Below are 71324 nucleotides of genomic sequence, written 5' to 3' on the forward strand. Positions count from 1 at the left end.
GACCTAGAGCGGCTCCGCTGCCGCCGGCACCGTCCTTCTGCCCGCATCGCCGTGCCCCGCACCACCCAGCCGTGCCCCGCGCCATCCGCGCACCGCACGATGTCACCCGCGCCGCCTGGCATCGCCCCGCGCCGCCAGGCGTCGCTTTGCGCAGCCCTCAGGGCGCTGGCGCCGCTCGCCGCCAGCGCCAGACGCTGCCCCGCGCCGCACGGCGTCGCTCGCGCTGCCCCCGCGCCGCCCTGACGCGCCCAGCCACCTGACCCAGGCCGCGCCACCGCGTGCCCAGGTCCAGCCGGCCGGCCCAATGGGCCCTTCAGCCTAATGGGCCGGCTCCAACCGGCCATTCCCACCTGGCCCAGCCGCCGGAACCGCACCCCAAGGCACCGTCTCTTTGGCGGCGGGCACGCAACCCGAGGCGGCCACATCAGCCCTAGCCCCCATGTGGGCCTTGGTCATTGGGCTGCCTCCAGCCCAGACCGCGGTCCAGCCAGCGGCCCAGACCGCAGCCCAAACCGCAGCCCGGACCGCGGCCCAGACCAGCAGCCCAGGCCGGTCCAGTCCGCCCGCCGCCGCCGCCGCCGGATGCTGCCGTCGCCGCCCGCCGCCCACTCGACGCCACCGCCGCTGCCGCCGCCGCTGCCGCCGCTGCCGCCGCTGCCGCTGCTGCCGCCGCGGCTGCCGCTGCCGCTGCCGCAGCCGCCGTCGCCACTCGCCGATGCCGTTCGTCGACGCCGCTTGCCAACGCTGCATGCCGACACCGCTCGCGGACACCGCTCGCGGACACCGCTCGCTGACGTCGTTCCTCGACGACTCCACCAACGCCTCGCCGACTATCCGAGGAGCTTCGTCCACACGAAGATAGAGACACACCCTCCAGCTCGACGAAATGAGGACCCCGCGCAGTACCATACCGGGATACTTCACCGACAACTGCGCAGGACATACCACCATCCTGCATCACGGACGCCACGTCCGTGTCGAAAAACCATAATAAGTCATCATCTTCGCGGAGAGAGAGAGGTAGAGAGACCGCAGAGAGAGAGAGAAAGGGAGAGAGAAAGAGGGGAAGAGAGAGAGGGAGGGAGAGAGAGAAAGAGGGGAAGAGAGGGCGCAGAAGAGAGAGAGAGGGAGGGAGAGAGAGAGACCGCAGAGAGAGAGAGATAGCAGGGAGGGAGAGAGAGAGAGGGAGACCAGGAGAAAATTAGAGAGAGATCGCGGGAGAGAGAGTGAGAAGGTGATCGCAGAAGAGAGAGAGAGAATGGGGTTTTTTCCCGACGATGACGTGGCATCCAAGTTGGATGCCACGTCTATTACGGTCAGCCACTTCGGCGTCCGCGTCGGACGCCATGTCATTGTCGGGAAAACACGGGATAGATCGCAGTTTTGTTAGAAAATCGGGGATAGATTGCGGACTATTTAAAAACCTTGGGATAGATCGCGGAACTTTTTAAAAACCTGGGATAGATCGCAGACGATTTAAAAAACCCGGGATATATGGGAATATTTGCCCTTACTATTTTAATTAAAATAATAATGTAAAATATAATAAATTACAATTAAAAATTACCATGTTATTTCTATTTATTAGTAGCTCGTATATAAATCAACTTTTTGATATATAAATTGATTATCATTTCCATGTCAAAATCACCGCGTATTTGCTCCAACATTGGTAGGCTGAGTGAAAAAAATTGATTTTGAGATCCATTAATGTTTTGGGGTGAAAATAATTGGTCCCAGTAAAAAGGCAAAAGAGAAGCGTAGGGGCTGCAACCTACTACAAATCATTTTAGAAGCAGATCATAATGATCTACGCTGAGTTTCTTGAAGATATGATGTCCTGCTATTTTTAGCATCCATCCATTCACATCCATATGCATCCAGCCACATCCAATCATCTACATCCATCCATCCCTTTTCATCCATCTACATCTACGACAATCCATCCATCCTTATAACATACATCCATATCCCATTCGTAAAACTTGTCATCATCATACACCATGTCCTCATACTCCACCTATATTAATTAATTATTACACATATCTATATTTAGTTATCACCTTCCAGTATCATTATACTTCTAGTGATGTCGGACGTCGTCTAGGACATGAACCAGTCGGTACCAAGTATGATGGCTCGGTACCTATAAGAGGTAGTGGTATCGAATGTCGACGGTGTTGTCGTCCGATGCAACCCTAACGGGTTATGTAATTACGGTGCGCAAAATAAGTGCCCTACGTGTTGTACATGCAGGCTCCAACTCGAGGGAGGCGCCAAGCACCAAGCTTGGACAGGGTTGCTGAGTTACGGCGACGATGGCATCTTGAAACTCGTCAAAGCAACGTCGGCGTCTATGTCTGAACGGGGTTACCCGTTGGGCTCGCACATAATGGACAGTCTCATCCATACCTGTAAGACACTCAAATGTGATAGTTTCTATCAAACCTTTCTCACCTACCTAACTCAAACGCGGTGGAGTAAAGATGAAAGTCGACTGCAAGAGGCAATTAAATGCGCGACGGAGAGGATGGTGTACCTCGTTGTTGGGCTCGTGTGCAGGATTCGTTGACGATCGGTGACGTTTGGAGGGGGTGTGGCACAGAGGCCCCAGAGAGTGGCGGTAGCTCGACGAGCAATGATGATGCTGAAGCTCTATGTAAAGGTCAAAGGGAGAGGGATTGCAGTCGGGGCCGTGGTAAACTGGCTCAAGCGTAATGCTGAATTCCGGTCACACCCTTATGGGGACTGGCTCGGTTGAATTCAGTCAAGCGTCGTGAGCTATGGCTCGGCACGTCAACAACACCTAGGATGACCCCCCCGCGGTGGTCGAAGATAGGCGGTAGACAATCAGGGTCATGGGGTCGCGAGCGATCATTATAGATTCATTTCGAGTGATGAGAGGATCAGTGACTGTTTGGAGAAGGTACCAGAATATTGGCAAGGCATCTTCACCTATCAGAGTCCTAGTGCTGCACCACTGGAGATGGGTAGCCGTCTGATGTCCGATCGACATGGTGGAGGCCCAATGTACCATTGTCACTTCTTGCAACCTGATCAGTCAGCACCGGCAGAACTCCAATAAAACCGCAAGTCCAATTGAACGGCAGAAACTCCTCAGGGAAGTCTAGCGAGAGCAGCAGAAGTCCAATTGATAGCAAAATTCTGTCGGGAGAAGTCCAACCTGATCGCCAGAAGCCCAATCAATCGGCAGAAGTCCATCGAGAGAAATCAACTCTCAACAGATCATCAGTTTAGGACCCGTGCGGCGGGTATAATCGCCCAAATCAGGAATTCGTCCCTTCCAGTTGTGGCACCTGCCGCGAGAATGGGCACGCCGGAAGAGACTTGTGCGGGCGAGATAGACCGCCTCCGCAATGTTGTCACCAGGGAATAACAATTACGGCCACCGGTGACTCGCGCCCCGTCAATAGACCAGGATGACAAAGGTGGTTGCGGGGAACGTATTCTCTGCGGTGGAATGCTTGGGGCGAGAAGGACGTTCGGCCGTGAGATTCGGTTGCCCCAAAGATGAGGGAGCGAGAGCTCACGATCGAGTAGAAAATTAAGGGAAAGGGAATTTGATTCCCATCCCAATTCTTTCGTCTTCCCTCCTGCTCCCTCTTCCTCCTTCCTCTTTGTTCTTCTCTTGAATGAGGAAGGGAGACCAAGAATCCAACTAAACAAACAAGCCTTCTTGAAACTTCCTGGTCTGGACGTTTTGACCATTATAAAGGGGAGAGGTCAATGGGCCCCCAATTGGGTCAAAAAGCGGGGAAGAAAGGGTCCATTAAGGGGGCCCTTATATAATGGGTCCCCTCATTACAAAATAGAAGGGGAAATACATAAATAAAAAGAAGAAAAGAAAACAGAGAATACTTGGGCGCAAGGGAGGGGTTCCAAATTGGCTAAGGATCCCTCCTCGTGACGATGACTAAGTACGTACATGACGTGTCGCGAACGCGACAAAAATATACGGTGAGACAAGAAAACATAAAATACTAGAAAGAACGACGAAAAACAAAACACGATAAATCGAGCGATTTCATCCAATCTTCGACGACATTGGCAGGTGGCGCGGACGATGTCGTCGACGATCTTTGATGGCGTGTGCCATCATCAAGTTTCATAGACTATATCTTCTCATCCCATAACTGCCATTTAGAAAGGCATAAATCCTCTAGTCTCTTTTCCACATGGAGACAATACTTGTGCATCACTTATTGATGATTCTTTAGGAGTCAAGGTTTTATAATTTTTTATTGGTTAAATCAGCTATCGATAATGTATTAACACCCCAAAACTGTATTCATCATTAAATTTGGAAAATACCAGGACACTTGAAATTCCAAATACGCAAGTGCGTACTCACTATTAACATTAAATTAGCTTAAGATATGATTTTCTTGTTATCACTTGCCAATGCCCCATTCCGAACCATCCTGAAGGCACATGTAGACCTTACACCTTCTCCATATAACACAATCGCAAAGGGACTAGAAATGAATACATAACTTTACTATAATATCCATTCATATCATGCACTACACATCATTTATTATCAATCTAGACATCATTTCTAGATATTCTTATTACTAAAGCATAAATCTATTAGTTCTTTTTATCTATGTTTTAGGTAAATAAATAGATATATCTCCAAAATTAGTACTGAATTTTATCTGAGATATGATGAATTTTTTCTAGATTAATAAAATTTACTCACATAGTTGCTGTATTTTAATTTCCTCATATATTATTCATTCATTTTATGATATATATGCACGCTTTATTTTATATTTATGTTATGGCTTAGGAACCCTATATATGATTCAGCTCATCCTAAAGTGTGATTGAAGAGCAGATCATGGGCTACAAATCAAAGAGAAGGGAATCATGACTTGCTCAGCAGAAAATTAACGGACTCTCTCAGCCATGGGGAGCCCTTAAACATGCCCAATGTAGTTGATCGCATAGCCTAGATGGTAGAAGCAGTTTAGTGGGGCTGGCTAATGAGTTTGAATCAGTGGTGGGGCTCAGCCCCATCTAACTGAGCAAAAAGAAATGGACTGGGCATTTATAGGCCTAAAATTGGTGTGATTAGATGCAAGTTTAAATGTTTCCTTTAAATTTAAGATTATGCAACAAATTTATAAAAATCCCTCTTTCAAAATATAGAAAGTATAGGATGAGAAAGGGGTCGAACCACACAGAGGCATTTCTCAAGAATTTTTATTATAATTTATGTGAATTAATTCAAGAATGAATTAATTTTTGTATTTAATGGGCCTTAATTGTGTTTAATTTTGTTTTTTAATTACTCAAAAGTAAGTAGAATCTTTATAGTGATCTTAATATTAACGGTCAGAATACTCTGGAGAGAATAATTTTGATTCTTGTGTCAAAGTAATTTAGATTACCAAGATTCAAATCGAGATGATTTATCAAAAAAAATTGTGTATTAAAATTGGAAATTAATAAACAAGAAAGGGATATTCAAATTGGGCTTGAAGATGGATGAATTTTTTATGAACTTTTGGATTTATGTATTTTAGATGTGGAGTTGAATTTTCCAACAATCAATTTTTAGATCATGAGAGAAAAAGTAGGCGAGCTAACCTATAGAGGGAAAGTGGAAAAAATGGGGGAAAACAAATTATAGATGAAATTTGAATCTAATCAAGGGATCAAAGATGCAATATGAGTTGAAAATCAATGTAGAACTAAGACTTTAAAATCAGATCTAGAATCAGTTTCAAATTCCAATGCTAATCACCATTCAGATCATCTTCAAGGACATTTACATTTCGCCCATGCCTTGTCATTTTGAAATCATTCAAGAAGTGGTTCAAATAGTGAAGAAGAAACTTACAACTTTCAGTCTTCAGAAGCAAGATATGTTGACTTCAGAAGCCAACCCTGTGTCTTTCCTTACCAAAAACTTGGGGAGAGCATCCTCGGTGGTTTTCCCCTATTTCCCGACCCCTAATTAAAACTTCGACCATAGGGATCGTAGAGGAAAAAAAGACAAACTTACACTCAAAATTTGCGCACAACCAGATGAATAGATCTCGAGATATCACCATTTTACAAGCGATTAATCTTTGTCGTTGGATCTTTTTATCTCTCCTCCACGCAAGTAAAAAAATACCATTTTCTGATTCTTCGAGGTTATTTCCTTGTTTTCTATGCCCTCGGATCATGTACTGCCACGTCTTTGTGGGCGGAAAACAACGAAATCATTACCATTATTAAGAATGAGAAATTATACCTTTTTAGCGGCTGTGAGAGCTCCACGTCGCGATGTCAGCTTCTCGTTTGAATAAAAATAAAGGCTGGTAAGCTTACAGCTTTAATAATTGAACGTGGAGTATCGATTCGCCGCGTGCATTTAATGCACGCAGCTATCGATTATGTGTGTGCATTTAAAGCACCCAAAATTCCAAAATGGAAGGAAAGAATAAACCTTTTTCTCATCGACCCGCACGCACCAAGTAAAAATTGAGATATTGATTTGCTCATTATGGCATGGCACATTGCGATGCCATAATGAGCCAATAACGATAATGCTTATTGCTCAGAGGATAGCATCTCATTTGCTCGTTACATGAGGGACATGCATCATGACATTCATTCTCGCATCATTTCGCAAAATGAGAAGTACAAAACCGCCCCTGATGTAGTTAGACGTCCTGTCAGTTTTTCCGAGGGTGACCTCATCATGGTCCGATTGAGGTCCGAGAGATATTCTCCTGGGGTCGCTACGAAGCTTCACGCTCGTAGCGTCGGACCTTTCCCGATATCCTGTGTGATTAACGATAATGCTTACGTTGTGGGCATTCCCTCTGACTGGGGGATCAGTTCCACCTTTAATGTAAGCGAACTAGCCCCGTACCGCCCTATGCCAGAGAGTCTGAGAGACCTAGAGCCTCACACCTCCACTGCCCTGTCGAGTGATGCGAGTGAGGGATCCCATCCTCCACCCCCAGTTTTACCCCCTTCCACCCCACCTCCACTGAGGCATGAGCATGTCGAGTCTGTATTGCAAGAAGTAATTAACGTTGTAGGGGATAAGGTGGATCGCAAGTTCCTTGTTCATTGGCAGGGCCAACTGGCGAGCGAGGACACGTGGATTTCGGAGGCAAACTTACGGCAGCTGCGCCTGGAGCTCATCCGACCATTGGACGATATCGTCGGGACACACTCGTCGGAGCCGAGTTCATTCCACCCGGGGAGGATGATGAGGGACCATCCGCCAACCGAAGCACAAAATCGACCCGTCGCGACCCGCGAGCAACCACGTCGTGGAGCTCGAGCCGACGCGAAGGACGCAAAGTTTAAATATACGGCTTGAGGAGGGAGTTTCCCGGATCATTTCCTTTAGTCTTTTTGGATTTTCATTATCATGTTTTGGGAGGGCCTCCGTGTTTTGGCCCCTCCATCGCATTTCAAACCGTGTTAGTTTTATTGCTCGATTAGCGAATTTCTCTCCTAATTACGAGCCAACCCCTAGAGTTTTCCACTCTCCTCCTATAAAGGGAGAAGGGGTGCCCTAGAGGAAAAGGGGAAGGAATTTTGTTGTTAATCGTATTCTTGGTACGAGATATCTTGAGCTCTCTTGCAGATCGTGGGGGAGAAGACCCCGCCCAGGGGAAGCTGTTCCATCGAAGGGGAGAAGAAGGAGCCTCCAGAGAACATCGAAGAGTCACCCTCCGCTCCCGCCATCGTCGAATCCGCCGCTCTGCAACCTCCGGCGAACGCCGGAACTGTTCGTTGCCCCGATTCTCAACTGTGCCACCCAGGGCGCTCGCCATAGGATGCCTGTCGCCGCCCAATAAGTGCCCCGTCTGGCCGACCTGCGCCCGCCAACAGGTCGCCCACCGTCGTCTAGTTCCGCGCACTACCCCGGCAGGTGCCCCGTCCCGGTTGCCCTAGAAATCGCCTGGATGCCTGTTCGCTCTGAGGACCAGCTCGAACGGCCGCTACGGATAGTCCTGCGCCCCGCCGCGCTGATCCCGCGCCCCTCAGCCGCGGCTGCACGCATTGGGCTGCCGCCAGCCTAGACGCCTGCCACGAGATGCCGCTGCTGCGTGGTCTTCGCGTCGCCGCGCTGACCCGCGCCCCTCAGTCGCTGCCGCCCTCGCGTCGCCGCCTTGAGTGCCCATCACAGGACACCGTTGTCGTCAGACATGCGCGTAACTACGCCAATTCTGCGCACTACAGCCGCTGCCGCACGTGTCAAGGCGCCGCCCCCTTGACGCCGCCACAAGCCGCCGCTGCCGCACGTGTCAGGGCGCCGCCCCCTTGACGCCGCCACAAGCCGCCACTGCCGCCTGGTCCACGCGACGCCGCAGACCTCGCCTCGCCACTGCCGCCGTGCTCGGGCGCCACCTTGAGCGCCCGCCACGGGACGCTGCCGCCGCCAGGTCGGCGCGTTGCCTCGCCCAACCCGCGCCCTCTGCCGCATGTCAAACTGCCCCGACGCCGTTCTCGAGCGCCGTCGGCGCCGGCCCTGAACACCTCCGGCTTCGATTCACCGCGATCTACCGCACCTCGGTCCGTAGGTCAATTCGCTGCCCCTTTTGAGTATATTCTTGTGTGCTTCATTGCCGAAGATTAATTGCCCTTACTTACCTGACCCGCGGGATTGGTGAGCGACCATCTTCACCCTATCCACTACACTCTGTCCACCGGGATAGACAGTCCGATCAGGGATACCCGCACCGGCGGTGTTCTTCATGATCTATCGGTTCATTGGGAGTCGAATTGTACGTGGCACGTTCGGATTGCTAGCCAGGCCCTCGTCATACTCAGTTGTGGGTCGTACTTCTTGTTATTTCTTAAACTGCATCATCTCTCAGCACCGTTGAGTCGAATTAACCCATGTCATTCGTTCCTTCGCCGTGTGTTGCAACGTGAGCGGCCGATCCCAGCTGAGCGTGTTGCATCAATTATCTATTTATACTAAGTGGGTATTTTTCATAAAAAACCCCAAAACATAAGTATATAGTTTCACGTCTAAAGACCATTTGCCTGTGACCCTCTAGGCCGATGTATCAGCCCAGTGGACGACTCCAATGACCCAATAAACTTTATTGGCCTTCCAAATCAACTAACTATATCAGCATACGTATTAATTAATATCGGATCTATTTAACCCAATCGATAGGTTGAGTCTCCAACACATGGGTTGCTAAGCAACACCTCGTCCTCAAGAAGATATAAAGGAGTGTGTATCAACTCACTCATGAAACCTGTCCATCATCTGTTATTGTGTATGTATGTTCCATCATCCACTTAACCCTCTCAAGACCACTTAGGGTATGGTCAACTGTCAAACCCTAATTGGTCTTCCGAGTTATAACTAATGCATTCAGAAATCGTTAGAGAACTCTTCTCTAATATTTCACTGCCTTGGCCAAGGACTTCATCACATCATCTTCCTTGAGCTTTCACCTCTTATACCGAGGGTGGACAATCCCTTCTTGACAACTCAATCATCTTCATGAAATTTTTGAAACCCATGATTAGGGACATGTAGGTCATAGTCAAAGTACAACTATCCGTCCACAATACATCTTTGGTGTCTCAAGTGTAAGGACAACTTACACAATCATGACGTAAATCAACCTGATTGACAGTTTGGTATAATACCATTCAGGGATTTGTATAATACCATTCGATGTCCTTCTTGCATATCGTTCGAATAGGAATTTGAAAAAACATGCTTAAAGACTAATGATCTCCATATTATGATCTCATCATAATTCACCAAGTCAGATCACGCATTCATTGACTTCATTATAAGCATCGCATGTGCACTAGAATGAATATGTTCTATTTATGAACATGGAACAAGATATGGAATGTGTGATTGGCTTGCCGACAACATATTTCCATCAAAGAGGATACTGCAATGATCCATATAAATTACTAGATGTTTTTATACATTAATTTCAGTCAGGTAAATTGATGTCTTTATCCCTATCATCATTTATATCGAAGACACCATAGACATATTTTTTATGGTTGATTGTGATTTGACTATGACCTACAAGTCACAAACAACAAGATTCTCAAATTTCCTAGCTTAATGTAGAAACAAGTACAAAAAATATGAATGTGTGTCCAAGATGGACCATCCACCCTAAGTGTAAAGGAGCTAGACTCAGTGAACAAGATGCAACAAGGTATTACAAAATGCATTTTCCAACAATTTTCAAATGCATCAGTCCTAACTAGGACAAACAATTAGGTTCTTAGAGATTAACATGTCCTAAATAATTTCTAGGTGAGTTGGGTGTAGGCGGGTTTATAAATACCTAGTTACTGATGATATTCACCTAATTTCAAAGATTTTGTTAAATATTATGTACCATCTGGAATAGGTGGTTTAGCTTGGTCCCTTATGTGTTACTTACTGGACCGATTAATTGGATTAAATAAAAGTATGATTGATTTTTATATATGTTTAGTTGATTTGATACTAGCTTACCCCATAAAGTGTTAATAGGATTTTGGAGTCATTTGACATTAACAGATATCCTGTAGACGAATGGACTTTGAAGAAAAACTATGTGAAGAATAAAATGACGCAAAATTCTTAAGTGAGAGAGACCCGTCGAAGTTTGTCCTCAAGAACTCGGTTTTATCTCTTTTCTTTGAGCATCTTCCTCAATGGTGTGACAAAAATGGGGAGAAGATCCTCTCATATATCTGGTGGTGCCAATCTAGTATAATACATGAATATCTGAAGTGCAAAGGATTGCACGGATACATCTCGAGGCTGAAAATTTGAGGCTTAAAGTGTCTCAATCAAGTAACAAAATGTTAGCGGATTTGACTCGATGCGAGCTGAATCTAATCATTGTGTCTTTTGATATTAGTTTTAAAGGTTTAATTTGTTCATATTGCTTCTCCTGCATGAATCTTATCTCAAATTATCAATGGGTACCAACATCAAAATCCATACTCAATGAAAGCAGAATCATGGGGATATTCATGGTGCATTATGTAGTTGACATTTTACTTGTTACCTCAGGATTTTTTTTCATTCCCTCGATGGTTTTGTAAATAAATAAAAATATATTGCATCAATTAAACAAAAAAATCAATAATTTAAAGTGATGTATCTTATAAAAGGGAAAAGACACCAAACGTTTAATATGGCATAAGTAGGCAGGATTCAAACATAGTACTCTTTCACCAATTACTAGGTACCTACAATAATTCTAAGTAGTAAAATCATATGATTGATATGAGATTTTTAGACATAAATTGGATATAAAAAGAGATAACTAAAGCAATAAATATCTTTTACATCAGATTACTCAAGCTTAACTAGTTTAGAAATAAAAATAGGTGTGTGTTAATGATCACGACAATGATGATTTCAAGGATGGATCCAATGTTGAACTGAGAAGAACTGGATGATGGGGACGATGAGATGATTTTGGAAGAGAACTGGAAAGAAAGCAAGGAAATATCGTAATATTGTGTTTTAAAATATATTCAAATGAAATGTACTCTCTCTTTTTTCACTCGCTATCTGGCCACTCCCTCCAGCCTCTCCTGTTATATCCCCTCTTTCTTCCTACTTCTCATTCTTCTTCTCGTTCTCCCTCTTTCTCTCTACCTCTGCTCTCTCAATCTCTTTTCCCTCTCCCTCTACTCTCTCACATACACTCTCTCTCATGTCTCCCCTGATTTCTTTCTCTAGCCTCTCTCTCTATATCTTTCCTTCTTTCTCTTTCCAATCTCCCTCAATATGACTCTCTCATTCACCATGGCCTTCCCATACGTGCAAGACACGAGCGATATTTCATTATCTCTCCATTGGGCGTCAATTGTTGAAGAGGAATGAGGAATAAAAAGGAAGGAAAATACTCCTTTTCTCCATGCATGGCAGTCGGCATAAGAAAATCTAAAAGCTTCAGTTCCTGTCGGATGAATAAAGAGATCAAAGAGCGCTAGAACGACAAATCTGTCTCCATCTCCGAGTCTCCTGCTCGTAAATTTCCCAGGGGACCCACTCATAGACGTCAAGAACTCAGAATTTCAAACAGCCACGCGGTGATCATCTACGTTACGGAGGATGTTACTCGTTGGTTGACTTCCGACGGTAGCTTCGTAGAGATTTCCTCTCCACTACGTATCCTATATCTTTTTCTTCACATTCATCTTCCTCCTCTTTGCCCTTTCCTGCCGCATTCTCCTTCTCCCCGGTAGGATATTTATTCTTCCATTCTACAGCTACCTGGGTCGAGTTTCCAGATTTGATTTTTTGGAGCTTATGATTAATCAGCCGAGCCCCGGTGGTATGCAGGAAATGGAGAAAACGTATGAACTAGAGTGGGAGCAAGCACAAAGAATCGTCATCTCCGCCGACCTGCTCGCCACCGCCAAGTTTCAGCTGAAGTTCCTCGCGGCGGTAGACAAACATCGATATCTGTACGAGGGTCCTGTGCTCAACCGTGCTATCGACAGGTAATTAATCATTAATCAATTTCCCAGATTAAAAGATAACTCTGAATTGTTCATCATTACAAGATAATCGGTAAAAATAGGAATAGTTTCGTATAACCAGGTACAAAAACTACTGGCTCCCCTTGATAGCGCAACAAGATGAATCGAGCACTGTGCCGCTGCTCGTGCCGCTTGACTGCGAGTGGATCTGGCACTGCCATCGTCTCAATCCGGTAGGTTACAGTAAAAAATCCGAATATTGATGATCAAAATTTGAGCCCTCAATGTATCTTGTTCTTCATTGAAGCTTCAATACATTAGAGATTGTGAGAGAGAGTTTGGTAGAATTATCGGCTCCAGGAACGTTATCTCAACCGTTGGAGAAGGACCGATTCCTCTCGAATCAAAAGAAATATGGATAAAGGCGTACCCCCACGAGCCATTTGAGATCGATTACTCATGTTCATCGTCCACGAACGATAACCACGAGGAGAAAACCGAAATAACATATGATCTTGTCTCTGCGGTGAAGAGGCAGAGTTCATTCTTCGACCAGGTCGTCGCTTCTGAATGATTTGGATGGAATTCAGCGAAGATCCTGATTTTGCCTTGCTGTTTTTGAAGGTATCTAGACCGAGCATGAATGACGATAACTTCTTGAATTACGCGGTGGCGAGATACAAAGGATTCCTGCACTTGCGGCGGAGAAATCAAGAGCAATCCGTGAATATTTTCCAGGTTCCGACGTACGATATCGATCTGATCTGGCATTCTCACCAACTTCACCCTCAATCCTACAGCGAAGATCTGCTAGAAATTCTTGGGAGAATTCTCCCGCACGACGACACGGATTCGGACAGGAGCAAAGGGAAGAAGCTCGACGTGGGCTTCTCAGAAACGACAAAGCGGTGGGAGGAGATGTTCGGAAGAAGGTACTGGCGAGCAGGGGCTATGTACAAAGGCAACGCGCCGGCCGCAGTTGTGACTGTTCCACCGCCATTAATAGATATCGTAGAAGCTCAAAACCCAGCTGCTAAGCTTGAAGTTAACCTCGATCTTCTGCTGCCAAGTGTTAATTTCATCGAGGTGAGTCGGAAATTCTAGTTTGATGCTTTGGATTTGGGGAAAAAAGCTTCTAACCTGTCTTTTCAATGCCCAAATACTACGCTGCATAGGGAATTTCGCATAACACTATGAATTCGTACGTGATCTAGATGATTCTTGGAGCTCCTAAGGACTCCTGTTTAAGGCTTCAGGAAAAAAGCTTTCGTTCCTTGAGTTCACCTTCGATATATTTTTTTTTAATCCTGGACGTAATCTAGTCCTATCCCCATCAGAGAACCGTTGGTCCTCAATTCCTTATATAACCCATCAGTCAAAAAAACTGAAAATTTAAGTTTCTTAATGAAATTGTGAAACATCACTCGATCTGTCGTGAATTCTGATAGTCTAACTTAATTTTCGGCAGGTGCTATTGGAAATTCTTGAAATAAGAAATCTGAAGGACTCTCGAAAAGCCAGTTTATCTGTTCTAGTGAGGAAGAAGCAACCTGACCCATTCTTTAACAAAAGATTCGGACTTCCCATATTCTCAGAATCCGGCGAGAAAAGGGTTGCTTCTTTCCGGTGCGAGCCCAGTGGGGATTTGCTTCTGACCGTTGTCGCCAATCTTTCATCGACAAAATTATCTTTGACAAGACGAAGAAAACTCATCGGAAAGGCCCTGCTCCCTCTTTCAGAACTCGTTGACAGTAGTCCTGACCGCTGTATAGACCTGTGGCTCAATCTGAAGACGAAGACGGCGTCGTTCCAGGCCGTGTCTTTGCGAGTCGCCGCTTCTTCGACGTGTAAAGCCCCAGGGCCACACTCGCTGGTTATGGCGGCAGCTCCCCCGGCGTTTGCTTTGGGACGTTGCTTCACGCTCCAATCCAGCCCAAGTCCTCGGCAGAACCCACGTTCAACTTCAGTTCTCGACGAGAGTGGCAAGGAAATCCTCTGCATTCGAACGCGGTAATTTTAAGCCCACTTCTCTTCGTGATAGAATTTTGTTCCCAAGTACTTTTAAAACCGTTTTCTATAAGAAATAATCGAAATTTTATTCCCCATTTAGAGTATGTCGTCACTGATCGGTGTATTTTTACAGAGCCGCCGAATACTTTTACTAAAACAAATTTTTGGCTCCTAAAAAGAAGAAGCTTCATTCATTCATCGTCTAATTTATTCTCATTTTCAATGATTTAAGGTAGCAATTTTTTACCCCGAGTCCAAACTCAGAGTAACACTTCTCATGAACTTAAAAACACAGTATATATTTTGAAACGTAGATGTAATTATCGTGAGGGTTGACCTAGATTGTAACTAAATGCGGTTCAAAAAGTTGGGTATGCTGTAATTAATATATGGAGAAGCAGGAAGAGGGAGGTTGTTGCCGAGTGGAGACCATCCAATGAAACTCAAGTGATGGCAGAGCTCAGAAACAACGTCTGGGCCTTCCCAGTACATGGTTTTTCCCTTCGTCTCGACAGGGCTAACAAGGAAGCTCATCTCTATGAACTCAAAGGTGGAACCCACCTGGTGAGTTCCCCCCCATCTTTTAACTAGACAAATCGTTTGTGTTTTTGTAAAAAAAAGTTTATGTTTTTTAAGGTGAGGCTTTACCTGGGAAGAAAGCTGGAGTTTGATCCTCGAACATGCGCTCATCATCGGACAGATGAGAACAACTACATAACAGCCGTTCAATTCTCATCCGACCATCCCTACGGCCGGGCTGTGGCTCTCATCAACGTCAAATCCGCTTTCATCAAGGTATAGCTCTAAGTTGGGAGGTATTTAACCCAACGGTCAAGGATTATCCACTGAGTTCTTCTTTGCTGTCTTGTACGCACGATCAGGTCAGCGAGGATTCGTTTTTACTGCCAGCGGTTCTCCTCACGGTCCTGCTCCGAAACTGAACGCCGAAGGCATTGACTATTCATCATACATATCATCATCCGACGACGAAGAAGCGACGGCAAGGCAACGATCTGTTCAGCAATGTTCTGATGATTACATTCTCAGATGAATGTCTTATGATAGAGGGGTCCCGGTAGCATCTTAATTCGAGTCCGTGTTTGGTGGAAACTGAATTATAGAGAGAGACAGACAGAGACAGAGGGACAAAGAGAGATGAATAGATAAAGAAAATGAACGAAAAGCTCCTTCGCGGCTGGAATTTGAATTAGGGTTAAAATAGGAGGGTCAAAGCCATGCAAATAAGTGTAATTGGTATGTTATCATGTAAGTATATAGACCCTCATCTGCTTGATGATCTTAGGGATGACTTATGGTATGGTCAATTAGCAAATCCTAATCAATCATCTGAGCTAGTTCAGATGCATTCAGAAATCATCATTGAAATCTTCTACAATATTCCACTACTTTGGCTAAGGACACCATTGCATTGGTTTCTTTGAGCCGCCTATTCTTACACCAACGTTTGAAGATCCAGTCTGGACTACTAAATCATTTTCGTGAACTGTTGTTGCACCCAAACTAAGATTGTTTTAAATTTTATGTTTAGAAAGTCGTGGCTCATATTCAACGTACAACCATCAATCCAAAAGACGTATGTTCTATCCTAGGAGAAAGGACCTGTTATGATACCATTTAGGGATTTATACAAATTAATTCAGTAAACATTTTTCACGAAAGAGCACCACTATATGTCCTTAGTGTCGCCACACTAATGGCTATGTGATTGGTCATGCACATCATATGAGTCAGACTGGATTGGGATATTTATATTCATAAATTTTGATATCCTTCTCAAGTATCCATTGGATAAGAATACTTAAAACTCATGCTTAAATACTAGTGATTTGCATACTATGATTGCATCATAATTCACATAGTCAAATCATATATTCATGGACTTTTTCATAAGTATCACATGTGCTTATGATAGACCATATCAATCAATATTGAACAAGAAATGGAACTTGTGATTGGCTTCCCAGCCACATATATGCTCGCAAAAAAGTTCAATTCATGACCATATTGGAGACCTTATACCTTTGCTAAGTACTATCATAGCTGAGGACAAGAAATGATTTAAGTGATGGGGTTAATGTGAAAACATGCATCCATTTGATGCATTAACATATTATTCATCATCATTTTAATAAAATAATGGGTGAAGTAATGCATCTTATCATTTCTTATACATATATATTGTCATTATTCACTCATAAACATGTTTTTTATAAATTAATTATTTGGTCAAAAATGTATATCGTTCAGCTTATTTTTATTTTTTCATATTTATGTTTATCTGATCATTGCATTGAATCATGTACGAGATCGCAAAATGGTTATGTGGGAGCAGATCATAAGTTGGTATAGAGAGGACAACCGAGTCTTATAATGGCCCTAGTTCGTATAAATAATGTGACAATAGAGATCTGAGTTGACCAAGTTGACCAAATCTGGACCCAATCAACCCAGATTTGAAGTGTCTAGAGAACATGGTGCACTGCAATGAAATCAAGAGGGTTGTGATTGAAAGAAAAATTGTGCAATCATGGCCATCTAATTTTCTGATCGAATGTCTCAGTCTGCATTTTTCATTTCACCTGGTACTATACTTCGATTTTTTTGGACCTTTTGATACCTCTACACGTAGTCATAGTGTGATTATGAGTTTGTTAGAAGCCAGAAACCCAGATATTTCTTCTGAATATAATTTATGTGAATTGATGCTTTAAGGAGGACGAAAATTGTGCTTCAGTCAATGCCTCTACCATGGACATGAGTTAGTTGGAGGTTGAGAACCAGCAATGATCCATTGGCTTTTCTTGGCCTACACCAGGATAGTCATTGACCTCTAAATTCAAGTACCATCCAATTTGAATCATAATTGACATTCAAAATACATTGATAGATTAATCACTTAAAAATCATATCTCTAACGTTCTTATATTTCAGACTTTTGGGGATTCTAAAATCTTTAATCACCCAGTTTTGTTTGAGTTACTTGCATCAAATCTTTAATCCTAACACAAGTCTTCATACTTCTCCCTAATTATTGCATCAAAGCAGATTGTCATTGATAGAATCTACTGCGGACGACCTCATTTCACCATTCTTAAAACATAGAATTTTCTAAGTGAAATCGAGTAATACAATTTTATCTATGGATAAAATAATTAACTTCAAAAATGATAACCAATATTTAGTCCACCAGCAACCTATCCCCTGATATCCTAAGCAGAAAAAATTCTACACTCATCGGTAAAGTTCAAGCCTAAAAGGAATTTAAAAATTATCGGAGAACTCTGTTTTGATGCCATCTCATAAAATCATCTCACAAAATTGTGACGTAGTTATATTCAATATGCAAGATTTAGGAACACAGTTTCAGTTAAGATCATATTCCCATATATGATTTCAACCCCAATAGTTTCTATAAAATCATCCGGCCTCAACAAAACTGAAAATTATCAGATAACTGAGTCTACATGTCATCTCATAATATATTTATAACCCCTTCATTTTCAAAGGCATCTATTGAAAACCGCTAACTTCAACAAAAGAGCCTTCTTCCTGACTAAATCTCCACTCCGCATGCACAACTCTCTTCTCTCCTCCGTTGCAGCTCGAAGCGTTTGCCGTCTCTACCGCCATGGAAACTTGGGCATCAAAAGAACAACGAATTTATCGCTTTCTTACCTTTACATGGATTTCAGGAGGAGCTTCCGCTCCGACGCGGCGTTACGGGCTTTGAAAACCTGCGAAACCGACGTTGAAAACGACGACGACGGATTCAACCTCGTTCTTTACAAGTACCCCTCCTTCTCTGCCGCGCTTGCAGCGCTCTTCGCTCGGCGCTACCATTCTCTCCGCCGCCTGCCGGCCACTGTCTTACCCTTCTCCTCCGCCGAGCCTCTCAGGCACTGTTCTCTCTCCCGCGTTCTCCACATGTTTGCTGAAATGCCGTTTGCTGAAGAGAAATCATCTTCATGGGTTATATTGGTTGTGGGTTTTGTCACAGGGTTGAGGATTTGAAGATTCAAGGGCTGAAGAAATGCTATCTTCTTGGGTTTATAGGGCCGGGGGGTTTTGCCGTGGAGTTGTCGCGGTTCATCCCGGAGTAAGTTTTTTTCTAAGATTTTGGTGAAGAGATTTGTTTAGCTGTGAATTTTTGATGGATTGAGTTGTGGGTTGGGCAGAGTGATTGCGTTTGATCACCGCAAGGTGACGGCGAAGCGGGTGTTGGAGCTGGAGGGATGCCCGGGTAATCTTCAGCTGCGGGTGGATGTGAGTAAGAGTAGCGCCAGAGCGGTTTATGAGTATTTCTCCGGGAAGCTCACCGAGGTTGATAACCGTTTTGATCATCTTCTTCGTCATCACAATCTTCAAATTCTTCATCATCATCTGCTTCTTCACATCTTCATTTTCATTTTAATGTTCATCATCATCATCATCGTTTTCTGCTTTTTCATCATATTTATGTCCATCAACTTCTTCTTCTTTGTTTTTTTAGTCTTCTTTTTCTTCTTTTTATTAAACTTCTTCCTCACCATCATATTATTTTTATTATTTTTATGCTTCATCATCGTCATCATCTTCTCTTCTTCTCCAACATCATATTCTTCATCTTCTTTAATCGTCATCATCTTTTCTACTCCAGCATCATATTCTTCATCTTCTTTCATCATTATCATCATCACCATCATTTCCTTCGTCATCTTTGTCCAATATCATAATTATTATGTTTTCTTCTTCTTCTGCATCATTTTCTTCCATCATCATCATCACCATCATCTTCTTCATCATATTTGTTCAATATCATAATCATCATGTTTTCTTCTTCTTCCACATCATCTTCTTCATCTTCTTCCATCATCATCATCACCTTCATCTTCTCCACTATCTTTGTACAATATCATAATCATCATGTTTTCTTCTTCTTCCGCATTATCTTCTTCATCTTCTTCCATCATCTTCTTCATCATCATCACCTTTTCTTCTTCTTCGGCAACATCTGGTTCATCTTCTTTCATCATCATCATCACCATCATCTTCTTCCTCATCTCCGTTCTTCATCATCATCTTTTCTTCTTCTTCGGCATCATCTTCTTCATCATCTTCGTTCTTGATCACCATCATCATCATCTTTTCTTATTCTTCAGCATCATCTTCTACACCTTCATTCATTACCATCATCTTCTTCTTCATCATCATCACCATGTTTTCTTCTTCTTCGGCATCATCTTCTTCATCTTCTTTCATCACCATCATCTTCTTCATAATCTTCGCCATGATCTTCTTATTCTTTCATCACCATCATATTCTTTATAATCTTCGTTCATCATCATCATCATCTTTTCTTCTTCTTCGGCATGATCTTCTTCAGTTTCTTTCATCACCATCATTTTCTTCATAATCTTCGTTCATCATCATCATCATTGCTTCTTCTTCTTTGACATCATCTTCTCCATCTTCTTTAAGCACCATCATCTTCTTCATTATCTTTGTTCATCATCATCTTCTTCTTCTTTTTTAACTTTTCTTTTCTCTGGCATCATATTCTGCATCATCTTCATCATATTTGTTCATCATCATTATCTTCTTCTTTTTCAACTTTTCTTCTTCTTTGGCATCATGTTCTCCATCTTCTTTCATCACCATGATCCTCGTCATCATATTTTTCATCATCGTCATCGTCATCTCGTTCTTCAACTTTTCTTCTTCTTCGATATCATCTTCTTCATCTTCTTGCATTATCATCATCATCACCATCTTTTTTTCTTCTTCTCTGCCATCATCATCCTCAGCATCATTCTCTTTTATCTATTCTTCTGCGCGCAGGGAGTCTCGTTAACCTTATTGAACGAGCAGGAAGAGAGCCGTGTCCTGAGGATCTTCAACTTCATCGAGGACGATGATCTCCGCCTCCGAAACCAACCAGACATTCAACCTTTCAAAATCGGCCTTCGACAACTTCAGCTCAATCTTAATTCCATCACAAACCCCCACCTCTTCGACCAGGTGACACTATCAATCTCGCAACCTATAAATAGAGTAAGGAATAACTGTTGGGCCGTCAGTCATCAGTCAGTGCCTTGTATGATGTCGACTAATGGCATACAATAGCGTCGTCATGACAAGTTTATATTGTATATTTTATTGGTCGTTTTTGTTTAAAAATGGCATTGAAAATTGTTAAAAAATGTCCCTCAATCATGGAATTTTGGGGGAAAATATCAAGCTGCGAGAGCTGGTCCAATGGCAAATGACAACAAATTTTATAGGCTCCGAAGATGAACAGATGACAAAATTACGATGACGGCATCGTTGTCATCAGTTGTCGACGTCGTCTTCACGCATCATCATTGTCCCCACGTGCTGATCTGTATTGTCGAGATGTAATTTTACATATTTAGAGAGATATTTATGGCTCTATTTGTTTCTCTCTTGAAGCAGCTGGTGGAGATGGATCCGGCAGAGCTGATCTCACGGGGGGAGTCTCATGTGTCATCCAGGCTGGACGAGGCAAGGAAGCTGCTGGGGGCAGAGTTCAAGATCAAACTGGGACGAGGTTTCTATGGCGAATGCCTGGTAAACAATTAATGGAGAAGAAAATTAATGAAAATCCATGGCTAATATCTGACATGATTTTCTTCTTGCAGTGTATACGGGCAGATGGCCATGCACATCTAAGCCATGAAATTGGGGATGAGCTAAGCAAGAGAAGTGCCGCTGCTGGGCTGAGGTTTGGCCCATTACCATATTTCAGCCCGTTAACTTGTAAAAAACTGAGCGAAAACAGAGCAGGCCCATCGGTGCTGTGGTGTTCATGAAGCGGGGGTTGCGGGGCAATCTCAAGATGTGTCTAAGGTCTGCCAGTGGGGATGCGGATACTGCAGAAATCGCCAAGGTAAGATTATCAAATAGTCTTATTATTTTGAGAGAGTTGTTTAACTTGATTGAATTGTTGGACATTAGACATACGGCGGCGGTGGCCGGCCAGGTTCCAGCTCCTTCATCATACGCATGGACGAATATGGTCAATGGGCTTTGCCATCATAATCTGAGGTTGAATATTTACTTCCTCTATGTATGATGCCGTCCATGGCATCGATATTACAAGTTAGTCCAATGTTAGACATTTTTTTATGGCAAAAACACCACATCAAAAAGAATTAAAATTTGTGGAATTAATCTCGATCATTATGGGTATGGAATTCATCCAGTTCTTGATCAGTCTAGTCAACTGGTCCACTGGTCAATAAAAAACAGATTATGAGAAAACATAATTCCTATCAAGCGAGATAAAGACAGAAAGAAAGTGAGGTTTTTTATGTTTGAACATTTTGGGAGGGAGTGGGGTTGGGACTGGATTTTTTTAACATCGTGCATGTATGACCTCAGGCATAGTCATGCATGATACAAATATCCCTTGTTAAAGGCTGTTTTGATGTTTTAAATATTGTAACCAAGTAAGCTGAATTTAAGAGCAAAATGATTTTATTCAAGCCTTAACAAATCGTAAAATATTATTTTAATGTCAATAATCTTATTTTATTAATCTCTGTATATTAATTGAGAGTTTACGACAGACTTGAACAAAAATTTATTGCTGTCATTTGCCAAAATGATAAATGAAATTACTGAAGAATCAAGTCAAGTGGGATGGTCGACACAGATACAATGCATTTCCCATTTAAAATTAATTTGGAATGGCCCGTCAAATGAGGCTTACTGTGCACTGCAATAAGCAAAAAATATTTTGAAACATGCTACAAAACCTAGGAAGGGAGTGCAGTGGGAATACTAGCACCACATTTTTTGTCACACAAAACCCTTTTTATGATGTCCAATGCAAATATGTGAGGAAATTTGTACTGCACATCGCACAAATTCCCACAAATGATTGGGAAGTTGGACTTCAAATGGTAGAGAGAAGAGCGGGCAAGGAAGAAAGAGAGAGAGAATAGTGAGACAGGGAAAGAGAGGAGCAAACAAGAGGAAGAGCAAGCAGGTGAGAGAGAGGGAAAGAGGATTGAATGAGAGAGAAGAATGTTAGAGAGAGAAGAGCGATAGTGACAGATAGAAAGGGAGAGAGGAGCGAATGAGAGAGGAAAGTGATATAGAGAAAGAGGAGGAGAGAGGAGCAAACGAGAGAGAGAGACAGAGGGAGAGAGGAGCAAACAAGAGAGAGGAAGAGAGAGGAACAAACAGGAGAGAAGAGTGATAAGAGAGAGGAGAGAGGAGTGATAAGAAAGAGACGCGATAGAGAGAGAGAGAGGAAAGAGGAGCGAACTGGAGAAGAGAGAGAGAGGGAGAAAGTATTGAAGATTGGTTGGAGCTCCATGAAGAACAAGTGAGATGAAAGAAGTAGAACCAGATAGAGAAAGAGAGAAAAATGACAAATGAGATAGAAGGTAGAGTCAACAAGACGTTAAGGTCGTTGTATTTCTATAGACAATTATCCGTACATGTGCTGGTATTTATAGGATATAGTTGTAAGCATATGTAGATGTTAGTTCGCTAAACTAACCATTAGTGTTATAACAATTATAACGGTCCTCTCAATATTTAAGCCTATTTGTCTATCTTTCCCTATGTTTAATCCTATCCATTAATATGTTTCTGTACTTAATCCTAACTACTAGATTTCTTATCGTATAATAAGTCGTATTGGCTGGCTTTGAGCTGATGTGGTGCTGAGATGGCGAGTAACTCCTCAACACCCCCCTAAAGATTCAACAACGGCGTGGACAATGTTGAGCTTGTCCTTGAGAAAAAGAAAATGTGATTTTGAAAGTGGTTTGGTTAGAGCCTCAGCCAGTTGATGTTCACTATCATTGAATCGTATCCTGAGTGCCTTGCCTACCACTTAATCCTAAACAAAGTGATAATATTTCGGGTATGGGACACGGCATTTGCTGCCAGATATGTACCAACTATATAATTACACCATAGGATTGGGGATGAGTCAAATGCAACTTTATGCTCTTTTAACAATTATTCAATCCTTAATGTTTCATCTATTACATTGGTGAGTGTTTTATACTATGTTATTTTAATCGATCTTGCAACAGAATATTGATTTTTAGATCTCTAAGACACTAGATTATTTCCAAGAAAAATCAGATATGTTTATGTTAATATTCGATCTGCCCAATGACCTGCCCAATCTGAACCACTAAAGTATTAATAGTTAAGTCAGTTTTTCTATAAACAAGCAAACCATGAAGTATGCTGCCCTTATGCTAACAATGTAAGTGTTTCAGGGCCCCCAATCTTTAGAATTTGTGGAGTCTTCTGGAAAGTTTTATTAACTGCAAATTCTATGTCATGTCTGGTTAGCATTAAATATTGAAGAGCACCAACAATATGCCTGTAAAGAGAATCATCAATTACTTTGTTTGAATATAAGTTGTTGGGGTTGAAAGCAGTTAGGAATTTTCCAACTAGATTGCTGAAGCACTGACAAAAGATACTTTGATTACCATAAAATGAAACATTTTGGATGTGGTCTTAGTTCCATTTCCAGAAAATATTTTGCAGGTCCAAGATCACAAATAGCAAATTGATGATCCAGTTTACTAATTTTTTGAATTTTGTTGAAATAATGACACATTACTACAATATCATCTACACTTATCAAAATAAAGATTGGATTCATATTATTAGCTTTGAAAACAAAGTCGTATTAGTTTATGATCCAATGAAATCAAGAGCATGTAGAAAAATTCATAATTTATTTAACCATGGTCTTGGTGATTGTTTTACAAAAGAAATCAATTCATTTAACGTACAAAATAAATCAAGATGAGCAATGTATTTGAATCGTGGTGGTTGTTCAATGTATACTTTTTCCTCTAAGTACCCATGAAAAAATATACAAGAATATTCCAGAAGTTTCTGATAACATAGGACAATACTAAACCGATTGCTGTATGTTTGATTGCAGGATGAAATTTTTTTAGTAAAATCAAAACCCACTTGATGATTGATTCCCTTAGCTACCAATTGAGCTTTGTATCTATATCTACATCACCGTTTGGTTTGTACTTCAATTTGTATACCCAGTTTATAACACCATTTGGTTTCTGACATAGAAATTTGAATTTCTTGGGACTAAACTAAAGTCCAGGTTTGATTTTGTGTCTGAGCATCAAATTCTAATTTCCTGCATCCAGTTTTTGTCTTTGGATGTTGTGATGTAAGTATTGGGTTATGCAGTGTTTGATAAGCTTGTAAACATACATTTTAGTCTTGGATATCTAACAACTGAGAATGATAAATGAGTACCAGTTTGTTGATTGGCTTCATTCTGGAGATAGATATCCCATAGTTTTCTAGTTTTAGTAAGGACTCCAGGTTCAGTTGTTCGATCAAGTGTAATAGAGATATCTACAAGGTGAGGATCTTTAGTGATCGGTGTAAAATTCTTAGATCTCATAGATGTCTAAGAATTTCTGGATGTATGAAGGTGATTTTGTCAGCGATGGAGGAATATCAGTATTTTTATTTACCAGGTAAGGGCTATGAGTTTTCTAATGGTGTGTTATGTGTTTTATCTACCAGAGTTATACACCATTCTATGTTTAGCAAGATATCACTAGAAATAACGGATGTAACTGCAGGATCAGATCCCAGTGTTCAGGGATATTTATGGTTTTTAATTTGATGAAAGGCATTGTAAAAGGCAGCAAATCGGGGCTATATAAATAATATGACAACAAAAATAATGTCCTTAACTAATAATATCTCTATATGCTCAAGTATTGTAAAGGCAGAAAATCGGGGTCCTATAAATGGATGTGCCATAGATCTGTCCTCAACAAATTTCAACAGGTCCGAAATTCCTCATCTAGGCCATTTACTACAAGTGAGACAATTCATATCTTCCCTTGATCTAAATTATGAAGGATATTGAAACATTGTGTGCTAATAAGGAATAATTTTTTAATGATGCCCAAAAGGGTAAGTAATCACAACACCACACAAAGATTAAGTGCTTGGGCATAAAAGTCCTTCCTTTGAAGAGCCATAAATGTTGACAATGCAATGTGTCACAAATTAAATCTAAAATAAATATAAGTCAAGCATGAAATATAGAAGAATAAATGCTATTACTTATAGTGTTGTGTAATAAGTTGCTTCCTCTCTCCCTTCAGAGGTGTTTGTATGCAAAACTTATTATGATTATCATGAAATAGAAACTTCTTCATGCCTAGCATCACATGGAAAGAGGTTGAAAAATAAAATTTATGACTAAGTCGATCTAATAACTACTCCTTGATCTTACTAAAGGATACCACCACCTTAATAATTCCAATTTAATATAGGGCTTTTAGACATAAAGGGTCTAGCATTTAATCCATGAAACCTCATGGATGACCAGTTAGATGAGATGATTGATGAGGTGCGAAGTATACAATGGGATGTAACACAAATGTACTCCTTGATAAATGAGATTCACGATGGGATATCCTGGACATGGGAACATAAATTGTGTGTCAAATACCACTCTTTTGTGCTGTCAGAGCACTAGCATATTTGATGAAGTGGACTGAGTCCTAAATAAATGATAAATAATCACGGATTTTGGTGTGCGCACAAAGATGCTTTTATAGGATCTGTTTATATGTTAACCAATTCAATTAAATGCATTTTCCATTTTTGTATACTAGTTTTATCTCCTATTTTATATACTTTTAGATTTTGTCTCCTGCTATTTTAGCCAAAACTTTTCACTTTTCTTGAAGAATACACTATTTGTATGATTTTTTAATACGTTGAAATTAATTATTAATAATGTTTAGGGAGAAAATAATATATCTGATGAAAAAGCCAAGTATATTTTCTTCTGTAGACCACTTTATGGTCAACACAGTAATGTCAAAGCATCTTCTACATACAACAATCATCCAAAAAGTGGTCAGGATTAATCATGATCAGTTGACCAAGACAATCTTTTTTGGTTTAAATGAAGTGATTATCTTTACCTTTCTGTGTTCAAGAAACATATATTTTTGTGCAATTTTACTTTTGGTATCTTATCTAGAAGATGAAACATAAGCCACGGTTTTTTATTTTAACTAACTTATACAAATATTCCTCTTAAAGAAAATAAAATTGTGAAAATACTCTCATTTTCCCTTTAATGTCTTCCCAAACATAGAAAAACTATGCGTAAACTAAAAATGCTGCTTTTTATTTTCCGAAAAAAAATTGAACCATCACCAAACAGTTTATTTTATAAAAAATTAAATAACTGACTAATTGCACATTAAACCATTCATGTGTAGCTGTGTCATATGCCAGTCAAATAAAGTATAGCAAATCTAAATGCTTTACCACTCAGAAAGGACATGTTATCTAAATGCCAGGTACCATTTCAAGGTTGGGGGAATTAATGGGACTAGTTTCCATGAATTAAAAATCAAGGACTAGTGTTTTTTTAGTTTTGTTCAATGCCTGGACTGTTTTGTTCTACAGTTATGTTTAACTTGGGACTTTTTAACTATTACTTATTTGGTGAGAGTAATTATTTTGAAGTGAACAAAGAAATGAGTCGATTCCAATTAGATGGAGTGAGTACTTTTAATTTTCTGGAGGTATGACGTTTGATTGGATACTCAATGGTTCAAACATGAGTTTAGATATAACAATAGGATTACAAGTCCTGTATGGTTGATCAAATATTTTCATTTGCTAGATTTTATTTCACCAGTAAGATAGTACAGTTACTACTATCCCTTAGGATTGAATTTATCCCTTTGATTTAAAGAAAACCATCTTAAATGAATTTATCAATGCATTATCTTCCTCTGAAAAGTTGTCCCACATTTTAGATGGCACAAATATTCTTTTCTAAATGGAGTTGAAATATACTATGGTTTGGGATAAGAGATATCTTAGTAATTAAGGACCTCAAAATTAGTAACTAATGTCTAGGTGGACGTTGGATTATCGTATCTTATGTATTGAAAGAAGAAAAATATGAAGAAAATTTTGAACCTGAAATTCATTAAGGGATATTTATATTGCAAATGACTCTAGAATGAAAACAAGTAATGTAAACTTTCACAAATGCTTTTAAAACCAGATAAACAGTGCATTTTAAAGTCCAAAATAGGTATCCCCCTATTTTAAAGTGTAATTTATGTGGAAAAAAAATTCACTTGCTCACAAGTATTCTGTTGCCAAACAAGTTGTCATTAATATGAAAATTTCAAAACAAATTTCAAACAAAAACTCAGTGAAAAGCCTAATGCAATGCACCAACAAAATGATAAATTTCAAATCTTCTCTCTTCAAACAAGAATTTGTTAAGAAAACAATTCAAGAAAACTAAAAAACTAGTACTAAAATTTTAATTCAAGAAACCCAGTCCCATTAATAGTCACCACCCTATAGATGACCCATTTTTGCAACCCAACATTAGTTGAATTTGGGTCGTAAATAATGTGTTGGAAATATATGTAGCTTGAAAGCCAATGACACGTTCCACATCTACTCAAATACTCTTTATAATGCATGTGTGATAGTTATAGTTGAAGCTCATGCATGCATGTAATGACTAAGTCAATCATGATGATAATCATTATATGACATCACTCGTCTTTAAATATGCATTCAAAATAACCCTTTGTGAAGGATACTCAAGGACTTCGAAATATCCATAAAAATAGTTTTCTTTAGTCCCACGTATGTGATGTGTTTGGTTGATCTCGTAGCCATTGGTGTAGAGATATTAAGGGCATATAGTGAGGGCTCCTTATGGGAAGAATTGACAGAATTGATTTCTATGAGTTTGTGAAAGGTATTATACCTAGTGGCATTGATTCATCTGATGGTTTTGTGAATGGTTCTTAAACCCAAGACACCAAAAATTCATGGTGGATGGACTGTTGTATTTTTTACTATGACAATAAGTCTCTAATCAGGGGATTCCCAACTGTCATGGCTCACACACAGAAACAAGCCCACAAAGTGATTGCATGGCCAAGATGGGATCGTCCTTAGATCACTGTCTAAGGTAATGGAAATATTGAAGATGCATTCTCCAATGATTTCTCCATGTATAAATATTAACATGAACAGCCAACAAGGGGTATGATGGTTCATCATACCATAAGTAATTCTAGAGTCTCATATAGATAAAGGATTATAAATGCATACCAACCAAAAGTGGTAAAGGTTCCACTATTGAGTTGTCATACTTATTTATATTTTCCGTGCAAAGGTGATGGTTTTAGTTTTTTATTACTTTGATTTTCAAAATAAGCTTCAACTGATATTTCAAATTTATGTTTTTGAATTTTTAATACATCTTGGACTGATAATTTATGCTGACCAAGACTAGAGATATCCAACATAATGCACATAATTTCTGTTTACAGATCCAAGAACTGGCATGGAAGTAGAACCACAAATATATAGAGAGGCACAAAAAATAAATAATCACCTTACAATCTCTTGCATTAAAATTATTTGAACAGTTCTAACACAACCGGCTTCCTAACAAGTATTCTTCTCTCACCAAAGAACTAATTATAAAAAAAAAACAAACTGGAAGAAAAAACAATCCATTAGTAGTAAAAAAAAAACTAGCCAGTAATTTTAAATTCAAGAAAGCAGGTCCCATTAACAGCCACCACCCAAAAAGATGAACCCCTTATAATTTGAACAAACAATTTATTGCATTAAAATTATTTGAACAATTCTAACCCAACCAGCTTCCAAACAAGTATTCTCTCAACAAAGAAAAAAGCAATCCATCAGTAGTAAAAAAAAACTATTCAGTGATTTTAATTCAAGAAAGCAAGTCCCATTAGCAGCCACCACCGAAAAAGATGAACCCATTATAATTTGAACAAACAACTTATCACATCAAAATTATTTGAACAATTCAAATGCAACCGGCTTCCTAACAAGTACTCTCTCAGCAAAGAAAAAACACAAATGCAAAGAAAAAACAATCCACCAGTAGTTAAAAAAAAACTAGCCTTTAATGCAAGAAAGCAAGTCCCATTAACAGCCACCACCCAGAAAGATGAACCCATTATAATTTGAACAAACAATTTCTCGCATGAAAATTATTTGAACAATTCTAATGCAACCAGCTTCCTAACAAGTATTTTCTCAACAAAGAAAAAACACAAATGCAAAGAAAAAACAATCCATCAGTATTAAAAAAAAAACTATTCAGTGATTTTAATTCAAGAAAGCAAGTCCCATTAACAGCCACCACCCAAAAAGAAGAACCCATTATGATTTGAACAAACAATTTGTCGCATTAAAATTATTTGATCAATTCTAATGCAACCGGCTTCCTAACAAGAATTCTTCTCTCACCAAAGAACTAATTATTAAAAAAACACACAAATCCAAAGAAAAAAATCCATCAGTAGTAAAAAAAAAACTAGCCAGTGATTTTAATTCAAGAAAACTGGTCCCATTAACAGCCACCACCCAAAAAGATGAACCCATTAGATAGCCCCCCAACAGCAACCGAATTAGAACAAGAAGAAGAATGCACATACCTCATTACAAAACAATTTCCGTCCCAAGAGCCCAAAAGAATGGGTGCAGCCCGAGCCCAGCAGCTAGGTGAAGAGCGTGACCACGTCCCGGCGGTACCCGCGCACCATGAGCAGCCGCGGCACGTTCTCCACCAGCAGATCCATATACTCCATGTAAAAGTACGGCGGGTGGTGCACCGGCGGCGGCGGCAAGCTCACCAGCACCACCGCCGCCATCCTTGAGTACCTCAGCACGATAGAATTCAGCTTCAACGTCGTATAAAGAAACTTCTCCACCTGCTGCTCACTGACCCCCACGGCTTTCATCTCTGCCAAATGCTCAGCTATACGCTGTTGCGCTGCAGCAAAGGCCTCCATTGACTCTGCCGGCGCCTGCTGCGGCTGCCCACGCTCCTCCTCCCAGGACTTGAACGACAGGACGATGACGTCAGCTTGCATGCGGAGATCATATAAGAACTTCTTCACATCTTTCTGGAGGTCATCTGCCTCGGCATCATCCTCGGCAATGCAGAAAACTTGAATCTTGCAGCCTTCGAAGGCGTCCTTGGCGAGGAGGAGCTGCGAGAGGAGGAGCATGAGGCCTCCGTCACGGACGATCCAGTAGAGGTCGATGGTGCCGTATTGCTTCTGGTACTCGCCCGGCCACTCGTCCAAGCCTTTGATGATGACAACAGCCTTGTTGGCGATGATGCAGTCGTTGATCATGGAGACGAAGGCGGGGGGGATGTCGGGAAGGTTCTCGCGGCGCCAGATCTCGGGGTAGCGCATGACGACGATGTTGGGCTTGAGGTTGCCGAGACCCATGGTTTGGACGATGCCGCGGAAGCCGGCGGCGACGGAGGGGGCGACGACAATCTCTGCCACGCCTTCGCAGCGCTTGTACTCGATGTAGTCGCTGAGGTGGGCGCAGGCGGACTTTGCCTCGTCGGCTTGGGCGATGTAGTCGCCGTCGATGATGGAGACGAAGATGGACATCCCGCGGCCCTTCTTCTTCACGCAGTTGGCGAAGTCGGCGAGTTTCGGGTGGCAGGGGACGTTCTCCGGGAGTTTTCCCCACGGCCGGCAGAAGATCAGCGGGATTGGGTACCAGTTCTTCGGGTGCACCTGGTCCGCTGCTCGGTTTCGAGGAACCCATCAACCATCATGAGAGTTTTTGTTTTCAAAAAAAAAAAAATAGAGTTTTGAGAGTTTTTATTTGCAGTGAAGACGTGTTCTTTTTTTTTTTGTTCTTGGCCGGAAGGAAGAAGGTAAAGGTGGGTTTTTCTTTGAGGTATGGGAGTTTTGGATCATCTACTCGCTGAAGTGCATGTTCGGTAGATTAACCATGATTGCGGGATTAAGCAACTGTTTCAAAACTTGAACCAAAACCTTTGACAAAGATATTTAAAACTTGAGATTTTCTTTTTTCGAGTATGTGCTTCCAGCAGATTTAAAAGAAGATGTTTTCCTTGAGGTGAGAAAGACTTTTTTTAGTATTTGTAGCTAAAAAAAGTGAGTTGAATTCGTAGGTATTTTTCTGGGAGCAGTAATGAAAAGGCTGATTTTTTGTAGAGGAAATGAAGAGTATTCTATGAAACTAGGATCGTAATATGAATTCACAAAACAAAAGAAATATGACTTTCAATGATGCAAGGAAGGTTGTGTTATCATTCTACGCGAAATTAGTGATAGTGCTCCAAATCGCTAAAGAAAATCGTTCGATTTTTTTCCATGGAAGACTTAAGAAAAGGCTGATATCTTTGCTCAGGAAACGAAGATTGGTTACATAAAACTAATTTATTCATGCGAATCCTGAAAAGATTGGTTCCTTTCTTAAACGATGTTTTCTATGAGACAAGGAATAATTTATTCTTACTCTAAACTAAATTAGTGATACTAATCAAATTTATAAATTCCTTGATTTCTTCCCAAAAAAATAAAGAAAATGCTGATATCTTCGTTTAAGAACGGAAAATTATTAGCTGAGATTAAATTAACAATACCTCCCAATGATCGAAGGCTGCGGAGGGCCAATTGGAAGTAGGCACTCTTGAATCCGTCGCCCCAGTCGCCAGCTTTCCCCTTGATGCTGACGTAGTAATAGATCAGGCTAGCCAAGGCCAGCGACACCACGGTAAACAGCCACGAAATCAAGAACATGATAACTGGAATAGGAACACGAAAAAAAATTAGATTCTTTGGTGTCTGCTTCAGACAAAGACCATCATCTGGCATGATAATTGTGCTGAAAAAAAGAGATGTAGGTAGCCAATGGAAAAAGGGGGAAAGTCAGTTTCTTTGTCAAGAACATCACCCAGAACGATCTTCTGGCTGATATTTTGGAAAAAGAGAGTTTCCATTATTTTTGGTGCTCATGGATGCAAGAGAAGGAAAACGGAAAAAATAGGTTCTTTGTCTATAGCATCATCCGGCACGATCCTTTTGGTGTTACTCTGAAAAAAAGGGATTTGAATAATGTGTTCTTTTTCATGATGCTTTCAAAAAATTGAAATTCGAAAAACGGATTTATTTCGGTGCTCTTTGATGCAAAATAAAAAAAAATTATTTTCTTCGTCAAGAACGTAACCATTCATTATTCTTTGGCTGAAATATTTGGAAATAAGGGATTCAGATCATTCAAAAGAAGAGTTTTTTCACCTCAGATATCAGCGAATGGAATGCTGGTTATGTTCCTGACACAAAAAACAAACAGATTTTTTTTTCTTTTGCGTTGGGAGCAATAAGATTTGTTCTCGACAAAGAAAACACTTTTTTCCCCTTCTGTAACGATGAGAACCATAAGAACCCATTTTTCAACTTCTTATTTTTCAAAATATCAACGAAAGGATCATGCTGGATGATGTTCTCGACAAAGAAAAAAAAACCAAGAAACCAACTCTTTGTTCATTGCAGCTTGGATGAGGGGAAAAAAGAGATAAAAGGAAAAAGAAAGAATTACACTGATAACACGGAAAGATTTTTTGGGTGCTCACCTATACAGATAGAGGCACCAAAGAGGGACAAGCTCCAGTGGTGAAACTTCCAACGGGGACGCCAGCTAGGCGCGTCAAGGAGGTCGAGGAGGAAACAGGAGAGGTTCACCCCAGCGTAACAGAGCAGGAAGAACATGGTGATGGTGGGGGTGATCAGATCCAGATTCCCGATGATGACGCAGCCAATGCAGAGAAAGGCAGTGAAGAGTGTAGCCAGATGTGGTTCGTTGGTTTCAGTGACTTTGAAATACTTCAACACAGGGAGAATATCATCATTTGCAATCGCCGCCAGTAGCCGGGGGGCCCCAGTAAGACTCTGGAGAGCAGCTCCCAGCGTAGACAGAATTATGCCCACGTAGATTACCACAGGAAATGGCCATGCCACCTCTGCTGTCAGCAGCCTTTACCCAAAAAGGAATTATCAACAATTTGCTTGTGTACGTGGGAATCCAGTATTTTCAGAGTCCTTGTGTTGTGAATTGCAAAAGAAATATTTCAACAAACATGTGAATTTGAAAGAATTGGCCATTTTTCATAATATCAAGGGTTATTCATGACTTGGTATTTCCTATTTCCGAAGTTTTTCAACAAAGATGTGACCGGAGAAGCTATCTAGTATTGAATCAGTTATAGAAGCTATTGGGGCGGTTTGGTACAATTCTGAAGTCACTATGTATGATTGTCTTATTTTTGTTGCCTTTGATGTTGAATCAGGTTTTCTTTATCTGTGGGCTATGAGTCAGTGTATTAGGTGTATCTGTTTTTAAAGAAGCCTCAAAATTTCTGCCTATCCTAATTGTCAGTTTAGTTTATGCATGGGGAAAATAATCATCGAAATGGTCTCAGCTCATGAATATAACAATAACAAGAGTCTAGTGGGACAGTTATTATTTGACCAAATAATGCCCAATTCGGCAATTTCAACAATACTGAATGATATTTCCAATTGGTCGAGATGGTGACTTTAATATGGCACCAGCTGTGAGATTGAATCTTAATATACCTAAATCAACAGGGAAACAGATCTTACTTTGATTTCATTTTTTGATTTGATTTTCAAGGGGTAGAGGAAGAAGGGGAAGGAACGAGTACCTGCTAGTAAGAAGCTCTTCTCTGGTTGCAAGAGCGCCGAAGAGTAGAACAGAGATGATGTACATGAAGGTCGTGGTAAGTGTAGCTGCAAGAGTGCCGATGGGGATGGACTTCTGAGTGTCTTTTAATGATGCAGACCGGTTTGAGCCTGCCATTATTCCAGTGACAGCTGGGAAAAACAAGCCCACTAACGCACTGGGAGAGAGAAACGAAGAATATAATTATTTTAGGCACATATTACAATTTGGCAATATTTTTCTGCTATGCTGTTTCATCCTCGAAAGTAGGATTGGCTATGATAATGAATTTGTCATTGTCCTCATCATTGCAATCCAGTGCGAGACAAATGATGAGATGATGACAAGACCAAGACTATGACAAGACCACAATGACAAGAGGATGATAAAACCAGGACGAATTCATCATCTGAGTTTGAACAAATGACAACTGAATATCGTTATTATTCAACTTTTTTCATCGTTGCCATCTTGGCAGATAATAAAGAATTCGTCATCATCATTTCCATCCCCACTTTTTTTTTGTCATCATCTGCTATGAGACGAATGACGAGACAATGTCACAACAATGAGGCGATGAGGAGGTGATGATGAGACGACTATGAATTCATCATCGGAATGTACAGATAAATGATGCTGATGGGAACGGTTTATTATCATTATTGTCATCATTCAATTGTGATTGTCATTGTGGAAATTGAACCCTAATCCTTAATAATTTAATGCTAATCGGAGTTTCAATTACATGATCAGAGCATGTATGAACGACCACAGAAGCTGGAAAGAAAGAAAGCAACCGGCCCACAGGTCAATAATAAGCAGGCCCAAATGTGCAGTAATAGAAATTCATAACAATACTTATGCCTTACTCAAAACTTTATTTAAAAAGGGATTGAAGCTTACTTAAAGTTCCAATCAATAGATCCTTTTGGATCAGGGATGCCAGCACTATTTGTCCGCTGGTAAGCAGAACTCCAATTATCACTGAACGTATGCAAACTCAAACCGGTTATTCCACCTGCATTTTTAAAATGCATTATTAAGAAGCAAGCTCAGACCGAAAATAGACTGTAAATATTAATCTCATCTCACAAGGGATCTATAGAACTAGAGATCATTTAATTGCAAGAAATTCATTTAATGAGAAAGCTAGGGTTTGAAAAGTTTACTTGGTGCATGTTTCCTTGGAGCAACGGCAATCCCGATGAAAATGCAGAACAGAGAACATAAAACAGGGATTAAGAAAGCAGGAGCAACCTTGTTGATCATTTTCACCCCACCAAATACAATAAAACACAGAAGTATTGTAACAACAATCCCATATACTTGCAGGTCATGTATGTTTGTGGAATAGACTGTCGTTGTCGTCCCATTCAACGATGTGCCATTGGTAATCGTAGCACTAGCTGTAAAAAGAAAAGCAAAGCATGATCAGAAAAATGAAGAATTAAAGATTTGGCCATAAAAACAAGTTCCATAATGGAAAAACAGCACTAAGCCATCCGAATTTAAACAGTATAATTCAAAGAACTGTAGGAAGGAAAGTGTCAATCTAGATGGGGTTCTGTACTTAATGCCAAGTAGAAGCCATGGTTTACTGTACACATTTAAATATAAAACTAATCACTCCATACACTGCAGAAAATGGCAAACAGTGAGCCTATTAAGACCAAAAACAATAAATAAACCTCTGAGTTTGAAGACTCATAAAATTGCACAGATTAAAGATTGGAAACATGTAGGAACAAAGAACAGAAGATTTTCTATGACTCACCTTTAAAAATACCAGCTTTAGGAACAGCATCCAAGAATGTTTCCACAGCACCAAGAACATACCTGACAAAAAATTTCAAGAATCACTAAGAAATGGAATTTCTAGAAACTGGGGAAGTGATGAGTAGATGAACGAGGGTTAGTGAACGAGAACTAGGATTACTAAGATTCATTGATTGGATAGAGTATAAGTTAGGCTAACTATCCAAGAATAATTACATAAAAGTCTAAAATAAAAACTAAAAAAAACTCCCCCCAATGTATAACTGAACACTTAAATAGCCCTTTTTAATTTCTCCATATTTTAATTAAACAGAATATCAACTAAGAAATCTTATTTGATACTACATGTTAACTGAAGTTTTAACTGAAGTCTTTTTTTTTTTTTTTAAGAAAATAGGGCAGACCACCCGAAGTTTCAACTGAAGTCTTAATTGATATTTATGCTGGTTTCCAGCCTTGATGTTTGAGCACTTTATTCTGGCTCGTGGGCCATTGTCCTGTCTTCTATTCTTAATACTTCTATCAGCCCTTGCAAGGTCCGTATCAGAACTCTAAGAGAGGATCCTTGGAACTCTTGTTCTGTTTATAGAGTTGTTTCAGTAAATACCATCAGGGAAGGTGTAGTCACCAGTCAGTCGACCACCTATCTGAGGAAACATAAGCTGATTGTGGACCTTGTAAACTAAAAGGCTCCTCCCTTAAATGACAGCAAATAACTTCTCTCGATAAAGAAGAGTCGCTTGATAAAATTTAAAGAAGATTCCTGAATAAGAGGCAGGCAATAGTGAAATCGAAACGAGATACTTGTGAGTTAGGTGAAAAAAGTATACATCCAGAACTTGATGCAACAGATGACTTTACCTAGTACTCGTGAAATATATTCCCATATGCTGCCATTTGATGGATATATTTCTCAAATGACAACATATTTGACATAGATTTGATCAAATGAGCCATATCTTTTGTTATTCGCATCAATGACTAAGATTTGATAACTTTCTATTCAGTAAGACCTGACACCAAACATGTCATGAAACAATTCTTCCCTCATTGTATGGGCGACTAGTTTGTAAACTCAGGGCATGTGAATACATCTTATCATACTTACCTTGTGTTATTTATTTCTCATGAGATTGCTTATTTCCTTCAGCTAATGGGATCTGCTAAATCTCAAAACCGTTCTAACATTTCCTCAAGAGAATTAAACTTAACTAATGCCGTTCATGTTAGATCACCAAGGTATGCAAGAATAGAAAGAATAGCATCAAATATGCAAGAATAGCACTTCGAGATACAACTCAACCAAAAAACCAATATTCAGTTAGCTGAAAAAGATCGGCCAACTTATCAAACTCGGATAGACTACAGTCACACTCAACAGTAATGTCTACCAAAGACACAGAGGAATTGTATGCATTTGAAGAACCTCAGAAGGGCGGAGGTAGAATAGGAAGCAATTCAAGAAAGGGAGAGGGAAGAGGGAGGAAATGAATAAGAAAAGTGGAAGGAGTGACTGTGCCACCCTCAATCAATAACAATAAAATCAAAAAACTCAATTAATCAACTCAAATACTCTAGAGTTCTCCACCCCACCCTTAATTAAAAGTAGAAAAATTTTATAAAAAATTCTACTTTCAGGCAGTTTTTTATTAAAAGAACTAAAAAAGAAAAAACCAAGAGCGACCTTACATGGCACCAGCGACGGCATTTCCCAAGAAGAAACATAACCCGATACTAACACCAACTTCCGGGCCAAGAGCTCTTCCAATGAGGTAATATGGTCCACCACCCTACTCAAACAAGTCACATCATCAAGATCCGATATTCAGGAAAACAAACTGAAAGATGGCACCCATTGAATGATGGTCAAATAGGAGTAAGAAATGAAATCAATCTGCCGAATCACAGTTTACATGTGGACACTGAACAGTCTGCTGAAAACACAAAAAACTGGAAATGCATATTTTAAAAACTTGCCAAATTTATTGAAGTACGAGGAACTTGAGAAGGGTGCAATTTTGACTTCTTCCTATTGCAAAGACTGATGAATTTTAACCATATTGTGTTTCCCAAGGAAGATATTTCAACAAGTTAAAGAAGTAACGACCATTCTTCTGTATTCGTCAATTAGATACAAAATTCTATATCTTACTCGATTCTGGCTGGGAAAGAGGGCACATAATATAAACTAGCAAGAACTTTATCTTTTCAGCCACATTTAAATTGGGAGAAGGTGATGAGATCAGAATTATTAAAGTAATATATTCTCAATCTTATCATCCACGGTCAAATACAACCGCAGTGATCATTGAGGGAGAGAAGAACAAGAAAGTTAAGTACTTTTGCACGATAAACTTCAGACATTCGGTATCTTTAATTAGCCGTGATAGCATAAAATGATAAGATAACAGGCATCGGTTATACCTTCATTGCGCCATTTGTGGCAATCGCACTCAACGATATTGCAGTCAAGAAAGTACATAATCCACAAAAGGTGACCAACACAAGGGACTGACCAATACCCGCCATGCCAACTATCCTGAAAGAAAATAAAACCCCTGAGTGCAGTAGATACAGAATTTGAAAAGTTAGAAATTTTACATATATAAGTATTAAGTGATAGCCATGAAAACCGTTATCTTATGACGCTATACATGTTTAATTCCTTGAAATAGAAGAAATCCAAGTGTTCATACAGGCCACAACTTCAAAATGAAAAAATCGAGGATATCCCTTTTCAAAAACGGACTTGAATAGAGTAAGAGAAAAGAAAAGGATTAAATTTACCAAGAGAAACGAATGTAGTAGATAATCCCTAAAATGTTTTGTAAGCATGGAACAAACACACCCATCAGAGTCCCCAATTTCGGAGCGATTGGCTGCAAGAGAGGAAATAGATTTCATAATCCACATAGTACAATTCTTTTGTAATTGAATCTTAAGTTTGACAAGCATTTTTCAAAGACATAAAAAATTGAACTTTGGAAACACAAAAAGAAAAAATGTAGATATAATAAAGGCTTAGAAGAGTGAAAGAAGGTCACATTAATATGTAAAATGGGTGAGAAGATAAAAGCCAAGAGACATCATTAAAAAGAAAGTGAAGGAATTCAAATGTTCGAGATGACATATTTCAAAACAAAGATGCATATGGAACAAACTAAAACTCCAAGAAATCACCATAATACCATATTTTGTTTAATACCATAATACCCACTTTAGAAGGAAAAAACACTCGAGTAGATTAGATATCTTGAAAACCGAACTGTTTTATAGGGGCAACATATTAAAATTATTCTTTAACTCGATAATGTCTCAAGAATATTGTCTTTAGGAATATGCTTTCTTCCAAATTTGTAGATCGTTTACCATTTCAGCTATGATAATGCCCTGGAGTATTTCGTTCAGATACAGGTACACAGCTAAATAAAATAGTGCGGCAAAGAACACTGCCCAACCAAACATACCGATGGACTTAAACAACAAAAAACCTAGATCAAACACCCAGTAATGGAGAAACGAACGATAATGAAGTCAAGAACAAAAACATAATCAAATGTCACCTGGAGAACCAGCTTTAACCCAAAAACCCCAAATAGAAGTAAAACAGATTATTAGATTTATACTTTGTACTTTCAAAAAATAAGGTGGCAATCACGTCATCTGTAGTATATATAACACACAAGATTCACTATATTCGATTTTAGACTGATTGCAAAAGCTATTCTTTAAGGAATTCATTAAGATAAATTAGTAAGCTGGACGCCTGAATTTTTCATGTTTTTCTTTGCGTCCAGTTTTCTTTTTTATGTTTAAGAAATAGAGAGACGATGGAAAGCCAATGTAACAAAAATATCTCTTGGCAGCAGGGTAGATAAGCAATCCAAGTGACAAATTTTAAGAAAATGAATAAAAAGGACGAATGATCAACGGATACCTTTGGTCTTCCAAGAGTAATCGAAATATTTTCTCCTCCATCCCTTGGACTTGAAGGTTCTGCTATTTGTTCTCCCGTCATTCTAAAGTCATAACACAAAAATTAAACGGTAAAAACTAAAGAGCAAGTTTCGTTTATGATCAAATTGAGAACAGGAAATAATAGAATATGATAAATAAGTAATACGTGCAATATGTGTATTAGTGCCGGATAGAACAAAGATTTGACATGTTCCTATCAATTATTGATAATTGAAGAGGGAAGAGCAGTTGGTAGACTAAGAGCTAGAGTCCAGGAGAGAGAAAATGCAAAAGAAATGATTAAAAGCTACTCCCCCCCAAATCAAGCGGCCAACGTACCTCTTTGGGCAAATGCATGTAATGTAATGTTCCAAAGAGAACACAAGCAATAACATGAAATTGCGAGGTTGATCCTATGATGTATGATGTGGAAGAACTCATAGTCTCCAGATATTAAAACTGTGTATCACCCTGCAGTAGTGGATTGCTCCTCATTTCCCTCAATATGTAGTGTCTCTGTAGCCCAAGTCTATAAGGCCCATGGAAATCTCTCTTCTCAATGCCCTTAAATACCCACAATATTAGGCTCTTAAGGACTCTCGTTCCAATAAAGTAAAAAAGGTTCTTTTGCATGCTCTAAAACTCTCTCCACAGGTCAAGAGGAGGGAGTATCGGGGCTTCGGGAAAAGGACAATATACATGCAGCTTTAATTTTCACTGTTCTGTGGAGTCATCTAGGACACCATTTGTTCAGGAGAGGAGTGACCCCTTAGCTTTGGAAATAGTCAAATAACGGTGTAGAGCAGTTTGCATTCTCTAGAGCAGTTTGATTATCTTGAAGAACGATGTAGTCTTACCCCAAGTTTGGCATTTTTTTTTGGAAAGAAGTGGGGAAAGGTCACCCGAGATCAGTGGTCCTCCCGAGACGATTAATAAAGAGAAAGTTATAAATACAGCCAAGGCCCACAGGGTACCCACACCTTCTGTTCACCACCCTTTAAACCAAGCTGAGGCAAAGCTCTCCAAGTTTGGCAATTTTAAACACGCTCAACTTATCAAGATATTATTTATTAGCAGCTTCTAAATATTTTCTCGTATCACAATCCATATTTTTCTTATTCATATCGGGGATTATCAGATCAAGGTCCTGACAAATAAAACATCCTCATTTTGCTGTAAATTAGAGATATTCTGAGAATTTTCTGCCAGGGGCTACACCAGTTAAATGGTTTATACGGCTGTGTCATCCCATTTCAGCTGATCATACATGTTCATTTAGCAAGTGAGACAACTTGGAATGTCCCATTTTATTATGGCTTTCCCCCTAGCAGCACGCCGCACAGGATTGACAGATAAACAAAATATCAATTCTAGTTAGATAACAAAGTATCTCTGTTTCCAAACATATTTTGTCCATCTACAAGGGAGAACCGGTTGTCTAAACTCATCTGCGACATTTGTTCATAGCAGTTGTATGAAATTTTTTGGTCATCTATGCCAGGATTATATCATCGCAGAACTTCTTCATTACCCATTAGGAACGGTAAAATATTGGTTCTTACAAGTGAAATTCCTCTTTTGGCATGATTAAGCGGATGTTTTTGATAGATAACCATAGAACAGAGAAGAATAAGAGCGATAAATAAATTGAGCCCAATCACCAGGCTAAGCAAGCAATTCAGAGATTTCCCTGCCGTTCATCTTGAGACCGCACTTTCTGGTATTTCCCAGATGAAGATTTCCCAGGTCTAGACACCAAAGTGATACTGTTATTCCGTTAATTCATTGCCTTCAAAGTAATAATCTCATTTCAAGAGACTATTCAGTTTTGAGTAACATAATATGTCCAATGTATCCGCTTCCAACACAAACAGGAAATATTAACTTTCTTCATCGGGCCCTATTCCCAAAATGAAATACTGGTCACTAAACTCATTTATGACGAATCAACATATAGTGTTGGAGGTAATGGGGTAGTCCTTTTCGGATCTTTATGTATTGGATTTAGGGGTCTCATCTCCCCACAAATAAAGAGCTAGGACAGATTAAACTCATTTATGATGGATAAACATATAGGTTTAACAGCACCGTTGCCCAGAGCCCGAGACACCAAAGCCCCCCCTCCCAGATAACACATCAAGCCGAATATTTCCCTTGAAAAATTAAAACCATCCCTCCAAAATTTCATTTTTTCTCGATCCAAGAAAACAAAGTCATCATCTTCAGAATGGTGTAGAACTAAACCAATCAAGAAAGCTTGTTCCGTCACAGAATAGTATCAATATAAAGAGATAATTGCGTATTCTTGTTCCCTAGCTAGCAGCCAGCCAACAATGTTTCAATATGGATTGGCTTCGCACAGAACTATTGTGGGGACAACTTAGTAATGAGGAGAGCATAATCCTTAATTGAACAGAAATAACAGTTGGCACTTTTTTTGACGTTTTCAAAAAAAAATGTTATTAATAGAAAGTACAAGAACAAACTGAGAAGCAAAAAGACATCAAAGTGAGGCGAAAAAGAAAAGTGACGGTTCCATTGATATGATTCTGTCCCGTACCTTCTGAGGCCCAAAATATTGACCAAAGAGTCGAAGCCAAAGAGCTCCAGCTTAGACTCATGGTGTTCAGGATATCCTACTGCCTCAGAATCAGTATTCGAAGGTTCTGCTTCCTCTTTTCCCTCCATTGTATTAACCCAACTTCAGCTGAACAAAAACAAAAATAATTATTTTAAAACTAGCAACACGATGATCATTACAGAAATTTTAAAATAACGGGAAATAACGATGACACCAATTCCCGGATAAGGCATACACAAATTTAAAGTCAATTTTAGAAGCTTCATCTGAGAAAAAAGAAGAGGGTTGAACGTACAATCAAACACAGAGATTAACCATATTCTTAGGTTAACTCCTTAATTAATATGAAAAATGCGCTCGAAAAGAGCATTATTCTTGTGACGCTGGCCGAACGTTAGGTTTACAAAAAGCTTATTTTGAAAGCAAGCATCTCCTTTCAAATCCATTACATTCCCACGCATTAAAATTATAAAAATCTACTAATTCTAACTCGAATAACGACTAGAAATTCAGCCCGAACACAAACCAAACCGAGCGTCATCAAAAAAAAAATTCATCATCCCAATCCTGGGCAATCTCACCCCACAACAATTAAAACAATCTCGCCTGCTCACACGAATAACGAAATCAAAGCAAATGCCAATCAAAACAATACCTAAACCAGAAAATTCAGCCCTCAAACACAGCCTCCGGCTGAAAAAACCCGATCTCCGCAACTACCGCGACAAGCAAGAGCGGAGAGCGAGAGAGAGGTCAAAAACCAAGAGTTTTCCTCAAATCTCTGAGATCGCGGCGGTGCTTTCTCCCTCTCGCTTCGCTATCTCTACATGCTCGAGAACAACAGGAAGGCGTCGATCTCGGCTGCCAATCTCGAGCTGAGGGCGGCAGCTCGCGCTAGATCTCGGGCGGCGACGGCGTCGGGAAGAAGGCGGTCTCCGCTGGCCGGTGGTATTCGCGAAATAAGAGGGTCCCTCGGTCGAACCGTCGTCAAATTCACAGCTTTGACCCGGCCGTACGCGTTGACCCCACCCCCATCCCAACTGGTTACCGTCTCCCGAAGGAACGATGACGAGTCGTTAACCTCCCACTAAAGTTCCGGGACGTGGACGGGACGGGGCAAAGTTCGTCCCGTCTCATGTCCCAATTTTTAGAGTTTCGCCTAAACCGTCCCGTCCAGGGTTCGTCCCGTTCCCATTTTTTTTCGTCCACCTCCCGTCCCGTCCAAGAAATTCTAGTCTCGTCCAACGCCCCAGGACAAAACAGGGCGTTTGTCAGCATTAGACCACTCAAAAATTGACACGTGGCGCAGCATGTGCGTCAGCCAGGTGGACCTGTCACGCGCATACTATACTCCCACAGGACGAAATTACTGTTCCCCGTCCAAGACCCCAGCAGGACGGTTATTTCGTCCATGGACGAAAAAAATTTCTCGTCGTGGGACGAGCGGACAATTCTTCGTCCCGCCAATCGTCCGAAGTCCTGGACAGGACGATTTCTTTGTCCACAGAGGAAATTACCGTCCCATCTGCGTCCCTGCACTATACCTCCCACGCTTTTGCCACGTCCCGGATGACGCACCGATGACTATCCGATAGTGACCTGATATCAAACAGATGACAATCACAAAACAATATTCCTAATTACTGTTATGGATGACGATGACTATCTCGTTAGTAAGATGGGTTTGTTTGTCCTAGGTTGTAGTGTTTGCCTGTCTAATATCCATCTGATATCCAATATCCAGATGAAACGGAGATGATTTCTGAAAGTAATTGTCGAACAGATTTTGAATAACCACTTGATACTGGATATTGGGATGGATGCAGATAGGGTTGCATATTTAGGACCGAGGACTGGTTTGACTGGACCGAACTGCGACCATGAGTCCGTTTGAGGGGTTACCGATTGGTCAGGCAGGTTTAGGTCCGATGGTCAAACTGGACTGGAACCCAAAACAAGTTACTAAATATTTATTTAATATTTTTATACAATTCTAAAAAAATATTAAGTTCAATTCGTTTGAGAGGTTTCAATTGAGCTCGGCATAGCAGCCATTTATTTGACAATCTGTGGGCACCCACTTGATATATAGGAGTTCTTCTATGAGGCAGGCTACAAGAACCCATTAAAACCTATTTCTCCATGGAAAGTTTATGTGTTCTCCGTTCTCTCTGATAGTTCTCCATGAAGAAAGGGAGGTGTGGAGGGAGACTGAGAGGGAGATTGAGATGGTTAAACAAGGGAAGGGAAGCAAAAGGGGAGTCATTTATATTTGGCTCACATGTGGTGCACAAGGTGCACACATGTATCGCATATGTGGCAACGTACAAGGTATAGGGTGCACGAGAGTGCATTTTAGATATCCAATATTCGAGTCTCTTTTCTACATAAAATGTTTTCTAACAAATCCCCTATCGAGTTTTAGTGTTTTATCTTTTTGTAGGAACACATGGTGCATCTAGTAGTTGAAAATGTGGCCCAAATGTGGACCATCCAATCGCGTAAACCTGATCCACACGGTCGTGGCCTAGTTTGTCATGCTGCAATGACTTTAAGCAAGTGAATCTCCACACGATACATTTTTGCATGGGGATCCTGTCAATTGCGATCTTACAGTAACCTTTTTTTATTACTTTTATTATATTTCTATTTCAGGTAAAGGAGATATGGCCACATCTTGTGTGATGGACCTGTGGATGACCAGTTCGAACACAATAGATCACTTTTGATCTTCATGGTGAAGATCAGATGGCTCACATATTCTCCCTATTTGAAGAAAAGGATCCAAATGTCAATAGTTATCGCGGTCTTCACCAAATGTGCACCTAGTCAGATTGAACTATGTGGCACAATCTAAGAGATTTTGACATTTAGAGACGTATCAGATCAAGGTAGTTACAAAAATGAACGACCAAAAATGTGTGGAATTCAAATAGCCATAACTTCTGATCATGATGTTAGTTTTGATGGAAGTATATGTGGCTAGTAAGCCAATCACACATTTTATATCTCGTTTGATTTTCATTAATAGAACATATTCATTATAGTACAAGTGTGATGCTTATGATGAAGTCTATGAATACATCTCAGACTTAATAAATTATGATGAAATACAAATACAAAGATCACTAGTCTTTAAGCATGTGTTCTAAATATTCCTATTCATAGGATACTCGAGAAGGACATTGAGGTATCCTGAAAGAATAATACTACTTAACCTCACTCATATGGTGAGTATGGCCAGTCCCGTAGCCATTAAGTGATGTAACACGATGAAGGCCGGGATCAGACGGCTCGTGTTACACCACAGTTAATGTTTTGAGAATGCACTAACTACAAGATGATATGATTCAATTTTTTAGAACAACAACAAGTAAAACGAATTTCACAGCCAGATTCAACGAGTAGTTAAATTGGCAAAGTTCGATTAAGACGATCGACTTCCAATGTCCCTTTGGACCAATACGGACGCGTAAAACGAGGGGTAGTTCACTACCCATAGGCGTCCAACGTCCCACGTAGCGAATTAATGAGTACCGCAAAGAAACTTTCCTATCCACTCACTAGGGATATGATGACGGGGTATCAAGACGGAGGTTCCTAACTCTCAAGGCTCAGAAAATAACGAGACGAATACTGAAGAAAGTAATGATCCACAAATAAGAAGGGGAATTCCTATGAACCTGGTAAGATAGTTGAGATCGCCCCCCCCCCCGAAGTGATAACAAGAGCGTCGGCCAGGTAGAAGGTCCAAGTGCATACAACAGTGAGCAGTGTGCAGTGGTGGTGTACAGCAATGGTATGCAGGCGCACGATAAGGTCACGGGCGCACGGCGACAGAATGCGGATGTGCAAGGGTCGTCGTGTGCGGGCGCATAGATGTGGCGTGCAGACGCGCGGGAGCGTGCGGGTTCAACGCGCAGACGCGCGGAGCACGCGGCGAAGGTGAGCGGCGCCGCGCGCGAACGCGCACCAGGTACTTGGGGGAGGCGCGGGGTCGCGTGCGGACATGCGGTGGCGGCACACGCGGGGACAGTGCGGCAGTGACGCGCAGGGCGGCTCGTGTTCATGTGCGTGCGATGGATTGGTGCGCGACAGTCAGGGCGCTCCGAGTTCAGTCGAGAATGGTGGCGACGCGATTCCTTCCGACGGTGATGGAGTCGTGGAGATGGAGGTGGACATCGGAGATCCAAGAATCCTGCAAGGTCCGCTCCTTGGATGCTTTCTTGAACAGTAACTACCAAGAATGAGGCTTCTTGCGGAGAACAAATCTATGAACAAGAGGGAACGAGGAGCTCCACAATGATCCTGTAGTGGAGAGGCGGCCACGTTTCCCACAATCTACGATAAGGTCGAAAACTCTAAGGATTACCTCCTAAGCTAAGGCGAAAGAAAGAAACAACCAGAAACTTGGGATGCCCAATCAGCGTAATTGGAGGGGTCCGTCTCAACACGAGTGGTTCTCTAAAAACAACGAGAAAAATAAAATCGATCAAAAATGACAAGGCCAAAACACGAATGGCCCCGACCATACTTCAACGAGGAAATTACAACAAAAGACATAAAGAAAATAAGCGAAAACACATGCGGCTTCGTCTTCACTTGGAGTACTTGAACGAGGTGTCACGGACGTCAGCTCGTGCGACTCAGTGTGGTTGCTGGTAATGTTCCGTCTTGCTGTCGAGATGGTCCCCCATCATTAAGTGTGGAGACACTGAGGATAGATAGTGGGAGCTCCTTTGTAGAAAAAGTTCGCAAAATTGATCTATACGAATCTCTGAATGGTATTACACAAAATAATCAATCAAGATGATTCATGATATGACCGTGTAAGTGGACCTTAAATATGAGATACTAAAATCTCTTGTGGAAAAATAAGTGTACTTTGACTATGACGTACAATTCTCTAATCATGGGATTCTAAACATAGTTTAGGTGCATGAAAAAGTTCGCGAAGACAATTCAGTGGTCAAGATGGGATTGTCCACTCTCACAATAAGAGGAAACAACTCAAGGAATATGAGGCGATGAAGTCCTTGGATTTTTGAATTGTCAAATTTTTTAATGCATCAATACTAACTCAGATGGCTGATTAGAGCACAAGGTATAACTTGACACCTCGCAGGTTGGAGACTCGACCTATCGATTGGGTTAAATTGATCCAACATTAATTAATCTATAGGATATAGTTTATTAATTTTTAAGGTCAATAAAGGTTATTGGGCCATTCAATTCATTCAATAGAGTGAAACATGGTCCTTGAGGGTTACACACAAATAGTCTTTTAGACGTCAGAAAATATACTTAAAGTTTGGGGTTTTCATGAAAAATACCCACTGAGTATAAAAATTAAAGGTCTTAAACAAAATTCAACTAGGACAAAATTTTGAGGGGCCTTCCCCTTTTCTCTTCTCCCCACCGTTCCACTCCATTCCCGAAATGATCGGGATGGTGTAACGACGATGATAGAGGTTGAACGGAGCTCATCAAAGTGAATGAGGATAGTCGACATGTTGAGTATTGTGTATATACATCTCAAGGCTGCACACGTGAACAACTCCACATGACTCGCTCAAGGATTGAAGGAATTACGGATGCAATCCTTGTCGAGGTTATACGTTTCAATTCTTTGTTGATGTTGTTATGATTTCATTATAACACTTACGCTGCAAGGAATCACTATGTTCATCAGATCAAGGCCTCCATAACCCAAGAAGTTTTGGCTGAAATTTTATGGGCCGATGCATTTTTTTATCTTCAAAACTTCCATTGCCTCCAATCTTATAAGTATGATATAAAATTTAGTATTTCCATGTTCTCCTTGTTCTCTTTGCATTTGGCAAATCTTGGGAAAGAAGAACCTTAGAAGCTTTAAATCCAAAAACTTCCTTCTTGAAATAATGAGTTGCTTCCCTCTACTAGTCATTTTTTTGTGTTGAATGCAATATATTGAGTCCCCGAGCAAAATATACAGGCTCAAAAAAACAATGAATATTATAGGGAGCATCACTATTCAAGAGGTATGAGTTTGGTGATTTAGAATTAGGTATTTTCTCCATTTTTTTCCTTTCATTTCTTTTATTCATCCTTTGAAAATCCAATTTCGTGATTTCATTCTTTGTCTTTAAGTATCTCTTTAGATTATTTGAAATGACATTAAGGCGTATATGTATCACGTATTAATCATTACTTATCAAATTATTAGTTTCTTCAGTCATCTCATTAATTTTCATTTCCAATCTCAAACAAAAACGAAAATCAAATCCAACCACCATTTCTCTATCTGGTTGTGCCCATTAACCTCTATACATTATTATTCAGTGTTTAAGGTGGAGCTTTATAAATTCATTGCATAAAAGCGGTTTTACCACAACATCAGATTAACACCCCATAAAAATCAACTAATTAGTTATCATGATGTATTATAGTATGTCGTATTGTAAGGACTGACATTATTTAAGCCGGATATCAGATTTGTTATTACTGATATCTGAAAAATCATATATGGTGACATCATCTTCTGATTTCCAGACCCAGATAGGCGAACACTAATCGAGTGCCCTCATACTGATGGAAATATATGTGGCCGGTAAGCCAATCACACATTCCACATTTTGTTCCATGTTCATTAATAGAACATATTCAATATAGTGCACGTGTGATGCGTATAATGAAGTCCATGAATACATGATCAGACTTCGTGAATTATGATGAGATCGTAATACGGAGATCACAAGTCTTCAAGCATGTGTTCGAAACATTCCTATTCAAAGGATACGTGAGAAGGACATTGAAGTATCCGGATAGAGTAGCACTATCTAGGCTCACTCATATGATGGGTATGGCCGGTCCCGTAGCCATTAGTGTGGAGACACTAAGGATAGATAGTGGGTGCTCTTTAGTGGAAAGAGTTCACTGAATTGATCCGGACGAATCCCTGAATGGTATTATACCGAACTGTCAATCAGGTTGATTCACGTCACGATTGTGTAAGTGGTCCTTAGACCTGAGACACTAAAGATGTCTTGTGGACGGACGGTTGTACTTTGTCTATGGCCAACGAGTCTCTAATCATGGGATTCTAAACGGTCTTAGTTCGGGTGCATTAAGAAGTACACGAAGGCGATTGAGTGGTCAAGATGGGATCTTCCACCCTCGGTATAAGTGGTGATAGCTCAAGGAAGATGATGCGATGAACTCCTTGGCCAAGGCAGTGAAATCAAGAAGTTCTCCGATGATTTTCGAATGCATCAGTACTAACTCGGATGACCGATTAGGGTTTGACAGTTGACCATACCCTAAGTCGTCCAAGGAGCATCAAGTGGATGAGGGATTATACATACACGGTAACCGATGACGAAGAGGTTCCATGAGCGAGTCGATACACACTCCTTTGTATCTTCTAGGACACGAGGTGTAGCTTGGCACCCCGATGTGTCAGAGCTTCGACCTATCGATTGGGTTCAATCGATCTGAAATTAATTAATCTATCTGATGATATAGTTAATTAATCTGGAAGCCCAATAAAGGTTATTGGGCTGCTGGAGTCGTTAACTAGACTGATACATGGGCCTAGAGGGTCACACGCAAATGGTCTTTTGGACGTCGGAAGATATACTTGAGTTTTAGGGGTTTTTATGAAAAATACTCACTTAGTATAAATAGGGGAAGGCCTTGAACGAAGTTCACCCAGGCCATAATTGTTTAGGGGCCTTCCCTTTCTTCTCCACTCTCCCCACACCCCTCTCCATGCTTGAAGCGATCGGGACGACGTAACGACGCCGACAGAGAAAGAACGGGGCTCGTCAATGAGACAGAGGAGATCCGACGTGTTGAGGACCACGTGGATACGTCTAGAGGCTGCACAGATGAGCAGCTCGACTCGGCTCTCTCTGGGGTCCAGGAAATCACAGATGTGATCCGTGGAAAGGTACTTCGTTTAATGTTTTTGTTGATGCTGTTCGATTCGTTCAAGTCTTCTGGTGCAAATTGTTTTCATTTATTATCCATGTCAAGGCCTCTAGAACCCAACAATTACATCTGACATCGGAGATGGACAACAATAGGAAGTTCTTAACATTAAAGAAAAAAAGAACATAAATGGAATTTTGTACTACTTTTCATTTGATTTGCCTTCTAACCTTACACCCACAAAGGGATAGCTTTTTTTGTCCTTAACCAAAAAAACCTTCCCGTCCTTCATCTCGGGATGAAAATGATGGAAATATATATGACCAAAAAGCTAATCACACACTCTATATCTTGTTCCATATTCCGCAATAGAATATATTCATTATAGTGCACATGTGATGCTTATAGTAATATATGAGAACTGTTCTCTGACGATTTCCTAACGCATTAGTACTAACTTGGATGACCGAGTAGAGTTTGACAGTTCGCCATAACCTAAGTTTTCATAGGAACATGTAGGGGATGGGTGACCATACGTACATAGTGGCCAATGACAGACGTTCTATGAGTGACTCGAAACACACTCCTTTGTATATTTCACAGCTCGACGTGTAGCTTAGCAACTCACAAGTTGGAGACTTGACTTATCAATTGGGTTAAATCAATCCAAGATTAATTAATCTACATGGTGATATAGTAAATAATTTGGAAGGTCAATAAAGGTTATTGGGTTGCTGGAGTCATTCACTAGATTGATATATGGGTATACAGGGTCACACACAAATGGCATTTTGGACGTTGGATGATATACTTAAAGTTTTAAGGTTTTTATAAAAAACACCCACTTAGTATAAATAGGGAAGGCCTTGAATGAAATTCACCAAGGCCAGAATTAATCTTGGGCCTTTCCCTTCTTCTCTCGTGTCCCCACAACACCACTCCATTCCTTATGCCATTGGGACTAGGTAATTACGATGAGAAAGGTTGAATAGAGCTCATCAGGGTGGAGGGGATTCGATGTACTGAGGATCGTGTGGATGCTTTAGAGGTTGCACACATGAACATCTCCACACGACTCACTCGAGGATCAAAGGAATCATATATGCAATACGTGTTGAGGTGATTCATTTCAAGTTTTTGTTGATGTTGTAATGATTTTATAATAACTCTTGCATTGTAAAGACTCCTTATGTTAATCTAGATCAAGCCCACCAGCCTAACAGAAAAACCATCCCATCTGCATATGTTTACTTTTTAGATGTTAAATGACGAAACAGGACAATATGTAAGGCTCAAAGCTGAATGACCAACTCCATCATCTGATTTGTGCATATGGTATTGAATGAATGCATTTGGGCTTTTTGATTTGGTCGGTAATGACCTATGATGGCTAATATGCCAACACCACTCTTTCTCGTTCCATCTTTATCTCGTTGTTCGTCTCCAGTCATCAAGCCTTGCATACAAATAGGGATAGATAGAGGACAACCAAACATGACGATTAGGGATTGGAAGTATGTTGTTCAGTGGGGAACAAACGATGTTCATCAAAGAATGAACAACCAGAAGTAGCTCTTCATATTCATATTTGGTTTGTTTGCGAACGAACCACTATTAATGTGATGTATTATTTCCCTCCCTACTAGGTCATTCATTCTTTCATTATCTATTCCCCTACTCATATATGTATCAATATGATCTAACAATAAAAAGGCTTGATGGCCCCATTGTTATGCATGCTCTCCCCAAGTGAGCAGAAGATAGAGACAGACATATAGAAGTGATTAGAGAGAGAGAAAGGGCACATAGAGAAGATTAGAAGAGAGAGACACCAGGTAAATATGATTAGCAAGAGAGCTAACGAGTGTCTTAGAGAAGAAGATAGAGACAAATAGACAGATGTGATTAGAGAGAGAATGGGCAGATATAGAAAAAACAAGTGTGATCACCTGGTCCAGGACATGCTTTTTTTATTTTCCCCCATGTGTTAGTGGTCCAGGACATGCTTTTTTTATTTTCCCCCATGTGTTAGTGGTCCAGGACATGCCATTCTCCTGTTTGTGTTCTTTTGCAAACGAACAAAACTTTTTTCCCTATCCTATGGGGGAAGCCCAATCAGTCCGTCGCTCGTCTTGACCTCTTCATGAACAATGGGACGAAATCCCTCTCCCATCATCCTTCCCGTCCAACTCAGACTGAGACGGGACGAAACAGTATATCCATGTTTAGGCAGTGGCAGATGTCATCCATCATGTCACATGTCATGGTGACGACACCGTGGCAGATCACGTGACTGTGATGAAATTCTTGGGCCGTGACGGTGACGATGACTAAATTCTTGGTCTGTGACAGTAACAGTGACGAAATATCTGTGACACTGACGTGGCGGTGACGGAGGTCCTTGGACAGGTGACGTGACGTGACGGACATCATGGATGACGTCAGTGACAGATTTGTAAAAACATTGAAAAATTGCAAAAAACTTTAAAAAATTATCTCCTTAAGAGAGAGAGAGAGAGAGAGAGAGAGAGAGAGAGAATTTTTGTCACCTGTGATGGTGATGCCGTGCGGTTACAGGACAACACGTGGGGTGACGCGCGACGGGAGTGTGACAGATTTTTCAAAAAACCTGGGTCGTGCGATGGGAGGCGGATCTGATGAAATACTCGTCACGTCCCCATCTGTCACCGTTCGTCATCCATCCCGTAACATACGGGCCGTCACGTCCCGGACGTGCAGTTCCCTATTCACATCCCGTCCATCACCAACCCTTCATCCACAAATCTCTCCAAAGAAACTGTGCAGTTCGCCATGAATACAACGTCCTGTCTATTTGTACGAGCAGTCCTACTCACAACCGGACGTAGCCTCTGCCAGCGGCGGGGCTGACAGCGGCGCTCCTCCTCAGAAAAGACTTCCTTCCGAGAGAGAACCTCCTCCTCCTCGCCCGCCGCTGTCTCCACGTTGAGAACCGAGAATAGAGAACGGGGAAGACGAAGCAGGCGACGAGGAAGAGCAAAATCACAGCGCAGATCACCATCACGTTTTCAAAGCCATTCCCCATCTCGCTCGTCTTCTGCGCCGTCCACGGCACCCCCCCAACGTTCATCCCAAACACTGCACAAAGAAAACATCGCAATTTAGATAATTCCTTCGTATCTTTTGTTGACTGAAGCTTCTTCTTGAGAGGAGCTCACCGCCGGTGACGATGGAGAGAGGAAGGAAGATCATGGACAGGAAGGAGAGGTAGTAGAGCTTCCGGTTGATCTGCTCTGCTTGCCAGCTATCGAGCCCGGCTTGGATCGCGTTAACCCGGTTCGCTATGAACCCTACGTTCTCCTTCAGCCGCCTTAGCCGGCCGATTAGCTCCTCTAAAGAGACAATCCCTTCTTGAGCGAACCAGCTCTTGCTCGCCAGCTTCTCCTTCACTCTTGGAAAGACCTGCTCCCCATGCGCTACCACCTGACAAGATCAAACAGTGAAGTTATTAATGTTATGGGGTCCTATCAGGCAAGTAAATATGTTTCATTATTACAACAAGTAGTCATAGAATGTATACAATGACTTAGGAAGGATCATTTATTATTAAACATGTATTCTAAACATGTAGACTCAAGATGGACATCAAACTACCAGAATAGCGCTATATAATCCTACTTGTATAATATATAAGCCTAATCATGTTGTTTTTTATTTGGAAAAATAACAATACGTAATCCTACTTGTAAATAAGTATGTCTAATCATGTTATTATTAATCAGAAAGAAGAGCACTATCTTATCATACTAATATAATATGTCTAATCAGTTATTATTTATCAGAAAAATAACAATATCTCATCCTATTTGTATAACAAGTAGGTCTAATCATGTTGTTATTACTCAGAAAGAACAACACTATCTAATCATACTAATATAATTAGTTTGGCTGATCATGTGCCGTACTAACTACCATTGAGAAAATATTAGATAGTGGGTGGCATCTAGAACAAAGATTTTCTGATTTTTGGTCACCTGCAGGATGCGCTGAAGATTGAGATGCATCAAGGGAAATCTTCTGTCCTCTATCATCTGCCTCTTCGCCGTGAACCCCCCTAACAAAGAACCAAACTAGAGGTCAGCGTCATCTGAAATCTGCCACGCGGGAGATTTCGATTGGCCAAGAGGGCACCTTTGTCGAGCTCGTGTTCCACGGCGTCAAGCTCCATCTCGAGGCTGGTGACCGTATCGTGGACCTGGTCAACGTACGCGTCGATGACGTGAATGAGAAGACTAGACACGGTCAACGGGACGGGGTTATCGGCTTCTTCCGAGTGATCCATCCTTAGCAAAAACTCGAGAAGCGGTTCCTCGATGACAGTCCCACCGGCGGCGCCGCCGGCGGCGCCGCCGCCGACTCGGGGGACTTCCTTGAGGAGCGAAGCGCGGGACCGCGAGAAGCCCAGCCGGGGGACCCGGCCGAGCGAGACGCTGACCACCGACCGAGCCGTGACTCGGACCGCGAGCCGGAGCGTGTAGTCGCTCGCCGCCGGGCCGGGGGAGTTGACCCGGAAGACCAACGCCTGGTCAACCTGCCCGCAATACGGGCCATTGCTCACCAGAGAGAGAATCTCGTGGAGCTTCAGCGGCGGGCAGAGCGCGTCTATCAAGTACTCTGCGCTCTTGCTCAGCTTGTGGTCCGCCTTGGGAAGCTCTACGTGGTACCAGCTGAACTCCCCAGCCGTTGATTCGGGATCTCCGCCCTTCTCCGCCGTCAGATCGAACTCCTTTTCGGCGTAATTGCCCGCGCCGTCGAAGCGGTAAGCGTATTTTCTCAACACGCCGGGGAATCTCTCTTGGTAGAGCCTTGAATCTTCGAGCAGCGCCTCCACCGAGGATAATCTCTCTTGCTCGTCGCCCTCCATGGAAGGGGAATTCTCTGGGGAAGAAGGAAGGAATAAGAAAGGTTGAAGAAGTGGGTTGGTTGGAGTTGGGGCGTAACGAACGCGGAGAGGCGAGGATTTGAGGGAGAAGGCGGGATTATCGGGGAGGTTTTTCTCGACGCGGAAATGAAGGCTGGGGAAGAGGGAGGGAACATGATAATTGACTGGGATTTGCCGTCTTTGGTGGCGCAGCTGGAAACACGAGCCCAGAGGAGGGATGAGTCTGGCGGGCCGTTTGGAGCTCAAGCGTACATCAGCAAGCCAGAAAAATATGAAATGGTCAACATCGGAGGGCCAGGTACAGCTAAATAAACCCCCCACTCGTTTCTATCTGTCTCGCTTCTCTCTCTTTCTCTCTCCTCTCTCTATCTCTCTGTCCTTTCTCTCTCTGTCTCCCTCATCTCCATCGTTCTCTCTTCTCTCTCTTCTATCTTGTATCTCTCTACTTTATCATTCTCTCTCTCTCTCTTCTCTCTTGTCTCTCTTCTCTATCATTCTCTCTTCTCTCTTGTATCTCTCCTCTTTATCATTCTCTCTCTCTTCTCTCTCTTCTCTCTTATCTCTCTTTTCTCTATCATTCTCTCTTCTCTCTCTTCTCTCTTATCTCTCTTTTCTCTATCATTCTCTCTTCTCTATCTTCTCTCTTGTCTCTCTCTTCTCTATCATTCTCTCTCATCTCTCTTCTCTCTTATCTCTCTCTTCTCTATCATTCTCACTCCTCTCTCTTCTCTCTTGTCTCTCTCTTCTCTATCATTCTCACTCCTCTCTCTTCTCTCTTGTCTCTCTCTTCTCTATCATTCTCACTCCTCTCTCTTCTCTCTTGTCTCTCTCTCTTCTCTATCAGTCTCACTCCTCTCTCTTATCTCTTGTCTCTCTCTTCTCTATCATTCTCTCTCCTCTCTCTTCTCTCTTGTCTCTCTCTTCTCTATCATTCTCACTCCTCTCTCTTCTCTCTTGTCTCTCTCTTCTCTATCATTCTCACTCCTCTCTCTTCTCTCTTGTCTCTCTCTTCTCTATCATTCTCTCTCCTCTCTCTTCTCTCTTGTCTCTCTCTTCTCTATCATTCTCTCTCCTCTCTCTTCTCTCTTGTCTCTCTCTTCTCAATATTTCTCTCCTCTCTCTTCTCTATCATTCTTTCTCATCTCTCTTCTCTCTCCTCTCTCTTCTCTATCTTCTCTCTCTCTTATCTCTCTTTCTATTAAATATCTCTCTGTCTCTATTCCCTCTCTCCTCTATCTCTCTATCAGTCTCTCCTCTACCCCTCTTTTTTCTTCCTCTATGTGTCTCTTTCCTCTCTCTCTCTCTGTCTCTCTCTCTCTTTCTGTCTTTGTCTCCTCTCTGTCTCTTTCCCTCTATGTCTCTCTCCTTGTTTCTCTTTCTATCTGTCTATTCTCTCTCTCCTCTCTTCCTCTCTGTGTCTGCTACCTCTCTCTCTTCTCTCACTCTCTTTTTCTATGTATCTCTCTCCTCTGTCTCTTATTCTCTCTGTCTCTTTCTATCTCTCCTCTCTCCCTCGTTGTGTCTCTCTCTCTCTGTCCGTCTGTCTGTCTATCCAATTTTACGTTGACCCTGCTCGTCCCAACGAAGGAGCATAATCAAATAATCTATCGGTCGGTAAGGGGTCGACGTTTTGCTGGGTCCCTGTTGATAGACGGGTTCGGCAATCTCACCAACTCGATTAGGAATATTGTTCCACTAGTAGGAGATTTTAAGATCAATTTAATTTAGAATTAGAATAATTATATCAGGTTTATTCGATTGTTTTCACTGTAAATTTAAGGTATTGCCTATTTTAAATGGCATTAACTAACTTCATGTACTAATCTATCTTACAATTCTATGGAAAATCTGAAATTGTAATACTTAATAAGTTCAATTTGTAAATGGATATTTCAAAGTATATTCTCTATCTGTAAGTTTTATTCTTCCTATCTAACGCTCGTCAATATTTAAGGCAGAAAAATAGAAATGAAGGCTTGCAATCGAGGCCTTACTCATTTCATGAAGCAGAGCTTTATGCCTCTTTAATCACTCTCTTTCATGCTTATTTTCTCTTCATCCTCTCTAGTTTTTTCTCTACTCATGGGTTGTAAAAGAAAGGATTGTCATTTTTATTACTCTGCTTTAGGGTGACAACTGAAGGTAACAGATAAATGCAAATGTACCGATACTCAATTAGGCAAGGGGTTGTTAGATAGGTAAAGGGAACAAAAAGAACGGAGAGAGAAGGGGGAAAAGGTTTAGTAAGGCGTTAGATCTGGTAAATTGGCCCAACACAGATTTTTTAAATATACATTAAGTTTTATTTGATTTAAGTATTAATTTAATGACACATTAAGGTAACTCGTAAGGCTTGGAATTGAGGTATTATTCGTTAGGGTACTCATGAATTTGGGAAATCTGACGGACTCCTTGGGCTACTCATAAAGGGTTGTGCTAGCTGAATCTCAGCGAATGAGGCCCTCGAGTTCAGTTATAGAGAAATTTAATATTTCTTATAAGAGCTTATTGAGAGGCTTTTTTTTACGAAATGTCATTATTTCCTTTTCATGGCGATAAATCATAATTATGTCAATAAGGAGGATAATCCCGGTGAGTTGTGTTTTATTTGTGAGTTGTATAGTTTTTTTATTGAGGCGGCCGAATGGCTTGAGATTCCAACGTGAGTGGATGATATACGCAACGTACTACCTTCTATTTCTTGTCGCGTGGTGATTGCTTTTTTTGTTTGTTCGTCTCCTCGCCGTTGCGGAAGCGCCGCGTGGAGAGGGTAGCCCGGAATTAAATGTCTGCCCCACAATAGATGGTCAAATGTTTTTTTAACCTTTCAAGTTCCTAAATTTATTCTGTGAGCACATTTTTTAACACTTGGATATTACAAAATTTACTTGCATTATTGGTTTAATAAACTGATTCTGTTAGAATGTTAGTGGAAGCTACAAGTTTTATTCGGCTAAATGTTTTGGTGGGCATGGTCTATTTTAAGACTATAATATGGGAAATAGTTCATTGGCCAAATCCAGTAAATACTTGGACAGAAAATTTTTGGTATCGGGCAACAATTAGACTTGGATGTACAACAAAGTATCCGCGAAGTACCCTTTGTTGCTGAAAATGGGTTTATATTAGAGTAAAAGATGATTATATATTATTGTGTATAAGGATGCAGATATTTATATTTTCCATTGGTGTCAATCCAAATAAAAATACATATTTGCTCAAGTAACGTGTACATCAGTGTCAATAATTTTAAAATAATGAATCTTGGTGAAGGAACTAAATTATGTATCATATTGACATGATATGATTATTGATGTTGTGATGTGAAGAGGACCATTTAAAGGCCAGTTTATCATCCCAAATATGGGTATTGATGTTGTCTTGGATCTCTTAATCTGTCTTGTGTCATTATTTCAGTTAAGCCTAATCTATTTGTCCTCTCCTGATAACATTCACCTTGTTCGTTCCTTTATATCCTAACTCGCTACTTTAAATGCATAATTCTCATGATTATAATGCATGTTATCATTACTTTATTCTATTTTTCATCATAACTATGTCATTGTACTATGTCTTTAGCATTAACTTATTTTAAGGTTCATTATGTCACTTATTTGTGTTTGACCTTTTTCAAGGTCCAGGTCATTACATATCACGATTTGAAGGCTAATTATTCCGAACTGTGTTATTTTATCTCTTGTCCTTGATCCATGTAGCAGATTGCTAGTGTGGTACAAAATTTAACAAAGATTGGAAAAATAAAACAAACCCTTATAAATATTAAATAAATAAATATATATTCTGACTTATAAATACTAGAAAACCAAAAAATCAGAATATCGTTTAAAACTATAATACAATCCAAAAAATTAAATAAATGCAGAAAAGTAAGAGTATAATACTTTATAAAAATTATGCTTTTTAAAAATTTTATGTCACAAGATTCCATAAACCACCAGAATATTAAGAAATCACAATATCATTCTAAAAATATAATAAACCCATAAAATTAATTAAATAAATCCAAAATTCTACAAGTATAATTTTAATGTTAAATTTTTTTTGTTAAAACACCATTATTAATACCAAAATAGATCAATAAAATTATGTTTTTATACTTCTTTTTTACCACATATTTTTTATTTGCACTAGCATTAGTCACCATTTAAGGATACAATGAGAAACTTATGATTTATATTCCCAAGTTCAATTTATATATATTTTATTGATTTTTGAGACTAGCCCCACTTGACTCAGCAGAGTCAAGTGGATTTCTCGCATCTTCTTGGAGTTTTATTTGAAAAACAGGACTTAGGTAAATACAATGGTGAATGTGAGATACAAAAGGGAGGAAAGTAGAAACCTAAGCCATATATAATAGGTAATAGGAAGAGGCCCAATATAAAGAATCCCACTCTAGAAGCCCATTGAAACCTCCTTAAGGACCAGGTCAACTAAAGGCAAGAATTCTGGAACTAACCCATAATTTGAATTTGAAATCCTTATTTTCAAATGTATTGAGTGGACGTTGATACAGCCGAGAAATCAAGTAATCATCGACCTCAAACCCTTAGAATTAAATCCAATGTTTGGGGGAGTTAGGTTACTTCTATTTAATCTCTTATCCCTTCTCTTTATATATGATCTTGGATTTCTGCTCCCAACTTGTTGTTGGAGGCCTAATGTGTCAGATTTATTTGATCCATTTTTTTCTACAATATTGTGGGAGAGAGAGTTCTAAGGTGATCAAGATTCTTGGAGTAACATCATGACTTGGCCCTTGGGGGAAATGCCAACAAGGTTTGTGTGATATCCTAAATGTTTGATTTGAATTTTCTCACCATTTTCTATAGGTAAACATTCTAAAGGATATTGTAGACTTCAAGTTTTCCAATGCATCAAATAACACATAAATTCATCCTGTAGCAAAAGTTACAGTGGCTTTCTTCCACTACTCATGTCCACTATAATTTTACCGTGGGAAGGGAATATAACTGAGACTTAAGCAGGATTGTTACATAAGTTACAATGGCTTTTATAAATATTTTTGCATAAACTAGAGCCTTAAAATTACTTGTTTAACTTAAATTTGGGTTTATCAAGTATCACATTAAGAGAAATGATAACTTCATAATAAACATGTATTAAGTGATGTTACGATTTAAGAACATGAATTTATTATTATTTCATTGAAAATTACATGAGTTAGAATGATTCGGGTAATATTACAATTAGTTAATTGATGTACATATTATTAATCGAAGTGAGTTTTCTAATCATGTGTACATTTTCCAAAGAATATAATTGATCATTTGTAGCAATAACCACATAATAAAGGTATATTTTTTTGAATCTAGTTATTGACAAATTGAGCAGGCACACGACGACGTTGATGCCTGAGTGTCTTGAATAATATTTCTATCTTTTTCTAGTTTATATATTTTTCAATTTTGTTTTCTTTTTTATGGTTCTACCCTTAGAAGTGTGAGACTTAAGAAGGATATAAAACATGTTTCTATTGCTATCTCTCTCATGATTGGAAATTGAGAAAAGAAACCATTGACAAAAAATCTCTTCTGCAAAAAAAGACATTGTGGAAACCATATGTTTTTGAGAACCTGAATCTTCCTTCACCATGTGTTCATTCATGTTTTCTAGTCACATATCAAAGGAAAAAGAATCTATGTATTTTTCTCTGTTTCTAAATCTATGTTTCATGAATCGATGAATAATTAGCCTCAATATATTATGGAAATATGACAAGGAAATCAAATACTTATGACCGTTGAGACATACGATTTATATCAGATGTCTAAACTGTAACAAGCTGGTCGCATTCCATTAATATGATCTCCTATATAGTACTCTTAATTCTGGTAATATTGAATCTTTTTATGTCTTCCTCCCCCCCTTGCTCTCTGTCTCTCTATCTCTCTCTCTCTCACACATGAAATGCCTCTCTCGAACACACACACACACACCACCTATTTCACTCTCCCACCAGAAGAACACACGATGTCTCAATATATCTCTCTTTCAAACACACACACACACACACACACACTATCTGATGGAGGACCATCTAGAAGAGCAAGTCCTGACCCGTTATCAGCCACATCGTGGAGCCTGAGCCGACGTGAAGAACCCGAGGTTTTACTATCAGGTTTGAGGAAACTGCCTTTATGTCATTTTATTTTGTGTTCATCGCATTGTTTTGGTCTTATCTCGTTCAACCCCTTTGACTGTAAAGAGGCCCCCTTTTGTGAGTGTAAGGGCCTCCCCCATGGGTGTGCTAGTTTGTTTTTGTGTGTTTTGTTTACACCCTTTAGGGGAGGAGTCCATGTTTGGCTTCTCCCCCTAAAGGAGCCCATTAGGGCACCCATAGTCCATGTTTGGGTTCATGTGGGGGAGAGACTTGTTTTGGAAAGAAAATTGATTTTTTGAGTTTCAATGTTCTAGAGTTTGTTTTCCTTCATTCCGTGGACCTCTTACTTGGAGAAGATAGTTGTGCTTTTCCAGCTTGCCTCTATGTCAACCACGCCCTAGGGAATGCTCTCTAGCTCTGCCAGCAGGCCCTCTCTTGTCCTAAACGCCTACGACCGCGAGTTGCTCCCATGACCCTACACAAGTCATCGACATGTGCTGTGTTGTTCCCATGCAACCTTCCCAAAGACATCCGAGGACCACATTTGATCGGCTCCCATACTTCCTGCGATCCACGACCTGCCGAGGGTTTTTGTGCTGCCTCAGCGGCTTTCGGATCGTCGCTTCCCCTGCCGTCAGCCAGACCTTGCAAGCAATCCTCCGCTCGTCGCACTTCCATTGGTGCAGTAGCACCCTGCCGGCAGTTCCTCCTACGTCCCCACTGTGACTCGTACGTGTACCCACACCTTTCACGACCATGTCTACTGGTTCTTCCAGGCTGCTGACACCGCGCTACCTCGACTGTGGAGCTCCCACAACAACCGGTGACCCCCAGCCCTGCGTGAAAAGAATCTTCAACAGAATTTGGAGAGAAGGAAGATAGAAGAGATGAAGAAAGAGAGAGAAGAAGAAGAAGAACACCAAGAAAAGAGGTGGAGATTAGATCGTTGTATTTTCCTCAAATCATTCAGCTTACATGGGTTGAATATTTATAGTATTGTATCATAGCCTTAAGATAGTAAGTTTCTTTTTTATTTTTATACCCATTGTAACAGATACAACAGATATATAATTTGAATTTGTTGGTTTAAATCCCGACCGTTGATCGACGCCGTAGTCTTTCTTGTTATAACAGATATATTAAATCTCGACCGTTATAACAATAAGGGTGCACTGATCTCGTCCGTTGAGTTGATCTCGTGCTCCCTTTATCTATGATTTGATCCTAATCTTCTAGATTTAATCCTGACCCTCTATGTTTAATCCTAAACTATCTCTGAACCTATATTCGATCCTAACAACTAATTCTAACGAGTATATAATACTTAAATGTTTCAGTACTAACTAATCTTGATTAGTCCCTATGCTGCTGGCCTCTGTTTTGGGTGAGTTGGCGCACTTGTCTGGTGCCGACCCCCAGCCCTGCGCAGGTCTCCCCGTGTCACACCTGGTTCACGATCCCACTCTCACGACCGTCCATGTGGTCAACAGTACTCACAAAGATTCCGCGGGTTTGATCGTGGTTCTCAGCCGCGTCCGGTCTTCAACAAGATCTGATCCACCGCCATGAATTCCCCTGCCGCCGTGCATCTTGGCAGTGATTGAGTTTGTCCTCATGGCAATCCCGACCGCTGTATTCCTTCCTCCCCGTCCATACGCCTTGCTTGATTTGCTCCCAGCTGTGCCATCAATGGTCACCGCTGCGCACCGCGATCTCCAATACTGTAATTATCACCTCCGCTCACGCCCAACACACGCTGTTGCTCCACAGCCCTGCCACGTTTGGATTCCTCTACATCGCCGGAGCGCTCTCCATGATGCGCACCCAGCGCATGCTGCCCCTTACACCAGACTCAGGGCCACAGCTCACTCATCCTCTCCCCTCTCCTTTTCAGTATCATTACTACGTCAGTGCTGGTTTTCAACTACCCTGCTGCCTCGAGATATTCATAACGTGTTATAGGACTAGCCATTATACTTGTGTTGGGAACTTTCTTTCGTTAGTGTCCAATCTGCGTCGCTCGCGCTGACGGGCGAGGATGCTCACGGGCGGCAAACGTCCCCCCCTCCCACTCCCCCACTCCGGCGGCCTTCAAACTGATCACCTGGGTCATTGGGAGCTCGACCGTGTCTCGACCCCTCATGTCGTCTACCGGTCCTACTGTCCCCGATCAATTGGTCTCCCGACATCCTTCTTGTTGGTTTTATGGTTTACGCATCATTTAGTCGCGTCTGTATTATACATTTACATCTTACGTGTGGTGTAACATATGCCACTCGATCCTGGTCTCGTCGTGTTACTTCATTATCTCTCTTTCATTTATCTTATTACATTTGAGTCATCTGAACCATAATAAGGTGGCTCCATTTTATTAGTCTGATCTACGATAATGAGGATGGTGTTCATCCCCTATCATGCTTTTGCTCATACCATGAGATATAGAAGTCGACGTAGAACCATACACATTGAAATTGAATACAATTTGGAACTAAAATTTGTTTTATTGAATTTTTATTTTATCTATGTTAGTTATCTTTGTGGAACCCAAGAACTATTTGGATGGAGTACAATATAGGGAGATATTGAAACATCTTGGAATTGGGAAGAAAAATTAAAGAGTCAGAGGTATCACAAAGGCCCACATGAAGTGGTTTGGAATCACACTCTTGAATTATTTTCATCCATCTGCTAATATTTTACCAGAGATATAGACCGAAAAGGTATAATCAAGAAAGGAGTTAACCCCTCCTCCATGGATAATGAAGCCTTGGGAAAGAGTTCCAAAGATGTCTCTCCACAGGTATTGAAGTTTTTGTTGTTTATCACATTTATTATTAGTATGGAAGGATTACCAACCTGTATAAATATCTGTGTATCTCCTGGTGCTCTACCCCCATTCCATAGATGGAAATGGATATTTAGCACTTGTCCACATAAAAGTTGTCCTTTTTCTTATTACTTGTACAACATTCCTAATATTATAACTGCTGACGGTTCTAACATCGGAGTGAATTATAATTACAATTTGTTGTTTTCTTTGATTTTTTGGTGAAACAGGTTTAGCACTCATTTTATAGTGCCTTTTATCTTCATCATACATGTCACTTTTCTTTCGTCTATGTCGTAATATTGTTACACCATACATCAAAATTCAATTCATAATACTTCAAACTAATATGATGGAACACAGTGAGTCTTCATCCGGGCCAGAGTTTTTAGTCATGTTTATGGAACATGAATTCAATGATAGTAGCACAGGTAACAAACAGAAAGAACCTCGCCTTGACACAGGTGATATGTTAAGGTATTACATGTCTATTGGAGGACAGAAATTCAAGTTCAATTTAAGTGGTGTAATTGTACACCGCAACACATATCTAAGTATCCCTCCTCTCTAGAGTCATTTGGAAAGGTTTCATTGTAAAGTGTATCCTACCCTGAAGAGCAAGGGAGAGGAGTTCCAAGGGAAAGGTCATAAGCTAACTATTTTGACATAGTAAGTAATGCGAAGTAGTATTATACTAGTCGTAGAATAGAGAACACAAAACAAAAACTGGTGTGCTTCATATGTCTTTCTTGTTTGTCATGGGAAATTTTTAGGATGAAGTACTTCACAAGACTTCTCTGTTATATTGCACATGATAAAATATCTATCCCGTCATTGCAGATTGTCAAAGCAAAATCACACACACTTTAAAAGGATATGAAGAAGAGCATACAAAGAAAGTTGGCTTATGTTTCCTGTGTATCACTTCACGCATGGACTTCAGAAAACAACATTTCATCCTTAGGGTGAATGTGCATTAGGTAGACAAAAATTGGAAACTATGTGAGTGTGTGCTTGGGATATGCCAATTGAAAGGCCCCCACATTGGGGAAACCATGAGGGCGAGTTTCCTCCAAGGTATGCATCACATTATTGAAAGCGAAGGTATGCATCACATTATTGCCAATAATGGTGTCTGTTTGAATCATTTTTATCATTATGATGTAATTATACAAGTGTGTGAGATGACTACTAGCAATATATCAAAGAACAAGAAAATGATTAGTACTTTAGAAGATGAATAAATGTCGTTAAACCCTGATTTTAATGCTAACAGGCACATCTTATGTGTGGCACACATCACAAACCATTGAGTCTAGGCTGGACTGAGCTCCCTACAGTTATGGAGGCACCATTAGAGTAGGCTATTTCGGATGCTAACAATATCCTCGGTGCCAATGACACTAAAATATTCAACAGATATGACGACTTTGGTTCATCTATGTTGAACAGCATAGTCACTACAAACAAAATTGGGATTTGGAGGCCTACATCTGGATTATGAACTCAAAATGATTTGCAGTAGAAGACTTAAACAGAATCGTTGCAACATCAATAAAACATTGAAACAAATCATCTTGGCATGGATTGGATGCGTCAATCCTTTGACCCACGAATGAGTCGTGTGGAGCTGCTCATGTGTGCAGCATCTAGAAGTATCCACATGATCCTGGGCACATTGAATGTCCTCCATTTTGATAAGCTCCATTGAACATAAATGATTGTTGTTATGCCTTCCAGATCACATCAGGACTAGGAGAAGGGAGAAAAAGGGGAAGGGCCCTAAACAATTATGTTCTTGGCCTTTGTAAATTTTGCTTAGGGCTGTCCCCTATTTATACTAAGTGGGTATTTTCATAGAGCCCCCAACTTTAAACCTTTCTTCCGATGTCCAAAAGAATATTTGCATGTGACCCTCTAGGCCTATCTATCAGTCTAGCTAATGATTATAGTAGCCTGATTTCCTTTATTGTCCTTTCCAATTAATTATCTATAGCATCATATATATTAATTAATCATGAATTGATTGATTCCAATTGATAGGCCAACTCTCCAGCCTATGGGGTGCCAAGCTACATCTTGTGCTCTAGAAGATACAAAAGAGTGTGTATCAACTCACTCATGGCACCTGTTCACAATTCGTTAGAGTGTACGTATAGTCCCTCATCTACTTGACATGCCTAGGATGACTTAGGGTATGGTAAAAAGTCAAACCCTAATTGATCTTCTTAGTTAGTACTAATGCGTTTGAAATTAATCGGAGAACTCTTCTTAGATATTTCGCTACCTAGGCCAAGGACTTTATCATATCATCTTCCATGTACTATTTCCTCTTATACCAGGGCCAGACGATTCTATATTGACCACTCAATTGTCTTTGAAAACTTCTTGATGCACCTGAACTAAGAATGTTTAGAATCCCATGATTAGAGAATTGTAGGTCATAGTCAAAGTACAACTTTCCACCCACAAGACATCTTTGGTCACTCAGGTCTAAGGACCACTTACACAACCGTGATGTGAATTGGCATAATTGATAACTCAGTATAATACTACTCAGGGATTCTTATGGATGAGTCTAGTGCACTCTTTCCACTAAAGAGCATTTACTATTTATTCTTAGTGTCTCCACACAAATAGCTATAGGGCCGGCCATACTCATCACATGAGTGAGTCTAGATAGTGCTATTCTGTCCACATAATTAGATTTCCTTCTTGAATACCCTTTGAATAGGATTATTTAGAACATATGCTCAAAGCCTAATGATCTTGGTACTATGATCTCATTCTAATTCACTAAGCCTTGCTATGTATTCATGGACTTCATTATAACCATCACAAATGTAGTAAAATGAATATATTCTACTAATGAACATACAACGAGATATGAAATGTGTGATTGGTTTGGTGGCCATATATATTTCCATCAATACATGGGTCGACAAAACATGATGAGCGCTATGTATCATTATGCAAGATGTTTGGGCTACCAAACCAGAGAAAGATCCATGTAGACTATTAGAAAAAGTGTAATTCAACATATGAGATGCTTGCTGCTAGCATCGAGAAGAGGGATGTTTTTAAAATCATAAAATTGAATGTGTTGAAGAAACCTGTGTTGGTTAATGAGGAGTGGCAGGTGATAAAGGATTTTGTATGTATAGTACAACATCTTGCGATGACTATCACCTGATAACACACAAATTATTTGTTTAATTCTATGTATTTTACATATTTTACACATTAAATGATAAAAATGTGTTAGTTATCAAGCTTACGAGAGATAATTATATCTACTTTATATTGATATTCTAATTTGCATGGTTTTAATATAATTTTTGAGGATTTTGGCACCATCGTATTTAGAAAGAACTTAAATTATTATTTAGAAGATATTTCTTTTCAAATTTTGTGAACTTATATTCATAAAGATATGAACTTTCTAAGCCAAAATATTTATCTATTATTTTTCTCTCACTTGGATTTTAATTATAATAATTTAATTATGTATCTTGTGGCTTTTAATTGCGCCATCATGGGTCGCCATTCAATTTATCGAATGTCGACCAATCAGACACTTCTGCAAAGATTAGCTGCACTCATCATTATGAAAAGGTGCAATTATGGCATCACAGACAGCGATGCCATGACCATTATACCAATGATTAGCAGACAAAGTAAAACATTTTTTCATAGGAGGTTTTGTGAGCAACTGAAAAAAAGAAGCGATTAGATTGCAACAAATGCAATCTGAGTATCGAGGGAGAAAATGATTTTAAAAGGGGAAAATTAAGTCAACAAATGCAATATGGTGGTGCATGTGGTGCACACGTGTACCCTTGTGATTGATTTAAAAAACAAAAAAGGTGCTGACTCAGCATGTTGAAAGAAGTGCCGTGTCAGATAATGATAGGGAAATATGCTCTTCTATAATGTGATTGATGTGCATCGTGTCATTCTCTAAAAATGAGAGAAAAAACGAGACTCTTGTGACATGGCACATCGTGACACAAAGACATGTCAAATAACAATCAAATTGATTAAATAACACTTTTTTGTCTTTTTCCACTCAAAGTACACGTGGCAAGTTTGAAGCGTGTGAATGTGAAAGCGAAGGTGATCAAAAGTGTTGGGGCATATTTGACTATTGGAGAGTTCAACTAAAATGGAAAAAGAGGAAGTATCAGCGATGATGACAAGGAGAAATATAAAATGAAGGGCTAGGATTGCTCCAAATTTGAAATGCGGTATTTGACGATCCACAAGTTTGATTGACCTGACATTTAAGGTTGCATCTTCTCCATCTCCTCTTTCCATTCATACCATCTGATATATAATTAGAGATGTGGATCACTCTTAAAATCCTTCTCAGAGTTGCTTCTTACTCATATGGGCTGATTGAAAGATAGTGAGTTTTTGAGATCCGTCAAGTGTGTTCTTGGTGCCTTGGAAATGTGGAAAGAAGCATCAGATAAGAGCGAGAGCTTACCTGCAATTGCAAATCACCAAGATCTTGGCAGAAGGATATACGGTAAGCGTCTTTGCCATACAGTGCTATTTCGCTACATCATCGGTAACATAATTCGATTCCATGATCACATCTCGCCGTCACACCACCTCCATGGGTCCTCAAAACCACATCTTACCATCATTATACCATTCACTTACTCGCTCATTATTGTATCTAACTTGTTCTCTGCCCTACTCCTGTCCTGTCTCATGTCGTCCTTATTTCACTCTCACTTTCAATTGTTTGTTTCAAACTTGAATTATTTCCATATATTCTCCTTGACTCGATATCGCTATCTCGCCTAATATTTCATTGTCCTTTGACCTCATATTAAGAATTATCTCTTCTCATCTTGATAATGACCATAGTAATATTATTAAGTCCTTTATCATCATTCCCAATGGAGATGATTCGTACTCATCACTAGCTAAAAATAACTAAGTAGAGGTTTATATATTTACTGCATAATCTCCAACTATGAATTCAAACCCTAATGCTGTTCTTGCCAATGAAAGTCACCAACAGAAAATGAAACAATTGTCGTCATCAAAGCAATAATGAGACATCTCGTTAGTGCCATGCGTGGTATTAGAGATTCAACCATGTTTCAAGAAAATAGTGTCATATCATCACAACAACAAACTTTTGTCTACAACACTTGTATAGCAATGAAGACCAATCTGACTTAATTTGGAACCCTCCTCACTTGGAGTCAGAACTTCACCGTTGCTGCACTCATTGATCTATCCATGAAGATACAGTCAATGGATCATGGCTAGTGGGATGAAGTCATAAGTTATGTGCGGAATTTATTAACTATGTATCGGATCGCCAATGATCAAAACATGGCTGATTCAGTTTCTAATTGATGTTTTTGTCCAACTTGGACAACTACAGCTTTTTTTCAGTGAGATGTGCTTGACGAGTTGTTGTCTGATAATGAGCATAAACCCACCACTGATCCCATGCACGAGGTAGATGTCTACATTAGATCACCTACTATCAAGGGGATGGAACCATTATATTGAATGTAATAATTCTAGAATTTCTGACATATATGCTTCCTATGAGTCCCGATCTTCAAATTTCTCTTCAAATTATTATTCTCCTGATGATGCTGATCCTGGTAAGAAAACTTTGCTTGAACTGATGATTGAAAAAAATATGCAGAATACTTCAAATATCACTCGTGTTTCTGACAAGTGTGATGCATATGCACATGCTACTTTTGAATCTTCAAAGTGTGATTCTCCTACTCCCGACTTTGGCAATAAAACCTTGTTTGAATGGATGATTGAGAAAAATATGAAAAATATGCAAGAAAATGAACATGAGAATTCTCAAATTGCTGACATACATTCATCCTATGATTTTTTATCTTTAGAGTGTTCTTCTCCTTCTACTTCCGATCTTCATGGTAAAACTTTGTTTGAATGGATGATAGAGCAAGAAATGCAAAGTGCTTCGAATATCACTAAATTTTCTAAATCCATATGGAAATTCTGAATCTTCAAATGCTTGTTCATCTATTTCTCATGATCAAACTGACCAAGGTTTGTCGGATTTTATTGATGAAAACAAACTACGGAAGGAGTATATAAGATTTCAGGAAAAGGAGAAGGCTTGGGAAGAGGAGAAGAAGCTCATTATGATGCAGATCAACATGCTGAAATCAACACAAAGCAGGATGAGCTATGAGTCTTCAGAAGATTCAGCCCAACTCCAAGCTGCACGATCATTGGATGAAAGGGAAGATCAATCTTCACTGAAATCTTTTACGAGTTTTGAAATTTCTAATTCATCATCTCCATACCATGAAAGTGATTATATGCATGAAATTGAACCTAGTAAGGCACCATTTGATTTTGCTAATAAAGTTCATGAACATAAAATCAAATATAATGATATCATGCATGATAGGGATGCAAATGCGGAGGAGGAAGAATCACGTTCTGATTTTGTCAATGATTTCAAAGATATGATTAATGGAGATGAGAATAAGATTGAGAATTAATTACTTAGTGGAAAGATTTTAGATTTTGATGGTTATTGTCCACCGATCCTTTTTCCAGAAGCATTGTACTCCAGAGCTTCAAGGGGACAACGTGGTTTTATTATGGAGGATAGAAGTGGTACAATGGAGTTGGATGAAATTCTTGCTGACATGCAAATGATATTTGAAGATTTTGGAAGAGTTATTGAGGGGGAAGATGAAAAATTACTTGAGGATGAAAAGGAGTTAAGGGAGAATACAAATATGAGTATATGTGATGATGATGAAGAGCAAGAAATAGATTACATTCATGGTAATAAAGTAGTTGAAAAACATTCGTTTGATGATTTACCTTTAATATCAATGAATGAGCATTCATATGTTACACACTTGTCTCTTCATTCCCTATCTTTGAAAAGGAAATTGAATAAGGGAGTAAATATTATGCCAAATCTTACTAAAATATTTTATACTGATTGGCATAATCATCTTTTCAATAATGAGAAAACGAGTTTTCAAGCTAAATATTATCCAATAATCATGCCTAATCAATTTTTAGTTTCATATTTGCTGTTAAAAAAGATATTATTTTCAGATTGGCATGATCATTTTATGGA

General features: G+C 40.2%; 4 protein-coding genes across 10 annotated transcripts; 2 read left to right on the plus strand and 2 right to left on the minus strand.

Annotated features, from left to right (window-relative positions):
* Positions 1–12072: 12072 nt before the first annotated feature.
* LOC144707567 (glycine-rich domain-containing protein 1-like) lies at positions 12073–15805 on the plus strand. Of its 2 annotated transcripts, XM_078580749.1 has the most exons (9): positions 12073–12221; positions 12323–12483; positions 12584–12695; positions 12770–13018; positions 13087–13548; positions 13931–14472; positions 14874–15036; positions 15109–15267; positions 15354–15805. In XM_078580749.1, exons 2-9 carry the CDS (start codon positions 12326–12328, stop codon positions 15411–15413), a joined length of 1905 nt encoding a protein of 634 aa, XP_078436875.1. In that variant the 5' UTR covers positions 12073–12221; positions 12323–12325; the 3' UTR covers positions 15414–15805. The 2 variants fall into 2 exon arrangements, with proteins under 2 accessions (XP_078436875.1, XP_078436874.1); XM_078580748.1 differs by lacking the exon at positions 12073–12221 and having other exon boundaries at positions 12247–12483.
* A 2189-nt stretch (positions 15806–17994) lies between these two features.
* Positions 17995–21653, plus strand: LOC144708032 (heat shock protein). 3 transcript variants are annotated; one of them, XR_013582623.1, is made up of 8 exons: positions 17996–18389; positions 18491–18589; positions 18669–18813; positions 20311–20490; positions 20926–21060; positions 21132–21214; positions 21272–21379; positions 21448–21549. XR_013582623.1 is itself a non-coding variant. In XM_078581326.1 (8 exons), exons 1-8 carry the CDS (start codon positions 18064–18066, stop codon positions 21529–21531), a joined length of 1155 nt encoding a protein of 384 aa, XP_078437452.1. In that variant the 5' UTR covers positions 17996–18063; the 3' UTR covers positions 21532–21549. The 3 variants fall into 3 exon arrangements, 2 of the variants coding, with proteins under 2 accessions (XP_078437451.1, XP_078437452.1); XM_078581326.1 differs by having other exon boundaries at positions 21277–21379; XM_078581325.1 differs by having other exon boundaries at positions 17995–18389; positions 21277–21653.
* An 8195-nt stretch (positions 21654–29848) lies between these two features.
* CCC1 (cation-chloride co-transporter 1) lies at positions 29849–43371 on the minus strand. Of its 3 annotated transcripts, XM_078580550.1 has the most exons (13): positions 43056–43371; positions 42380–42526; positions 39800–39881; positions 38650–38741; positions 38287–38401; positions 37552–37652; positions 35861–35922; positions 35256–35492; positions 34990–35104; positions 34070–34264; positions 32978–33378; positions 31988–32149; positions 29849–31117 (listed from the first exon to the last, which is right to left on the minus strand). In XM_078580550.1, exons 2-13 carry the CDS (start codon positions 42505–42507, stop codon positions 30069–30071), a joined length of 2739 nt encoding a protein of 912 aa, XP_078436676.1. In that variant the 5' UTR covers positions 42508–42526; positions 43056–43371; the 3' UTR covers positions 29849–30068. The 3 variants fall into 3 exon arrangements, with proteins under 3 accessions (XP_078436676.1, XP_078436678.1, XP_078436679.1); XM_078580552.1 differs by lacking the exons at positions 42380–42526; positions 43056–43371 and having other exon boundaries at positions 38287–38396; positions 39800–39815; XM_078580553.1 differs by lacking the exons at positions 38650–38741; positions 39800–39881; positions 42380–42526; positions 43056–43371 and having other exon boundaries at positions 37547–37652; positions 38287–38396.
* Positions 43372–52124: 8753 nt separating this feature from the next.
* Positions 52125–55498, minus strand: LOC144707494 (Magnesium transporter CorA-like family protein). 2 transcript variants are annotated; one of them, XR_013582479.1, is made up of 5 exons: positions 54482–55498; positions 54325–54404; positions 53509–53773; positions 52861–53428; positions 52125–52711 (listed from the first exon to the last, which is right to left on the minus strand). XR_013582479.1 is itself a non-coding variant. In XM_078580624.1 (4 exons), exons 1-4 carry the CDS (start codon positions 55212–55214, stop codon positions 53163–53165), a joined length of 1344 nt encoding a protein of 447 aa, XP_078436750.1. In that variant the 5' UTR covers positions 55215–55498; the 3' UTR covers positions 52125–53162. The 2 variants fall into 2 exon arrangements, 1 of the variants encoding a protein (XP_078436750.1); XM_078580624.1 differs by having other exon boundaries at positions 52125–53428.
* Positions 55499–71324: the final 15826 nt, after the last annotated feature.

This window comes from Wolffia australiana, chromosome 9 (genome assembly GCF_029677425.1).
Source record: "Wolffia australiana isolate 7733 chromosome 9, ASM2967742v1".
Classification (NCBI taxonomy): Eukaryota; Viridiplantae; Streptophyta; class Magnoliopsida; order Alismatales; family Araceae; genus Wolffia; species Wolffia australiana.

Bases quoted from the DNA above. Each gene is read 5' to 3' on its own strand.
- LOC144707567 (XM_078580748.1), top strand. From the start codon at position 12,290: ATGATTAATCAGCCGAGCCCCGGTGGTATGCAGGAAATGGAGAAAACG. The intron at 14,473-14,873 runs GTAATTTTAAGC...ATGGAGAAGCAG, and splicing joins ATCCTCTGCATTCGAACGCG to GAAGAGGGAGGTTGTTGCCG. The intron at 15,268-15,353 runs GTATAGCTCTAA...ACGCACGATCAG, and splicing joins TCAAATCCGCTTTCATCAAG to GTCAGCGAGGATTCGTTTTT.
- LOC144708032 (XM_078581325.1), top strand. From the start codon at position 18,064: ATGCACAACTCTCTTCTCTCCTCCGTTGCAGCTCGAAGCGTTTGCCGT. The intron at 21,061-21,131 runs GTAAACAATTAA...TTCTTCTTGCAG, and splicing joins GTTTCTATGGCGAATGCCTG to TGTATACGGGCAGATGGCCA. The intron at 21,215-21,276 runs GTTTGGCCCATT...AAAACAGAGCAG, and splicing joins AGTGCCGCTGCTGGGCTGAG to GCCCATCGGTGCTGTGGTGT.
- CCC1 (XM_078580550.1), bottom strand. From the start codon at position 42,507: ATGGAGGGAAAAGAGGAAGCAGAACCTTCGAATACTGATTCTGAGGCA. The intron at 39,882-42,379 runs GTACGGGACAGA...TTATGACTTTAG, and splicing joins AATATTTTGGGCCTCAGAAG to AATGACGGGAGAACAAATAG. The intron at 34,265-34,989 runs GTAAGCTTCAAT...TCTCTCTCCCAG, and splicing joins TCTATTGATTGGAACTTTAA to TGCGTTAGTGGGCTTGTTTT.
- LOC144707494 (XM_078580624.1), bottom strand. From the start codon at position 55,214: ATGGAGGGCGACGAGCAAGAGAGATTATCCTCGGTGGAGGCGCTGCTC. The intron at 54,405-54,481 runs GTGCCCTCTTGG...GTTCTTTGTTAG, and splicing joins GGAACACGAGCTCGACAAAG to GGGGGTTCACGGCGAAGAGG. The intron at 53,774-54,324 runs GTGACCAAAAAT...TGATCTTGTCAG, and splicing joins ATCTTCAGCGCATCCTGCAG to GTGGTAGCGCATGGGGAGCA.